Below are 72,089 nucleotides of genomic sequence, written 5' to 3'. Positions count from 1 at the left end.
AGGAAATATTGAGAGAGTCCTTGGCAATTATGGATTCTGCCTGTAGGGATCTCAGTTCAGATAAATGTATTAAATCTTGAAAATCAAAATGGACGCTAGGTACATCATTTGTATGTTGGAGCATGTCCATCTGCTCAGAAGAGGAAACACATTTCTTAAAATGACATTTCAAGGTAAAATTTCTGGCTAGCTTATTGATATCAAGGAGCTTGAAAAATGTTGAATTTATATGTAGAGGAAAAACTTAACATTTTAAAAAGGAGTGACACCTGGGAATCAGATCAGATGTAACTGGATAGGTTCCATACAGGGCAGGTCAATATCTATTTCTCAGGTGGGGTGAATATCTCTTCCCTTTATGTTTGCTCATTGGTCTCCTGTTCCAATGTTTTGTGCTTGGATGTATAAAACGATCTCGGGCCAGTTCTCTGTGAGTCATCTGACTCTTCACTGGAGATTTTTTTTGGTTTGCTGCTAACTGCATCAGGTCCTAGGCGGAAACTTGCGAAGACTTACACACAGATTCATTACAATGTGAATCTGGTGAGTGGTCTGTACTATTTCCCCTTTTCCCTTACATTTATATTAGTGGGTTAGTGACCTTTTCTTTGTAAAACTAACAAACTGGTGAACATTTAACTCAGTGAAAAATTGATCTGTAAGTAATATAAAAAGCTATTTAACCTTGCCTTACTTAGTGAGCCAACTTATCTTGTAGTTAGGTAATTGAAACATATGTCACATATTTTCTTCTGTTCACAACTGGGAGGTTTTTGGCACCACATAAAGCAGATAATTAAAGAAAGATGCTAAATTAATATCCAATTCTGTTTTAGAGTTAGGTTTACTCTGGTGACCAACAAACAACTTTGTACCAGATATATATAACTTGCAAAGTTGGATGTTTACAGCGGCCAATACATTGGCATTTCAGACACTGCCTCAACACTTAACAGTGGTTTGAAAAAATAGATGAAATATAAAAATATAAAGAACTGCTGGTTTGAGAAATAATCCAAGTCATTGCCACCTTTGATAAAGTTCTACTTACAATAAGACCCATCAATTGAATATTAAATCTGTGGATGCATTCAAATTTTGAATACTTTTTTTCTTATCTTGTGACTCAGACATTTGTTACCCAAATTCTAGAGTTGTCTAGTTCTACAATTCTAATTACACCAAAATTTCTCAATCCACTCACGGTAAAGCTTCATCCATTTCATTGTGAAATGTGCGTTGGGTGTGGTGGGTCCCTGATTTCATACACTGCAGGTAACAATACCTTTAGTATTAGTCCTATATGTGTGGTCTATATGCTGTTAGATTTGTGCTATGCAGGATTGTCATTGTGACTTATTTACATTTCAGCACTTTTTTTTTACTTTCCATACGGACATTATGTGTTTTCTGATATAATAATTTTTGGTTTTTTACTGATTTCCTATGGACTATACAGTGTATTACATGCTATACTACCTAGATGTACCCACTTCTTTGTTTCCTGTGTTTGTTTCTCCCATTCATGTTTATGTATTGTGATACTTATTTTATATTTGTCTTTTTAATAATTTACAATAAAGATGGTTTTTAGCTCTCTATAAAGACGCTTAATTTCTTTAAGTAGTTCTACAATTCTGTGTAATGTGTTTGGACATGCTATTCCTTACTAGAGATGAGCGGTGTTTGAGTCGAACTGTTCGCCAATTTCAAATTCGAGCTGTTTTGGGCAGTGTTCGAGTCGTTCGTCGAACCCGAACAATTTGCTTAAAATTCGGCTGTTCGAGTTTCTGTTCAATAACTGTTTGTTCACCAAAAGCCTATCTTGATTTGCACATTAAAACTGTTTATCATTGTTAATAGACTGTTTCAGTGTATAGTGGGCGGGGGATAGATCTGTGCTGAAATAATGCCAATCTCCATTTTGTTCTCTTTCCCGCATTTACAGTGGGGCGGTGCAGTCTCTCAGCCTATCAGCAGGGTGCACACACACAGCAATGTACATGTGATGCACACAAGCAAGGGCATGTGTCATTGGCTGTGTATGTCACATGTCCTCCTTGCCCAATAAGAACCAGCCATTTGCCCCGTCGCCACCATTTCCTCACTGCTGCAGCTTAGTGTTAGACGGCACCGCTGCTGCTGTGGGCGCTATACAGACTAAGATTGTTTTTTGGAGCGAATTGTCAGAGAGATAGGTTTAGGGAGTCGGGAGGAGTCGGGACTAGTTGTAATATCAGCCCTTTTCAGGGTAGGTTATAGCAGTTCATAGCACTGTTTGCCAGGCAGGTCTGTGCCAGTGCTGTGCAAGTGTTTGTCACAGCATTTGGTGTAATCTAGCTTAGCCAATCCTTTTGGGCTAGTAGCATTGTCTGATAGACATCTGAGTAGCCCGCCTGTGAAGCTAGCTACACCGACTGTGTATCTCAATTTTTACTGCATCTAACTCAGTTAATAGTTTTGAGCCTAGGAGCAGTGTCTGCACGTCAGCAGAGTAGTCTGCCTGTAAAACTAACTACAGCGCCTGTGTATCTCTATTTTCACTGCACCTAATCCAGTTAATAGTTTAGGGCCTAGGAGCAGTGTCTGCACATCAGCAGAGTAGCCCGCCTGTGAAACAAACTATACCGCCTGTGTATCTCAATTTTCACTGCATCTATTCCAGTTAATAGTTTAGGGCCCAGGAGCAGTGTCTGCACGTCAGCAGAGTAGCCTGCCTGTGAAACTAACTACACCGCCTGTGTATCTCTATTTTCACTGCATCTAATCCAGTTATTAGTTTTGGGCCTAGGAGCAGTGTCTGCATGTCAGCAGAGTAGCCCGCCTGTGAAACTAACTACACCGCCTGTGTATCTCTATTTTCACTGCATCTAATCCAGTTAATAGTTTAGGGCCTAGGAGCAGTGTCTGCACGTCAGCAGAGTAGCCCGCCTGTGAAACTAACTACACCGCCTGTGTATCTCTATTTTTGCTGCATCTAATCCAGTTAATAGTTTTGGGCTTAGATGCAGTGTCTTTACATCAGCAGAGTAGCCTGCCTGTGAAACTAACTACACCGCCTGTGTATCTCTATTTTCACTGCATCTAATCCAGTTATTACTTTTGGGCCTAGAAGCAGTGTCTGCACCTCAGCAGAGTAGCCCGCCTGTGAAACTAACTACACCGCCTGTGTAACTCTATTTTTGCTGCATCTAATCCAGTTAATAGTTTTGGGCTTAGATGCAGTGTCTTTACATCAGCAGAGTAGCCTGCCTGTGAAACTAACTACACCGCCTGTGTATCTCTATTTTCACTGCATCTAATCCAGTTATTACTTTTGGGCCTAGAAGCAGTGTCTTTACATCAGCAGAGTAGCTTGCCTGTGAAACTAATTACACCGCTGTTATGCTGTGCTATCAGGCAACACAGTGTGCAGTAAGCAGCGCACATACAGTGATATGGCAATAACCCAAAAACAATAGAACAAGCTCTGAGACGTGGAATCTCTGCAGACTGCAATACCTGAACCTATCCTCACACAACTAAAAGCAGCAGTGGATTGCGCCTAACACTACCTATGCAACTCGGCACTGCCTGAGGAGCTGACTAGCCTGAAGATAGAAATACAAGCCTGACTTGCCTCAGAGAAATACCCCAAAGGAATAGGCAGCCCCCCACATATAATGACTGTTAGCAAGATGAAAAGACAAAACGTAGGAATGAAATAGATTCAGCAAAGTGAGGCCCGATATTCTAGACAGAGCGAGGATAGCAAAGAGAACTATGCAGTCTACAAAAAACCCTAAAGCAGAACCACGCAAAGGGGGGCAAAAAGACCCACCGTGCCGAACTAACGGCACGGCGGTGCACCCTTTGCGTCTCAGAGCTTCCAGCAAAAGAGAATAGCACAGCTGGACAGAAAAAAACGGAAACAAAAACAAAGTAACACTTATCTAGCAGAGCAGCAGGCCAAAGGAAAGATGCAGTAGCTCAGATCCAACACTGGAACATTGACAAGGAGCAAGGAAGACAGACTCAGGTGGAGTTAAATAGCAAGGCAGCCAACGAGCTCACCAAAACACCTGAGGGAGGAAGCCCAGAGGCTGCAATACCACTTGTGACCACAGGAGTGAATTCAGCCACAGAATTCACAACAGTACCCCCCCCCCCTTGAGGAGGGGTCACTGAACCCTCACCAGAACCCCCAGGCCGACTAGGATGAGCCACATGAAAGGCACGAACAAGATCTGGAGCATGGACATCAGAGGCAAAAACCCAGGAATTATCCTCCTGAGCATAACCCTTCCATTTGACCAGATACTGGAGTTTCCGTCTAGAGACACGAGAATCCAAAATTTTCTCCACAATATACTCCAATTCCCCCTCCACCAAAACAGGGGCAGGAGGCTCCACAGATGGAACCATAGGTGCCACGTATCTTCTCAACAACGACCTATGGAATACATTATGTATGGAAAAGGAGTCTGGGAGGGTCAGACGAAAAGACACCGGATTGAGAATCTCAGAAATCCTATACGGACCAATAAAACGAGGTTTAAATTTAGGAGAGGAAACCTTCATAGGAATATGACGAGAAGATAACCAAACCAGATCCCCAACACGAAGTCGGGGACCCACACGGCGTCTACGATTAGCGAAAAGCTGAGCCTTCTCCTGGGACAAGGTCAAATTGTCCACTACCTGAGTCCAGATCTGCTGCAACCTGTCCACCACAGAATCCACACCAGGACAGTCCGAAGACTCAACCTGTCCTGAAGAGAAACGAGGATGGAACCCAGAATTGCAGAAAAATGGAGAGACCAAGGTAGCCGAGCTGGCCCGATTATTAAGGGCGAACTCAGCCAACGGCAAAAATGACACCCAATCATCCTGGTCAGCAGAAACAAAACATCTCAGATATGTTTCCAAGGTCTGATTGGTTCGTTCGGTCTGGCCATTAGTCTGAGGATGGAAGGTCGAGGAAAAAGATAGGTCAATGCCCATCCTACCACAAAAGGCTCGCCAGAACCTCGAGACAAACTGGGAACCTCTGTCAGAAACAATATTCTCAGGAATGCCATGCAAACGAACCACATGCTGGAAGAACAAAGGCACCAAATCAGAGGAGGAAGGCAATTTAACCAAGGGCACCAGATGGACCATTTTAGAAAAGCGATCACAGACCACCCAAATGACCGACATCTTTTGAGAAACGGGAAGGTCAGAAATGAAATCCATCGAAATATGTGTCCAAGGCCTCTTCGGGACCGGCAAGGGCAAAAGCAACCCACTGGCACGTAAACAGCAGGGCTTAGCCCTAGCACAAATCCCACAGGACTGCACAAAAGCACGCACATCCCGTGACAGAGATGGCCACCAGAAGGATCTAGCCACTAACTCTCTGGTACCAAAGATTCCTGGATGACCAGCCAGCACCGAACAATGAAGTTCAGAGATAACTTTACTAGTCCACCTATCAGGGACGAACAGTTTCTCGGCCGGACAACGATCAGGTTTATTAGCCTGAAATTTCTGCAACACTCTCCGCAAATCAGGAGAGATGGCAGACACAATGACTCCTTCCTTGAGGATACCCGCTGGCTCAGATAAACCCGGAGAGTCGGGCACAAAACTCCTAGACAGAGCATCCGCCTTCACATTTTTAGAGCCCGGAAGGTACGAAATCACAAAATCAAAACGAGCAAAAAATAACGACCAACGGGCCTGTCTAGGATTCAAGCGCTTGGCAGACTCGAGATAAGTAAGATTCTTATGATCAGTCAATACCACCACGCGATGCTTAGCTCCCTCAAGCCAATGACGCCACTCCTCGAATGCCCACTTCATGGCCAGCAACTCTCGGTTGCCCACATCATAATTACGCTCAGCAGCAGAAAATTTCCTGGAAAAGAAAGCACATGGTTTCAACACTGAGCAACCAGAACCTCTCTGTGACAAAACCGCCCCTGCTCCAATCTCAGAAGCATCAACCTTGACCTGGAACGGAAGAGAAACATCTGGTTGACACAACACAGGGGCACAGCAAAAACGACACTTCAACTCCTGAAAAGCTTCCACGGCAGCAGAAGACCAATTAACCAAATCAGCACCCTTCTTGGTCAAATCGGTCAATGGTCTGGCAATGCTAGAAAAATTACAGATGAAGCGACGATAAAAATTAGCAAAGCCCAGGAATTTCTGCAGACTTTTCAGAGATGTCGGCTGAGTCCAATCCTGGATGGCCTGGACCTTAACCGGATCCATCTCGATAGTAGAAGGGGAAAAGATGAACCCCAAAAATGAAACTTTCTGCACACCGAAGAGACACTTTGATCCCTTCACGAACAAGGAATTAGCACGCAGTACCTGGAAAACCATTCTGACTTGCTTCACATGAGACTCCCAATCATCAGAGAAGATCAAAATGTCATCCAAGTAAACAATCAGGAATTTATCCAGATACTCACGGAAAATGTCATGCATAAAAGACTGAAAAACAGATGGAGCATTGGCAAGTCCGAACGGCATCACCAGATACTCAAAATGACCCTCGGGCGTATTAAATGCCGTTTTCCATTCATCTCCCTGCCTGATTCTCACCAGATTATACGCACCACGAAGATCAATCTTAGTAAACCAACTAGCCCCCTTAATCCGAGCAAACAAGTCAGATATCAATGGCAAAGGATACTGAAACTTAACAGTGATCTTATTAAGAAGGCGGTAATCAATACACGGTCTTAGCGAACCATCCTTTTTGGCTACAAAAAAGAACCCTGCTCCCAATGGTGATGACGATGGGCGAATATGTCCCTTCTCCAGGGATTCTTTCACATAACTGCGCATAGCGGTGTGTTCAGGCACGGACAAATTAAATAAACGACCCTTAGGGAATTTACTACCAGGAATCAAATTGATAGCACAATCACAATTCCTATGCGGAGGTAGGGCATCAGACTTGGGCTCCTCAAATACATCCTGAAAGTCAGACAAGAACTCTGGGATGTCAGAAGGAATGGATGACGAAATAGACAAAAATGGAACATCACCATGTACTCCCTGACAACCCCAGCTGGTTACCGACATAGAGTTCCAATCTAATACTGGATTATGGGTTTGTAGCCATGGCAACCCCAACACGACCACATCATGCAGATTATGCAGTACCAGAAAGCGAATAACTTCCTGATGTGCAGGAGCCATGCACATGGTCAGCTGGGCCCAGTACTGAGGCTTATTCTTGGCCAAAGGTGTAGCATCAATTCCTCTCAACGGAATAGGACACCGCAAAGGCTCCAAGAAAAATCCACAACGTTTAGCATAATCCAAATCCATCAGATTCAGGGCAGCGCCTGAATCCACAAACGCCATGACAGAATACGATGACAAAGAGCATATCAAGGTAATGGACAGAAGGAATTTGGACTGTACAGTACCAATGACGGCAGAGCTATTGAACCGCCTAGTGCGCTTAGGACAATTAGAAATAGCATGAGTGGAATCACCACAGTAGAAACACAGCCTGTTCAGACGTCTGTGTTCTTGCCGTTCAACTTTAGTCATCGTCCTGTCGCACTGCATAGGCTCAGGTTTACTCTCAGACAATACCGCCAGATGGTGCACAGATTTACGCTCGCGCAAGCGACGACCGATCTGAATGGCCAAGGACATAGACTCATTCAAACCAGCAGGCATAGGAAATCCCACCATGACATCCTTAAGAGCTTCAGAGAGACCCTTTCTGAACCAAGCCGCCAGTGCAGATTCATTCCACAGAGTGAGTACTGACCACTTCCTAAATTTCTGACAATATACTTCTACATCATCCTGACCCTGGCATAAAGCCAGCAAATTTTTCTCAGCCTGATCCACTGAATTAGGCTCATCGTAAAGCAATCCAAGCGCCTGGAAAAACGCATCAACATTACTCAATGCAGGGTCTCCTGGCGCAAGAGAAAACGCCCAGTCCTGTGGGTCGCCGCGCAAAAAAGAAATAATAATCAAAACCTGTTGAATAGGATTACCAGAAGAATGAGGTTTCAAGGCCAGAAATAGCTTACAATTATTTTTGAAGCTCAGGAACTTAGTTCTGTCACCAAAAAACAAATCAGGAATAGGAATTCTTGGTTCTAGCATAGATTTCTGATCAATTGTATCTTGAATCTTTTGTACATTTATAACGAGATTATCCATTGAGGAGCACAGAGCCTGAATATCCATGTCCACAGCTGTGTCCTGAAGCACTCTAATGTCTAGGGGAAAAAAAAAAAAAAAAAAAAACACTGAAGACAGAGCTGAGGAAAAAAAAATGATGTCAGGACTTCTTTTTTCCCTCTATTGAGAATCATTGGTTTGGGCTCCTTGTACTGTTATGCTGTGCTATCAGGCAACACAGTGTGCAGTAATCAGCGCACATACAGTGATATGGCAATAACCCAAAAACAATAGAACAAGCTCTGAGACGTGGAATCTCTGCAGACTGCAATACCTGAACCTATCCTCACACAACTAAAAGCAGCAGTGGATTGCGCCTAACACTACCTATGCAACTCGGCACTGCCTGAGGAGCTGACTAGCCTGAAGATAGAAATACAAGCCTGACTTGCCTCAGAGAAATACCCCAAAGGAATAGGCAGCCCCCCACATATAATGACTGTTAGCAAGATGAAAAGACAAAACGTAGGAATGAAATAGATTCAGCAAAGTGAGGCCCGATATTCTAGACAGAGCGAGGATAGCAAAGAGAACTATGCAGTCTACAAAAAACCCTAAAGCAGAACCACGCAAAGGGGGGCAAAAAGACCCACCGTGCCGAACTAACGGCACGGCGGTGCACCCTTTGCGTCTCAGAGCTTCCAGCAAAAGAGAATAGCACAGCTGGACAGAAAAAACGGAAACAAAAACAAAGTAACACTTATCTAGCAGAGCAGCAGGCCAAAGGAAAGATGCAGTAGCTCAGATCCAACACTGGAACATTGACAAGGAGCAAGGAAGACAGACTCAGGTGGAGTTAAATAGCAAGGCAGCCAACGAGCTCACCAAAACACCTGAGGGAGGAAGCCCAGAGGCTGCAATACCACTTGTGACCACAGGAGTGAATTCAGCCACAGAATTCACAACACACCGCCTGTGTATCTCAATTTTCACTGCATCTAATCCAGTTAATAGTTTTGGGCCTAGGAGCAGTGTCTGCACGTCAGAGTAGCCCGCCTGTGAAACAAACTATACCGCCTGTGTATCTCAATTTACACTGCATCTAATCCTGTTATTAGTTTTGGGCCTAGTACCACAGTTTGTCCACTCAGTTCTGTTCAGTTTTCATCCATCGGTTGTTGTGCCAAGAACTACAGATACAGAGTTGCCAATTAGTTAAGCATTAAAATGAGTGGCAAAAGGCCTGCTGCTGGTGGAAAGGGGAATAGGCATGTTGGAAAGCGAAAAAAAGGTTGTGTCCGTGGGGTAGGTCGTAAAGCAACAGTAACATCTGCAGAAGAAAGACCATCTTCCAGCCAAAGTAAGATGCCTACTTCTTTTCATGGACAATCTGATATGATCCCTTTCTTACGACAATCGCTACAAGCATCGCCAAAAATTCCAGATGAGGTACAAAAACAGTAGGTGCTTGAACGGATATCAAGTGCTCGTTCAAGTAGGCTCTCCTCCTTGTCAACTTCAACATCACAACTACTCCAGTCCTCAGAGTTGTCAGCCCAATCACACTTGCTTCCTCACAGCTCCCAAGTCTCCAGCTGCCCGTCTGAGCATGGGGTAACAGACATGGTTGAGTCTGTAGAGTTGTTTACACATACTATAGCCTGGGTATCAAGGGTCTGCTCCAGAGCTTCTGTGATTCCAGACGAGGAAATGATCTGCACTGATGCCCAGAATCTTTGTGAGTTGGATCCAGGCCCAGATTAAGAATGTTCTGAGCATAATGTAGACCCTCCTTCCCAAACTGTAACTCCTGTTGGTGGAGACAATGAGGAAGATGATGATGAGACTGAGATACCTGATTGGAACGAAAACTTGACTTTTTGGTCGAGGCAGGAAGAGGTTGGCTCTGAGGACGACGGGTGTGAGAACACACAGGATGATGATGACGAGGTTGTAGACCCCACTTACTGTCAACTGCCAGTCCGCCAGTCGATGAGGTCAGCAGAGGAGGTGGAGGAGGATGCTAATGACGAGTCTTACGATGAGGTAACGGTGCGCCTTCCTGGACAGAGACAGAGTACTGGAAGCACATCATCAACTGCATTCTCAACCCCAGCTGTGCCTCAGACCAGAAGTTGTGGTGGCTCTTCAGGTCGCACGGGCTCTAAGCCTTGCATAGCCTGGGCATTTTTTGACATTGCAAAGGATGACCCAACTCATGTTGTCTGTAAGTTTTGTCAACAAAATCTCAGTAGAGGCCAAAAAATCACTAGCTTGAGTACTTCATGCATGAACCGTCACATGGATATGAGGCATAAGTTGCAGTGGGAAGCCCACTGTGCTACAATGTGGCCTAGTGGGCCGGGTCAACCACTGTCTGCCCCATAAAGTGCATCCGCGTCCTCTTCATCCTCTGTGACTGTGGGGACAGCAGTCGCACATGGTTTTCGATGCAGACCTTCCACCTCTTTACCCGCAACAGCCAGTGTGATTGGCAGGTCGTCAGGACATTTGCAAGTGGAAACACCTGCTGGTGTTGAGCGCTCTCTGACATCGACACCACATTTTGATCAAGGCAACATAACATCTCCGCCTGCACCTTCCTCACAGACCAGCAGTTTGCCGGAATCACCCTACTCAACTCCATCTAAGCACGGCAGCCAGTCTTCCGTTTCTCAGATGTGGACAAGTAAAAGACCATTTCCTCCTAGCTATGACAAAGCTAAGAGGTTGAATTTCTCCATCTGCAAGCTGTTGGCTACAGAAATGCTGCCTTTCCTCCTGGTGGACACAGAGGGTTTTCGAGACCTTATGTCCATCGCAGTGCCCCAGTACCAGATGCCCAGCCGCTACTAATTCTCAAAGAAAGCCGTGCCTGCACTACACCAGCATGTCACACACAACACCACCGCTTCTTTGAGAAACTCTGTGTGTGACAGGGTGCATTTCACCACAGACCCTTGAACGAGTAGACATGGACATGGGCGTTACATGTCAGTGACTGGGCACTGGGTAACTACGACGACATCAGGAGAAGGGGCTGCTGTCCAATTCTTGCTGTTGCCATGAGTTGCTCGTCAATCCTCTGTATCAAGAAGTGCCTCCACTGCTTCTGCCTCCTCAACCTCCTCTCGGTCCTCCACATGCACCCAAAGCCTGTCTGGTAATGCCACCCGCGTTGTAACTGCGCAGAAGGAATCCTACACACCTCCTCAGTATGCTGTCACCAGGGCTCAATGGCATCAGGCAGTGTTTACATTGAAATGTCTGGGAAATGTGAGTCACACAGCTGAGGAGTTGTGGTCTGCTTTGGATCAATGGTTGTCTCCACTCAACCTGCAGCCAGGGAAGGCTGTGTGCGACAATGCTGCAAACTTGAGTGCGGCCCTTCGCCAAGGCAATGTCACACACGTGCCTTGTATGGCTCACATTTTGAACCTGGTTGTTCAGCAATTTTTATCCCACTATCCCGGACTAGATGGGCTTCTGCAGAGGGCACGGTCGCTGTGTGCTCACTCCGCCATTCGCATCCCGCGCAGTTTGACGACTTGCATCTCTACAGAAGTTGTTGGGCCTGGCAGTTCACCGGCTGAAATGCGATGTGCCCACACGGTGGAATTCAACTCTGCACATGTTACAGCGACTGTGGCAGCACCAACGAGCCCTGGTGCAATACATTATGATGTATAGCCTGGGCCAACAAGATCAATAGGTGGGGCAAATCACGCTGCAGGAGTGGTCTCAGATCAGGGACCTATGCACCCTTTTGCACAGTTTTGAAATAGCGACGAAGATGTTTAGTGCTGACGATGCCATTATCAGCATGACGATTCCGGTGATTTACATGCTGGAGCACACGTAACACAGTGTTCGGAGTCAGGTGGTGGAACAAGTGGAGGAGGAGGAGGAGGAACAGGAGGAGTCGTATGCAGAAGGGATCATATCTCCAAGGTCAAGAAGGTTGGCAGCATCAACGCAGCTGGCATTGGAGGCTGGGGGAGAGGGATTACCGAGGGCGCATCGTAGAAGCCAAACTGTTGAGGAAGGAGCAGGAGGTAAGGAAGAAGTGGAGGACGAACTGTGTTCCAGCAAAACAAATAGACAAGCTGGACAGAAAAAATAGCAACAAATAGCAAAGAAGCACTTAGCTATGCAGAGCAGCAGGCCACAGGAATGATCCAGAGAAACACAATTCCAACACTGGAACATTGACAGGAAGCATGACTAAAAGCATTAGGTGGGGTTAAGTAGAGAAGCACCTAACGACCTCACCAGATCACCTGAGGAAGGAAACTCAGAAGCAGCAGTACCAGTTTCCTCCACAAACGGAAGCTCCCAGAGAGAATCAGCCGAAGTACCACTTGTGACCACAGGAGGGAGCTCTGCCACAGAATTCACAACAGAACTGGTGCTGGGCATGGAAGACTCATCAGATGAGGGAGACCTTGATCAAATTTCTGTTGTGCGAGGTTGGGGGGAGAGGGCTTATGAAGGAAGCATGATTCTCGCCTCACCACCACCAAGACAACAAGGACTTGGTCCTCCTGGATGTGCAAGACACATGAGTGCCTTCTTGCTGCACTACCTGCAACATGACCCTCGGATTGTCAGAAACCAAAGTAATGCTGACTACTGGGTTGCCAAACTCTTAGATGCCCGGTACAAAAGCAAATTTGGCAAAATAATTCCTGCCATAGAAAGGGATTCACGCATGCAGGAGTATCAGCAGAGACTGTTACAGAATCTAACATCTGCTTTTCCACAAAACACCAGTGGTGTACATAGTGAATCTCTGAGTTCTAACTTGCCAACCGTGGGACTATCGAGTCATCACTCAAACCGTAACAGTAACATTGTATCTGGTGGTAAAAGCAATTTTTTTTAATCATTTCAAGATTTTTTTAGACCATCCTTTGCAAGGCCACGGGAGACAAGAAGTCTGATGCACAGCCAACGCCTAGACAGGATGGTACAAGAGTATCTCCAAGTTAACATCGATGCCATGACTGTGGAACTGGACCCTTGCTCATTTTGGGCTCCCAATCTTGAAAAATGTCCTGAGCTCGCCACTCACGCCTTGGAGATCTTGTCATTCCCCGCAGCCAGCGTTCTCTCTGAATGTGTGTTCAGTGCTGCTGGTGGTGTGCTGACAGATAAGCGCACACTGTTGTCCAGTGACAATGTAGACAGACTAACAGTCATCAAGATGAACAAATCCTGGATCCGCAAGGACTTTTCTACCCCTGTGTTATCTTGGGGAGACTAAAAGCTTGATGATTTTTGAAAATCACCTCACCAACCGTTTAAAAAAACTCTGGTGAAATTGATGCCACTTAAGTGGTGTCTGTGGCCGAATTTTTGGAAAAAATGGAGACTTTTATTTAGTCCCCTTGCTGAGTTTTACATGACGTTGCCATCATCAATTCCAGGTGGGTGGGGTCATCTGCAGAGTTGTTTCCTCATACTATAACCAGGGAATCAAAGCTTCAGTGTCTGCTAGTCAGCAGAGTAGCCCAGCCACCCACTGCCTGTTTACCTAAGTACTATTTTTAACGGCATCTGGCCCAGGAAATCCTTTTGGGCCTAGTAGAATTTGGTGCTACTCAGCAGCGTACTTCACCCATGAAGCAAGCTACACCACCTGTTTACCTAAGTACTATATTTTAATGGCATCTAGCCCAGGAAATCCTTTTTGGGCCTAGTAGAATTTGGTGCTATTCAGCAGCGTACCCCAACCTTGAAGCAAGCTACATCGCCTGTTTACCTAACTACTATTTTTTAACGGCTTCTAGCCCAGGAAATCCTTTTGGGCCTAATAGAATTTGGTGCTACTCAGCAACGTACTTCCCCCATGAAGCAAGCTACACCGCCTGTTTACCTAACTACTATTTTGTAATGGCATCTAGCCCAGGAAATCCTTTTGGGCCTAGTAGAATTTGGTGCAATGCAGTAGCGTACCCCACCCATGAAGCAAGCTACACCGCCTGTTTACCTAAGTACTATTATTTAACGGCATCTAGCCCAGGAAATCCTTTTGGGCCTAGTAGAATTTGGTGCTACTCAGCAGCATACCCCACCCTTCAAGCAAGCTACACTGCCTGTTTACCTAACTACTATTTTGTAACGCCATCTAGCCCAAGAAATCCTTTTGGGCCTAATAGAATTTGGTGCTACTCAGCAGCGTACTTCACCCATGAAGCAAGCTACACCGCCTGTTTACCTAAGTACTATTTTTTAACGGTATTTGGCCCAGGAAATCCTTTTGGGCCTACTAGCAATTTCTGCTACTCAGCAGAGTACCCCACCCATGAAGCAAGCTACACCGCCTTCTTTCTTTCTCAATCTAACCCCTCTGCTCCGGGGTGTCCACTCTCCCTCCTGCTCTCTCCTTCTCACAGGTGGACTACCGCGTGTTTTCACACTGTGGCGAATCTTTTGGGCCCAAGCATAAGAAGTCTTTGAGGTAATGGATAATATGTGCCACCTTACAAACGTCCATGATGACACATTCGAGGAAGCAACTAAACACCTCAAATAGTGAGCAGGATATGGAGCACCCCATGGGCAAACAGCGATCTATGTAGTATGCTCATTCACAGAAGCAGCCCAATGTGAGTACACTATTCAGAGGCACAGGTAGTAACCGGAACGCCCCCTCAATGTCTGTTTTGGCCATTAGGGTGCCCCTTACCAACTTCTTGACCTGTCTAATTGCCTCATCAAAAGAGGTACAGTATATAGTACTGTACTTGGTTCGGCGTCGATGTTGTTGTTTACTGACCTGCCCCTTGGATATGATAAATGGTGGATTAGTCTGAATGTATTGGGTTCATTTTTTAGCACAACTCCCAATGGGGGTACCACTACGTCTTCTAAGGAAAGTGTTCTGAATGGACCCGCCACCATTCTACCTAAAGATATTTCATTTTTTTATTTTTTTTCAAGACTTCTGGGTGTTGGTAGAGTGAGTTTACATTTTTACTCCAGCCTTTCTTGATTTTAGAAGCGCATGACATGCCTATATCTGTGTCTCCGCCTCCTTTTACTCCTCCACCTCATTTTTTCGCATGACTTCATGTAGTTGTGACTTTTCCATGTGTTTGTTGTGTCTTCTGAGCAGTTTGTAAGCTTTTGGATACTTTTTAAGGTGTTTTCTATGTGTTTTACATGTGTTTGTATGTATTTGCCTGCCATTGGTTTCAATGGGGTTCGAAGGGGTTCATCGAACGTTCGACGAACATTTCGTCGAACACGTCCCTGTTCGACGAACCGAACCGAACCCGAACACTAGGGAGGTGGCTCAACACTGTTCCTTACATACAGCTTACATACAGGTTACTTACAAATAGGTTACAATATACAGTATAGTATTCTTATGATTCACTGAAAATATTAAACCTAGTTAAAAAGATTAAAGCTAACTTGCTCTGACATACTGAAAAGAGAGCTGATTTACTAATCGCCTTGGTGACGAAGCAATATTCAAAGAGTATGAGGTGGAATGACACACAGATATTCCACAATAAACTAATTTCCTTTATTAAGATCTGATCCACTTTACATAGTTTGTACCGTGATTAAGAATGGTTTGTACATTTTAAACATATAGGTGCTAGGTGTCAAATTTCTGCCACTGCACAGGGGGAATCTCAAACCATGTCTACTGAGGTCTCCCATTCTTCTCCAGCTGCAGTGGAGCCTGCTCAGTGGAGAGATTGGTCCCAGCGTCTGGCTCAGGCTGATACTGTGCAACTGGTTACTGCTGACTTTCCAGGCTCTGCCTTTGTAGCCAGTACTGATCAGCAGCGAGCAGGTCTTTCTGGGACTAAGTGCTGCTTTTCTCATACTGAGCATGCCCACGGGACCACCTCCCATTGGAGGTCGGGGGCTCACATGTTCAGGTCCTGTTATGGCTTCTATTTTACCATCTGGAAGGTCCCCATGTCCTACTACTATAAAAGCTTTGCATGGCCGCCCGGCCATACGCTAGTATAAACTTGTTAACATGTGTGTAGATGAATGTTTGTCGATGGATGAAAGCTCCTTAATCATTCCCATTCTTTGCATTGATGACTGCTCGCGAATGGTGGAAGCTACCTAGCACCTGACAGTGCTACCTGCACACTCAGCACTCGTTACTGTGTCTCTTTGCAATGCCTGCCAGTGCGGCGCCGTGTGCAATTAGTACGCTTTCCTGACAACTGTTCAGTGTATGGTGGGAATTCCTGCTAGGACTCAGCATCTGACTCAGGGCGTACTCAGGCACGGGCTCAAAAGCCACCGAGGGTCAGAGCGAGTCCAATCACCAGTTTAGTATGGGTGATTCATAGGGATCCCACTAGTGTCCCTCAACTGCACCCTGTGACTGCTAATAGGGTGCAGCATACTGTCTATTGGGTGACTCTGTGAAGCATCAGAGTTCACTTCCACTCACACTGGGTGAGGTTTAAACCCACGTGTGAACAAGTGTCCATCCGCCATTACTCAGCGGCAGGTGTCATCTCTGCACGTTGTACCCCGGACAGCGAACGCACCTCATATTCTCTATTATTATTATTTGGTGCGTTCCACCAGTCCAAACAATAGGTTGCTGTGCCCTTAGTCTGGGGTATGTACCTTATGGTTTTAAAGGTATTTCAAACACAAGAATTTAACTTTTATTCCACTTTGGCTGAAGCATTACATGACATGTAAAATACCTGGGATAGTTCAGCTACAGATGTGATAATAGCAGCAGCAGCAAAGCTGAGTTTAGCTGTGTCACATTACAAATGCTTCTTTGAGTTCTCCTCTCATAGCACTGGCAGCTCTGTTTTACTTCCCCTCCCTCACACTGCCACTTTTTAGATGACTTCTCATGGCTTCATTAATCACACTTATGTTTGTTGTGCTCATTGCTCTGCAGTGAGAACACAGCAAACTGCCATTACATCTCATTCATAAGTATCCTATTCTGAGCTATTATTGGGACATGTTATTTTTCTTCTGTATATTGCTGCCTGTTTTTGATTGGTCAACATCATTCAGTATATAAGCAACCCAAGAAGAAATACACATGCAATTTGACATGTTAACAATTAGGTTATTAGACCCTTTACCCCAAAGCTGGCTTTCACCTTTCTGAATAGGCACATTTTTTTCAATTCTGACCAGTGTCACTTTATGCTTTAATTACTCTGGAACGCTTCAATGGATCCTAGGGATTCTGATGCTCTTTTCTAGAGACATATTGTACTTAAAAATAGTGTAACATGTGTTCAATGCAACTTTTGTTTATTTATGAAAATAACTGAAATTTGGCAAAAAGTTCACAATTTCCAAAATTTTCATTTTTATGCCTTGAGCTCAGAGAGTTTTGTCACACAAAATAGTTAATAAATAACATTTCCGACATGTCTATTTTACATGAGCATAATTTTTTTAACTTAATTTTTTTGTTAGAAAGTTAAAGAGTTTAAAAATTGATCACCAATTTCTCTTTTGCCAACAAAATTTACAAAACCATTTTTTTTAGTGACCGCATCATATTTAAAGTGACTTCGAGGGGCATATATGACAGAAAATACCCAAAATAGACACTATTTTAAAAACTGTGACCCTCAATGTCCTTAAATACACATTCAAGAATTGTATTAACCCTTCAGCTGCTTCAAAGGAATTAATGCAATGTAGAAGAAAAAAGTAACATTTTTATTTTTTTTAGATTTTTTTGTTGAGCTCCACTTTGTTTAACCCTAGAACGCATATTGGGGGCCTTCTAGGTCCCCATGCTTACATTTTTGCTATTATCTGCAAAATTACTTTAGTTATAATTTTGAAACTCCAGGTATTCCTCAAGTATGTCATTGTTGATAATATCCAGTTGTTCATATAATTTTTTTCATAGGCATTATGGTGTAACAATGCTTGTTTGGTGAAAACTACATCTGTACGAATTGGGGGCCTTTTAGGCCCCCGCTATTTTTATCATGTTCTCAGTAGTGTTTGTGTCTCAAGTTACTTTATTTGTACTCAGTAATGCTGGTGGAGGGGTCAGGGTGTGGATAATAACGTGTGAGGATGTCATGTGATTTTTGGAGGGAGTTATAAGGCCATGACATCACCTCAGGTCCTTCGGAACACAGTAATGAGCTGTGTATAGAGTACTGAGGACAGTATACACTGTGAGCAATTGCTGAAGGACCTGTGATAAGATAAACTGTTGAGAGGAAATCTGATTCATTTTCAGTTTCTGTTTCTAAGAAGCTTGCAAAGGCTAGAGCTTGTGAGCCACAAAAATCCAGAGAATTGTACACCACCTAAAAGTATGAAAGGTAAAAGCTGCTGAGGATGAGAGGAAGAAGGGGGGACATTACACTTACTGTGTGTCACACACAAGCAAAGAGTGGACAACTCTTCTTTTAGTTTGCTAACATCTAGTCAGCAATGGCACACACCAAGTGTCTGACTGACCAAGAGATTGAAGCGATTATGTTTCAAAGCGATCATGAAAGTGAACTATCTTTGTCTGATGAAAAATATCTGCCACCAGCTAATCAAACATCCTTATCCAGTGATTCTTCTCATGATGAAGAAGTGAATCTAGTGGATCCTCAAGAAGTGATAAGCAGAACATCAAAAACGAATGTTTTTTGGGACAGTAATCCTACATTAGTCGGACGTACTCCAACACGCAATATTGTGAGACAGGCTAAAGGAACTGTGGGAAGTCTGTTGTGAATTCTGTGGCAGAGCTCCCTCCTGTGGTCACAAGTGGTACTTCGGCTGATTCTCTCTGTGAGCTTCCGTTGGTGGAGGAAAGTGGTACTGCGGCTTCTGAGTTTCCTTCCTCAGGTGATGTGGTGAAGTCGTTAGCTGCTGCTCTATTTAACTCCACCTAGTGCTTTGATCCTGGCCTCCAGTCAATGTTCTAGTATTGGACCTGTTTCCTCCTGGATCGTTCCTGTGGCCTGCTGCTCTGCATAGCTAAGTTCCTCTTTGCTATTTGTTTGCTGTTTTTTTCTGTCCAGCTTGTCAATTTGTTTTTTTCTGCTTGCTGGAAGCTCTGGGATGCAGAGGGTGTACCTCCGTGCCATTAGTTCGGTACGGAGGGTCTTTTTGCCCCCTTTGCGTGGTTTTTGTAGGGTTTTGTGTTGACCGCAAAGTTACCTTTCCTATCCTCGCTCTGTTCAGAAAGTTGGGCCTCACTTTGCTAAATCTATTTCATCTCTACGTTTGTCTTTTCATCTTAACTCACAGTCATTATATGTGGGGGCTGCCTTTTCCTTTGGGGTATTTCTCTGAGGCAAGGTAGGCTTATTTTCTATCTTCAGGCTAGCTAGTTTCTCAGGCCGTGCCGAGTTGCATAGGGAGCGTTAGGCGCAATCCACGGCTGCCTTTAGTGTGGTTTGAGAGGATTAGGGATTGCGGTCAAAAGAGTTCCCACGTCTCAGAGCTCGTTCTTGTTTTTTGGGTTATTGCCAGGTCACTGTATGTGCGCTGACCTCTATGTCCATTGTGGTACTGAATTACCTTTCACAACAGTACTGGAGGCCCTAAGTACTAATGATTCTCAATAGAGGGAAAAAAGAAGTTCTGAGACCATTTTTTTTTCTTTGCACTGTGTTTTGCCTTTTTTTTCCCCTAGACATTTGGGTGGTTCAGGACACTGGTGTAGCGATGGACATTAAAGGTCTGTCTTCATGTGTGGATCAGCTCACAGCAAGAGTACAAAGTATTCAAGACTTTGTGGTTCAGAATTCTATGTTAGAACCGAGAATTCCTATTCCTGATTTGTTTTTTGGAGATAGAACTAAATTTCTGAGTTTCAAAAATAATTGTAAACTATTTCTGGCTTTGAAACCTCGCTCCTCTGGTGACCCAGTTCAACAAGTTAGGATCGTTATTTCTTTTTTGCGTGGCGACCCTCAGGACTGGGCATTTTCTCTTGCGTCAGGAGATCCTGCATTAAGTAATATTGATGCGTTTTTCCTGGCGCTCGGATTGCTGTACGATGAGCCTAATTCTGTGGATCAGGCAGAGAAGAATTTGCTGGCCCTGTGTCAGGGTCAGGATGAAATAGAGGTATATTGTCAGAAATTTAGAAAGTGGTCCGTACTCACTCAGTGGAATGAAGGTGCGCTCGCAGCTATTTTCAGAAAAGGTCTCTCTGAAGCTCTTAAGGATGTCATGGTGGGATTTCCTATGCCTGCTGGTCTGAATGAGTCTATGTCTTTGGCCATTCAGATCGGTCGACGCTTGCGCGAGCGTAAATCTGTGCACAATTTGGCGGTATTACCTGAGCTTAACCTGAGCCTATGCAGTGCGATAGGACTTTGACCAGAGTTGAACGGCAAGAACACAGACGTCTGAATGGGCTGTGTTTCTACTGTGGTGATTCCACTCATGCTATCTCTGATTGTCCTTAGCGCACTAAGCGGTTCGCTAGGTCTGCCACCATTGGTACGGTACAGTCAAAATTTCTTCTGTCCGTTACCTTGATCTGCTCTTTGTCATCGTATTCTGTCATGGCATTTGTGGACTCAGGCGCTGCTCTGAATTTGATGGACTTGGAGTATGCTAGGCGTTGTGGGTTTTTCTTGGAGCCCTTGCAGTGTCCTATTCCATTGAGAGGAATTGATGCTACGCCTTTGGCCAAGAATAAGCCTCAGTACTGGACCCAGCTGACCATGTGCATGGCTCCTGCACATCAGGAGGTTATTCACTTTCTGGTGTTGCATAATCTGCATGATGTGGTCGTGTTGGGGTTGCCATGGCTACAAGTCCATAATCCAGTATTAGATTGGAAATCCATGTCTGTATCCAGCTGGTGTTGTCAGGGGGTACATGGTGATGTCCCATTTCTGACTATTTCATCATCCACCCCTTCTGAAGTTCCTGAGTTCTTGTCTGATTACCGGGATGTATTTGATGAGCCCAAGTCCGATACCCTACCTCAGCATAGGGATTGTGATTGTGCTATCGATTTGATTCCTGGTGGTAAATTCCCAAAAGGTCGACTGTTTAATTTGTCTGTGCCTGAGCACGCCGCTATGCGGAGTTATGTGAAGGAGTCTTTGGAGAAGGGGCATATTCGCCCGTCATCGTCGCCATTAGGAGCAGGGTTCTTTTTTGTAGCCAAGAAGGATGGTTCACTGAGACCTTGTATAGATTACCGCCTTCTAAATAAGATCACGGTTAAATTTCAGTACCCCTTGCCATTGTTATCTGATTTGTTTGCTCGGATTAAGGGGGCTAGTTGGTTCACCAAGATAGATCTTCGTGGTGCGTATAATCTTGTGCGTATTAAGCGAGGCGATGAGTGGAAAACTGCATTTAATACGCCCGAGGGCCATTTTGAGTATCTAGAAATGCCATTCGGACTTGCCAATGCTCCATCAGTGTTTCAGTCCTTTATGCATGACATCTTCCGAGAGTACCTGGATAAATTCCTGATTGTGTACTTAGATGAAATTTTGATCTTCTCGGATGATTGGGAGTCTCATGTGAAGCAGGTCAGAACGGTGTTTCAGGTCCTGCGTGCTAATTCTTTGTTTGTGAAGGGATCAAACTGTCTCTTTGGTGTTCAGAAGGTTTCATTTTTGGGGTTCATCTTTTCCTCTTCTACTATCGAGATGGACCCTGTTAAGGTCCAAGCCATCCATAATTGGACTCAGCCGACATCTCTGAAAAGTCTGCAAAAGTTCCTGGGCTTTGCTAATTTTTATCGTCGCTTCATCTGCAATTTTTCTAGTATTGCTAATTCATTGACCGATTTGACCAAGAAAGGTGCTTATGTGGTCAATTGGTCTTCTGCTGCTGTGGAAGCTTGTCAAGAGTTGAAGCGTCGTTTTTCTTCTGCCCCTGTGTTGTGTCAACCAGATGTTTCGCTTCCGTTCCAGGTCGAGGTTGATGCTTCTGAGATTGGAGCAGGGGCTGTTTTGTCGCAGAGAAGTTCTGATTGCTCGGTGATGAAACCATGCGCCTTCTTTTCCAGGAAGTTTTCGCCTGCTGAGCGAAATTATGATGTGGGCAATCGAGAGTTGCTGGCCATGAAGTGGGCATTCGAGGAGTGGCGTCATTGGCTTGAAGGAGCTAAGCATCGCTTGGTGGTCTTGACTGATCATAAGAACTTGACTTATCTCGAGTCCGCCAAGCGGTTGAATCCTAGACAAGCTCGTTGGTCGTTGTTTTTTGCCCGTTTTGACTTTGTGATTTCATACCTTCCGGGCTCTAAAAATGTGAAGGCGGATGCTCTGTCTAGGAGTTTTGTGCCCGACTCTCCAGGTGTATCTGAGCCGGCGGGTATCCTCAAAGAGGGAGTAATTGTGTCTGCCAACCTCCCTGATTTGCAGCGGGTGCTGCAAAAAATTTCAGGCTAATAAACCTGATCGTTGCCCAGCGGAGAAACTGTTTGTCCCTGATAGGTGGACGAATAAAGTTATCTCTGAGGTTCATTGTTCGGTGTTGGCTGGTCATCCTGGAATCTTTGGTACCAGAGATTTGGTGGCTAGATCCTTTTGGTGGCCGTCTCTGTCGCGGGATGTGCGTACTTTTGTGCAGTCCTGTGGGATTTGTGCTCGGGCTAAGCCCTGCTGTTCTCGTGCCAGTGGGTTGCTTTTGCCCTTGCCGATCCCGAAGAGGCCTTGGACACATATCTCTATGGATTTTATTTCAGATCTTCCCGTCTCTCAAAAGATGTCAGTCATTTGGGTGGTCTGTGATCGCTTCTCTAAGATGGTCCATTTGGTACCCTTGTCTAAATTGCCTTCCTCCTCTGATTTGGTGCCATTGTTTTTCCAGCATGTGGTTCGTTTACATGGCATTCCAGAGAATATCGTTTCTGACAGAGGTTCCCAGTTTGTTTCGAGGTTTTGGCGAGCCTTTTGTGGTAGGATGGGCATTGACTTGTCTTTCTCCTCGGCTTTCCATCCTCAGACTAATGGCCAGACCGAACGAACCAATCAGACCTTGGAAACATATCTGAGATGCTTTGTTTCTGCTGATCAGGATGACTGGGTGTCCTTTTTGCCTTTGGCTGAGTTCGCCCTTAATAATCGGGCCAGCTCGGCTACCTTGGTTTTACCGTTTTTCTGCAACTCTGGGTTCCATCCTCGTTTCTCTTCAGGGCAGGTTGAGTCTTCGGACTGTCCTGGTGTGGATACTGTGGTGGACAGGTTGCAGCAGATTTGGACTCATGTAGTGGACAATTTGACTTTTGTCCCAGGAGAAGGCTCAACGTTTCGCTAATCGCAGACGCTGTGTGGGTCCCCGACTTCGGGTTGGGGACTTGGTTTGTTTATCTTCTCGTCATATTCCTATGAAGGTTTCCTCTCCTAAGTTTAAACCTCGTTTTATTGGTCCGTATAGGATTTCTGAGGTTCTTAATCCTGTGTCTTTTCATCTGACCCTTCCAGATTCTTTTTCCATACATAACGTATTCCATAGGTCATTGTTGCGGAGATACGTGGCACCTATGGTTCCATCTGTTGATCCTCCTGCCCCGGTTTTGGTGGAGGGGGAGTTGGAGTATATTGTGGAGAAGATTTTGGATTCTCGTGTTTCAAGGCGGAAACTCCAGTATCTGGTTAAGTGGAAGGGTTATGCTCAGGTCTTTGCCTCTGATGTCCATGCTCCCGATCTTGTTCGTGCCTTTCATATGGCTCATCCTGGTCAACCTGGGAGCTCTGGTGAGGGTTCGGTGACCCCTCCTCAAGGGGGGGTACTATTGTGAATTCTGTGGCAGAGCTCCCTCCTGTGGTCACAAGTGGTACTTCAGCTGATTCTCTCTGTGAGCTTCCGTTGGTGGAGGAAAGTGGTAATGCGGCTTCTGAGTTTCCTTCCTCAGGTGATGTGGTGAAGTCGTTAGCTGCTGCTCTATTTAACTCCACCTAGTGCTTTGATCCTGGCCTCCAGTCAATGTTCTAGTATTGGACCCGTTTCCTCCTGGATCGTTCCTGTGGCCTGCTGCTCTACATTGCTAAGTTCCTCTTTGCTATTTGTTTGCTGTTTTTTTCTGTCCAGCTTGTCAATTTGTTTTTTTCTGCTTGCTGGAAGCTCTGGGACGCAGAGGGTGTACCTCCGTGCCGTTAGTTTGGTACGGAAAGTCTTTTTGCCCCCTATGCGTGGTTTTTGTAGGGTTTTGTGTTGACCGCAAAGTTACCTTTCCTATCCTCGCTCTGTTCAGAAAGTTGGGCCTCACTTTGCTAAATCTATTTCATCTCTACATTTGTCTTTTCATCTTAACTCACAGTCATTATATGTGGGGGCTGCCTTTTTCCTTTGGGGTATTTCTCTGAGGCAAGGTAGGCTTATTTTCTATCTTCAGGCTAGCTAGTTTCTCAGGCCGTGCCGAGATGCATAGGGAGCGTTAGGCGCAATCCACGGCTGCCTTTAGTGTGGTTTGAGAGGATTAGGGATTGCGGTCAACAGAGTTCCCACGTCTCAGAGCTCGTTCTTGTTTTTTGGGTTATTGCCAGGTCACTGTATGTGCGCTGACCTCTATGTCCATTGTGGTACTGAATTACCTTTCATAACAGAAGTCCCAGTTACTTTACCCCTAAAGATGTATTCTGTACTTATTTTTCTGACAATATTGCAGAAGAGGTCCTATTACGTTCAAACCTAGAATGAAGACGTATCGCTTCTGCAAAAAATATGTCCTGGAAAAATATCTCAAAAGAGGAACTTTATGCATATATTGGACTTTTACTGCTGGCAGAGAGTCAAAAATCGTATGATGTCCCAATACGAGAATTATTTCTGGACCCACTTTCTGATCCACACTATAAGGCGACAATGTCAGTGGGCAGATATGAGGAAATTAGAAGAATAATTCGCTTTGATGATAAGCGAACTCGTGCAGCGAGGTTTGAAACAGACAAATTAGCCCCTATCAGTTATATCTGGAACATATTTATCAAAAATTGCACAAAACTTCTGAAAAAATAACATGTCAGAATTGTTTGGAAGACTAATATAATAGAAAAGAAAGTTAGAATAAAAATGTAGCTGCAGCTAGTTTGCTATAGATTTCTATGCGTTTTTGTGTGCTTTCATGTCTTTGTGTGAAATTTGGGAAAAAAAAAGATTTTGTGGTGTTTTCTGTGAAAAATTCTAATAAAAATTTTGTCCACTATTCATATTTTATTGAGCAATTTTGAAATAAACATGTGAAAGTTATTTAAGTGTGTTTTTCTACATTATGTGCATGGGGCCTAAAAAGCCCCCAATACGTTAATATGTATATTTTTAACGTCATGTGTTCTAGGGTTTATTTTCACAATGGTACCAAAGAAAATGGACCCTAAAATTTTTTGTACCATTTATCCTGGGTAAGCCAATACCTCATATGTGGGGTAAAACTACTGTTTGGGCACACGGCATAACTTGAAAGTGAAGGAGTTCCAATTGACTTTGAGATGTCAGTGTCCGTGTGTGTAATACTTGCGGCACACATGTGGCATGCACATGCTGCATCAGTAACACAAGAAGTAGTGTTACAGTACAGTAAGCGCTGTCCGTGTGTGTAATACTTGCGGCACACATGTGGCATGCACATGCTGCATCAGTAGCACAAGAAGTAGTGTTACAGTACAGTAAGCGCTGTTCCCCGGCGACGGGTGCTGAAGACGGCTCTCATCATTCTCCCCGGCTCTTCTGATGATCGGCACGAGCAGGGGAGAATGATGAGAGTTACATTTAAGTAATAAAAGAGACAGCAGGTGGCGGCTGATGGGACTATTACTCCCATCAGCCTACCCATGCTGTTGCTAATAACAGTGACAGTAGGAGCAGCGGATGGGAGTATTCATCTGCTGCTCCTGCGCTGTAAATAAATTCAGTAAATCAATATTAAGTCCCCACTAACAGTGAGCGCTCATGGCTCTCGGTGCTAGCGGGGATCTCACAAAAGTGACCGAAGCTCAGCCCGGCTGGAAATAGAGCTCAGTGACCAGAGGTTACCTCTATGATGTCACCCCTGGACACTGAAGCTCTGCTCCTACACCAGGCTCATTCACCAGTGGTTTTCAACCTGGATGGTAGCATCTTAGCACCTTCCAGGCTAAAAACTGTATATCCCCCAGATATGCATTACAGCGTGGGACAGAATGACGGACAAGTATGGTATATTGTTGTTTTTTTGTTTTACTTTTATTACAGTAGATAGAGGGCTTCGCTTGGATTAGGCGTTGCAGCAAGTATGGTTTAATTAAGAATAGTAAAAGGTGGCTGTGTAATTTCTTTCAAATAAAAGACTATTCTGACTGAGTCTTTATTTAACATTACAACTAAAGGATTGGTAATGGATAGGTGTTTCACAGATGCTTCTCCATTACTAAGCCGTGGGCTTGATGTCACCGGTGACATCAACCCCACAACTATTACCCCACTTGCCACCGTAACAGAGCAAGCGGGAAGAGACGGGCAAAGTGCCAGAATTGGCGCATCTAATAGATGTAGCTTTTCTGGGCATCTGCGGGCTGCTATTTTTAAGCTGGGGGTCAATATCCTTGGCACTTTACCAGCCTGAGAATACCAGCTCTTCAGCAAGGCTGGTTGTCAAAAATCGTGAGGACCCCATGCCATTTTTTTAAATTATTTATTTAAATAATTAAAATATATGACATGGGGATCCCTCTTATCTTGATAGCTAATCTTGCCGAAGCTGACAGCTGAGAGTTGCAGCCCCCAGCTGTGAGTTTTGCCGACTGGTTATCAAAAATAGGATGGAACCCATGCCATTTTTTTTAATTACCGTATTATCCATCCCCTGCAGACTGTGAGCCCTTGCGGGCAGGGTCTTCCCTCCTTCTGTACAGGTTAGTGCCTTGTTTTTTGCTCATGTTTATTGTATTTGTCTATATTTGCCCCCTTTTCACATGTAAAGCGCCATGGAATAAATGCCGCTATAAAAAGAATAATAATAATAATATACAGCACAGGAGCGGCAGAAGAATACTCCCATCTGCCGCTCCTGTTGTCGCTGTTCTTAGGAGCAGCAGGGGTAAGCTGATGGGAGTAACAGTCCCATCAGCCTCCGCCTGCTGTCTCTTATTACTTAAATGTAACTCTCATCATTCTCCCCTGCTCGCGCTGATTGCAGGCAGAGCAGGGAAGAATGAGGTAAGCCATGTTCAGCACCCAGCGCCAGGGAACAGCACTTACCGTAATGCTTCTTCCCCGACGCTGATGTGTGTCACATGGATGACATCCATGTGTGTTATGTGTATGCACATGTGCAGGCCGCTTTATGGTCCGTGCTGGCATTAAAAAATGAACATGTCAGCGTGTTTTGCCCACGGACACACAGTCCGTGGAAACACACTGACATGTGCACAGACCCATTCACTGGAATAGGCAAATAGCACTTTGTTCCTCCCGAGTCTCTCTCCGCATGGCTGAGCAGCACTGTACAGCCATATAAGGGGTATTGCCACGTTCAGTAGAAATTGTGAAACAAATTTTGTTGCCATTTTTACCCATTTCTTGTGTGAAAATGTAAAATATTTGTCCTCACTGCCCAATGGCTTAAAATTTTGTGACACACCCATGGTGTCAATATGATCATGGCACCCCTAGATGAATTGATTGAGAGGCATAGTTTATAAAATGGGGTCACTTATGGGAGGTTCTGTTGTTTTGGCACCTTATGGGCTCTCCCAGTGGGTCATGGCACCTGCAAACCATAACAGTAAAATCTGGCGCTCCTTCCCTTCTTAGCTCTGCCATGCGCCCAAACAGTGGCTTATCCCCACATATGAGGTATCAGCATACTCAAGACTAGAGTTGAGCAACTTTTACTTTTTTCGGATTGAGTCGGGTGAAATCGGCCGATTATTGCGAAAAGTCGGGGGCCGACTGAAACACAAAACCCAGTGCAAGTCAATGGGGAATCAAAGTCGGCAGTGAGTGGAGGACAGGAAAACATCTACAGTGCCCATTTTAATGCCAAAAACATTCTTCAATTCTTATTACTTAAGCTTGTCAATCTTAATTTACTTTATAATAATAGTTAGACATTGAAAACAGGGGGTCATTTGGCTAAAGTTGTGGGAGGGTAGGGCTGGCTCAAGATTTTCGTGGGCCCAGGAAGCGCGAAATACGTCACAGCGGTGGAGTAGGGAGAGGTAAGTATTTCAACTTTGCAAGTGCTGTGATCCTGAGCAAGCAGGGGGGCCCACTCGTTGGCACTGGCACAGGGCCCCTCATAGTACGGCAGTGTCTTTGACGGTGGGTGGCGCCTCCCACTGGCAGAGACACTTTTGCATACTATGAGGGGCCGTGTGCCAGTGACATCGCCAAAGAGTATGCCCCCCTCCTGATGAAGGAACCTGCACTTTCATCTGCACCTTCCTCTTTGTCCCCGTGTAAGGTGGTATAGTATGCGGGAAGGGGAACCTGACTTTTAGCAGGGTCAGATTCAGGCTGTGCAGTGTGCAAGGGGAACGTAGTGGTCTGGGTCAATGTACCAGCAGATTCATTTAGCAGTGGCTGTCAATGGGCAGGATGAGGAGGAAAAACAGATTTAGGCCCAAATAATAAAGTAGGCTAAATGCAGTTCAAAATTGGTAACAGGACTAAACAGGCAGCATTGCTTTGTTCAGTGGAGGAAAACTGTAATGAGTGGCAGACACAGTTAGTAGGCCCAAATAATAAAGTAGGCTAAATGCAGTTCAAAATTGGTAACAGGACTAAACAGGCGGCATTGCTTTGGTCAGTGGAGGAAAACTGTAATGAGTGGCAGACTAAGTTAGTAGGCCCAAATAATAAAGTGGGCTAAATGTCTGCCAAAAAATTGTTCATAAATAAACAGGTGGCATAGCTAGGTACAGGGGTGGGCTCCTCTGCTGAGTAGCAGACAGTGGTAGTAGGCGCAAAGTATTAACTGGTCTAAATGGAGGTCAGGGCCCCTGTATATTTTAACTATCATCTATCATTTTAACAAATTTGTATTGGAAGTGCCATTGAAGGATTTAACAGCACAAACTACACAGTGGTGGAGCAGGGAGAGGTAAGTATTGCAAGTGGTAGAGCACTGTTTGAGCTGGGGGGGAACACTCTCTCGTGAGCGGCGGTACTGGCACAGGGCCCCTCATATTACGACGGTGTGTCTGACGTTGGTTGTGCACCACCACCATCAGAGACACTACATTTTACTATGAGGGACCATGTGCCAGTGCCGTCGCCCAAGAGTGGGCCCACCCACATGTCCAGGCAAACGGCACTCGCGCGGTGCTTGCGCCAGGTGATGCTCCCCCCTACTGGGGGGGTAGTCAGCCCATTTAGGGAGGTATAAAAATGGAACTTTCTGAAGAGGAGGCGAAAGAGCTAGAGGCTGAGTCAGCAAGGAAAGCCAAAACTTTTTCCTGCTGCTCCGGATTTAAAAGCTGTTTTCCTACTCCCAGATAAGGGAGCCTTCGAGGCCTTGTGTAGCCAGACGATGACGCTGGCTCAACACCTCCAGCCTTAGGTGCTATTGTGCTTTTGCCACTACCACCAGATGCACCACCACCACCATCAGTACCAGCTGGCAACCACCGCCCACGGGCTCTTCCACCAGACTTCCTCATTTTTTGTAAAATCTAACCAAAATATCAACTGTTATATGGCACTGTAAAACAAGGTAGAAGGTGTATATAAACTTGTTGAGAATTTAAATCTCCCTTTTTTTTGGGAGACTGAACCAAAACTCAGGCCCTGTGCGTAAAACAACACAATGTAAGTGGCAGAAAGTGGCTGGCTGATATACGACAAATTAACAGGACTGAAGTATATCCACTTTGTGAGAATTTGAATCTCCCTTTTTTTGGGAGACTGAACCAAAACTCAGGCCCAGTGTATATAACAACGCAATCTAAGTGGCAGAAAGTGGCTGGCTGACATACGAGAAACTGACAGGACTGCAGTATATCCACTTTGTGAGAATTTGAATCTCACTTTCTTTTGGGGTGACTGAATCAAAACTCAGGCCCAGTGTATAAAACAACACAATGTAAGTGGCAGAAAGTGGCTGGAAGATATATGAAAAAATATAAGGACTGTAGTACAATTTCAATCTCCCTACAATGATCTCAGGACAAGTATGGCAGCAATAAAGAGGACTGCTGCACACAAAAGTGTGGACAAATAAACAAGATAACTGTGCAGAAAGGAGCAACAGGATTTTTGCTTTTAAAAAAAGCAGTTGGTTTGGACAGCAGCATGCAAACAGCAATACAGCTATCAGGGAACCTTATAAAGCAGCCTAATAAGCTACAGAGCTGATGCACAAAAATATAGCCTCCACTGTCCCTGCAAAAAAATGGTGGTGTTGGACAGCGGAAATCGCTGCAGCACAAGCAGTTTGGGGGTTAATCTTGGGGGTTCATCTTCCCTCCCTAACTATATTCCTTCTTCTGATGAAGCTGCAGCAACCTCTCCCTATGCTATGATCGGCAGAAGTAAGATGGCGGCCGGCATGCACGCCCCTTTATAGCCTGTTGTGAACTGGTGATTCAGAACCACAATGGACCTGGTGGTTAAGAGCACACAAAGTGACCTGATAGTTACTAATAACATAGGACGAGCTCTGAGACGTGGGAACTCTGCTGACCGCAATCCCTAATCCTATCACACCACACTAGAGGTAGCCGTGGAGCGCTCCTGACCAGACCTAGGCGCCTCGGGCACAGCCTGAGAAACTAGCTAGCCCTGAAGATAGAAAAATAAGCCTACCTTGCCTCAGAGAAATTCCCCAATGGAAAAGGCAGCCCCCCCACATATAATGACTGTGAGTAAAGATGAAAATACAAACACAGAGATGAAATAGATTTAGCAAAGTGAGGCCCGACTTACTAAATAGACCGAGGATAGGAAAGATAGCTTTGCAGTCAGCACAAAAACCTACAAACAACCACGCAGAGGGCGCAAAAAGACCCTCCGCACCGACTAACGGCACGGAGGTGCTCCCTCTGCGTCCCAGAGCTTCCAGCAAGCAAGACAAACCAAAATAGCAAGCTGGACAGAAAAAATAGCAAACCAAGAAACACAAGCAGAACTTAGCTTATGCAGGCCACAAGGACGATCCAGGAGAGAGCAAGACCAATACTGGAACATTGACTGGAGGCCAGGAACAAAGAACTAGGTGGAGTTAAATAGAGCAGCACCTAACGACTTAACCTCATCACCTGAGGAAGGAAACTCAGAAGCCGCAGCCCCACTCACATCCACCAGAAGAAGCTTATGGACAGAACCAGCCGAAGTACCACTCATGACCACAGGAGGGAGCTTGACCACAGAATTCACAATAGTACCCCCCCCTTGAGGAGGGGTCACCGAACCCTCACCAGAGCCCCCAGGCCGACCAGGATGAGCCAAATGAAAGGCACGAACCAGATCGGCAGCATGAACATCAGAGGCAAAGATCCAGGAATTATCTTCCTGACCATAACCCTTCCACTTAACCAGGTACTGGAGTTTCCGTCTCGAAATACGAGAATCCAAAATCTTCTCCACTATATACTCCAACTCCCCCTCAACCAAAACCGGGGCAGGAGGATCAACGGATAGAACCACAGGTGACACGTATCTACGCAACAATGACCTATGGAATATATTATGGATGGAAAAAGAAGCTGGAAGGGTCAAACGAAAAGACACAGGATTAAGAACCTCAGAAATCCTATACGGACCAATGAAACGAGGCTTAAACTTAGGAGAGGAAACTTTCATAGGAATATAACGAGACAACAACCAAACCAAATCCCCAACACGAAGTCGGGGACCCACACAGCGCCTGCGGTTAGCGAAACGTTGAGCCTTCTCCTGGGACAATGTCAAATTGTCCACTACATGAGTCCAAATCTGCTGCAACCTATCCACCACAGTATCCACACCAGGACAGTCCGAAGACTCAACCTGCCCTGAAGAGAAACGAGGATGGAACCCAGAATTGCAGAAAAACGGCGAAACCAAAGTAGCCGAGCTGGCCCGATTATTAAGGGCGAACTCAGCCAAAGGCAAAAAGGACACCCAATCATCCTGACCAGCAGAAACAAAACATCTCAGATATGTTTCCAAGGTCTGATTGGTTCGTTCAGTTTGGCCATTTGTCTGAGGATGGAAAGCCGAGGAAAAAGACAAATCAATGCCCACCTAGCACAAAAGGCTCGCCAAAACCTCGAAACAAACTGGGAACCTCTGTCAGAAATGATGTTCTCTGGAATGCCATGTAAACGAACCACATGCTGGAAAAACAATAGCACCAAATCAGAGGAGGAAGGCAATTTAGACAAGGGTACCAAATGGACCATCTTAGAGAAGCAATCACAAACCACCCAAATGACCGACATCTTTTGAGAGACGGGGAGATCCGAAATAAAATCCATAGAGATATGTGTCCAGGGCCTCTTCGGGACCGGCAAGGGCAAAAGCAACCCACTGGCACGAGAACAGCAGGGCTTAGCCCGAGCACAAATCCCACAGGACTGCACAAACGAACGCACATCCCGCGACAGAGACGGCCACCAAAAGGATCTAGCCACCAAATCTCTGGTACCAAAGATTCCAGGATGACCAGCCAACACCGAACAATGAACCTCAGAGATAACTCTACTCGTCCATTTATCAGGGACAAACAGTTTCTCCGCTGGGCAACGGTCAGGTCTATTAGCCTGAAATTTTTGCAGCACCCGCCGCAAATCAGGGGAGATGGCAGACAAAATTACCCCCTCTTTGAGAATACCCGCCGGCTCAGGCAAACCTGGAGAGTCGGGCACAAAACTCCTAGAAAGGGCATCCGCCTTCACATTCTTAGAGCTCGGAAGGTACGAAACCACAAAGTCAAAACGGGAGAAAAACAGCGACCAACGAGCCTGTCTAGGATTCAACCGTTTGGCAGACTCGAGATAAGTCAAGTTCTTGTGATCAGTCAAGACCACCACGCGATGCTTAGCTCCTTCAAGCCAATGACGCCACTCCTCGAATGCCCACTTCATGGCCAGCAACTCTCGATTGCCAACATCATAATTACGCTCAGCAGGCAAAAACTTCCTGGAAAAGAAGGCACATGGTTTCATCACCGAGCCATCAGAACATCTTTGTGACAAAACAGCCCCTGCTCCAATCTCAGAAGCATCAACCTCGACCTGGAACGGGAGCGAAACATCTGGCTGGCACAACACAGGGGCAGAAGAAAAACGACGTTTCAACTCCTGAAAAGCTTCCACAGCAGCAGAAGACCAATTGACCACATCAGCACCCTTCTTGGTTAAATCAGTCAATGGTTTAGCAATACTAGAAAAATTATTGATGAAGCAACTATAAAAATTAGCAAAGCCCAGGAACTTTTGCAGACTCTTCAGAGATGTCGGCTGAGTCCAATCATAAATGTCCTGAACTTTAACAGGGTCCATCTCGATAGTAGAAGGGGAAAAAATGAACCCCAAAAATGAAACCTTCTGAACACCAAAGAGACACTTTGACCCCTTCACAAACAAAGAATTAGCACGCAGGACCTGGAACACCATTCTAACCTGCTTCACGTGAGACTCCCAATCATCCGAGAAGACCAAAATATCATCCAAGTATACAATCAGGAATTTATCCAGGTACTCTCGGATGATGTCATGCATAAAGGACTGAAATACTGATGGAGCATTGGAAAGCCCGAATGGCATAACCAGGTACTCCAAATGGCCCTCGGGCGTATTAAATGTTGTTTTCCATTCATCGCCCTGTTTAATACGCACAAGATTATACGCACCACGAAGATCTATCTTGGTGAACCAACTAGCCCCCTTAATCCGAGCAAACAAATCAGACAGCAGCGGCAAGGGGTACTGAAATTTGACTGTGATTTTATTTAGAAGGTGGTAATCAATACAAGGTCTCAACGAACCATCCTTCTTGGCCACAAAAAAGAACCCTGCTCCCAATGGCGACGACGACAGGCGAATATGACCCTTCTCCAAGGATTCCTTTACGTAACTCCGAATAGCGGCGTGCTCAGGCACAGACAAATTAAACAGTCGACCTTTAGGAAACTTACTACCAGGAATCAAATCGATAGCACAATCGCAATCCCTATGCGGAGGTAGGGCATTGGACTTGGGCTCATCAAATACATCCCAGTAATCCGACAAGAACTCTGGGACCTCAGAAGGGGTGGATGATGAAATAGACAGAAATGGAACATCACCATCTACCCCCTGACAACCGCAGCTGGACACAGACATAGATTTCCAATCCAATACTGGGTTATGGACTTGTAGCCATGGCAACCCCAACACGACCACATCATGCAGATTATGCAACACCAAAAAGCGAATATCCTCCTGATGTGAAGGAGCCATGCACATGGTCAGTTGGGTCCAGTACTGAGGCTTATTCTTGGCCAAAGGCGTAGCATCAATTCCTCTCAGTGGAATAGGATACTGCAAGGGCTCCAAGAAAAACCCACAGCGCCTAGCATACTCCAAGTCCATCAAATTCAGGGCAGAGCCTGAATCCACAAATGCCATGACAGAATAGGATGATAAAGAGCAGATCAAAGTAACGGACGAAAGAAATTTCGACTGTACCGTACCAATGGTGGTAGACCTAGCTAAATGCCTGGTGTGATTAGGACAATCGGAGATAGCATGAGTGGAATCACCACAGTAAAAACACAGCCCATTCCGACGTCTGTGTTCTTGCAGTTCAGCTCTTGTCAAAGTCCTATCACATTGCATAGGCTCAGGTTTATGCTCAGATAATACCGCCAAATGGTGCACAGTTTTACGCTCACGTAAGCGTCGATCGATCTGAATGGCCAAAGACATAGACTCATTCAGACCAGCAGGCATAGGAAATCCCACCATGACATCCTTAAGGGCTTCAGAGAGACCCTTTCTGAAAATTGCTGCCAGCGCACATTCATTCCATTGAGTGAGCACATACCACTTCCTAAACTTCTGACAATATATCTCTACCTCATCCTGACCCTGACACAGAGCCAGCAAATTTTTCTCTGCCTGATCCACTGAATTAGGTTCATCATAAAGCTATCCGAGCGCCAGAAAAAACGCATCAATATCACATAATGCAGGATCTCCTGGCGCAAGGGAAAATGCCCAGTCTTGAGGGTCGCCACATAATAAAGAAATAATGATCTTAACTTGTTGAATTGGGTCACCAGAGGAGCGGGGTTTCAAAGCCAGAAATAGTTTACAATTATTTTTAAAATTCAGAAACTTAGCTCTATCTCCAGAATATAACTCAGGAATAGGAATTTTAGGTTCTAACATATGATTCTGAACCACTAAATCTTGAATGTTCTGTACACTTATAGTGAGATTATCCATCAAAGAGGACAGACCTTGAATGTCCATGTCCACACCCGTGTTCTGAACCACCCAGATGTAAAGGGGAAAAGAAAGACAAAACACAGTGCAAAGAAAAAAAAATGGTCTCTGAACTTCTCTTTTCCCTCTATTGAGAAGCATTAGTACTTTGGGCCTCCAATACTGTTGTGAACTGGTGATTCAGAACCACAATGGACCTCGTGGTTAAGAGCACACAAAGTGACCTGATAGTTACTAATAACATAGGACGAGCTCTGAGACGTGGGAACTCTGCTGACCGCAATCTGTTGTGAATTCTGTGGCAGAGCTCCCTCCTGTGGTCACAAGTGGTACTTCGGCTGATTCTCTCTGGGAGCTTCCGTTTGTGGAGGAAAGTGGTACTGCGGCTTCTGAGTTTCCTCCCTCAGGTGATCTGGTGAGGTCGTTAGGTGCTTCTCTACTTAACTCCACCTAATGCTTTGATCCATGCTTCCTGTCAATGTTCCAGTGATGGACTTGTTTTTCCCTGGATCATTCCTGTGGCCTGCTGCTCTGCATAGCTAAGTTCTTCTTTGCTATTTGTTTGCTATTTTTTCTGTCCAGCTTGTCTAATTGTTTTGCTGGAAGCTCTGGGACGCAAAGGGTGTACCTCCGTGCCGTTAGTTCGGTACGGAGGGTCTTTTTGCCCCCTTTGCATGGTTTTCTTTAGGGTTTTGTGTAGACCGCAAAGTTATCTTTCCTATCCTCGCTCTGTTAAGAAAGTCGGGCCTCACTTTGCTGAATCTGTTTCATCCCTACGTTTGTCTTTTCATCTTAACTCACAGTCATTATATGTGGGGGGCTGCCTTTTCCTTTGGGGTATTTCTCTGAGGCAAGGTAGGCTTATTTTCTATCTTCAGGCTAGTTAGTTTCTCAGGCTGTGCCGAGTTGCATAGGCAGAGTTAGGCGCAATCCACGGCTGCCTCTAGTGTTGTTTGGAGAGGATTAGGGATTGCGGTCTGCAGAGTTCCCACGTCTCAGAGCTCATTCTATTATTTTGGGTTATTGTCAGATCACTGTATGTGCTCTGACCGCTATGTCCATTGTGATACTGAATTGCCTATCACAACAGCAATCCCTAATCCTATCACACCACACTAGAGTTAGCCGTGGAGCGCTCCTGACCAGACCTAGGCGCCTCTGGCACAGCCTAGGAAACTAGCTAGCCCTGAAGATAGAAAAATAAGCCTACCTTGCCTCAGAGAAATTCCCCAAAGGAAAAGGCAGCCCCCCCACATATAATGACTGTGAGTAAAGATGAAAATACAAACACAGAGATGAAATAGATTTAGCAAAGTGAGGCCCGACTTACTAAATAGACCAAGGATAGGAAAGATAGCTTTGCAGTCAGCACAAAAACCTACAAACAACCACGCAGAGGGCGCAAAAAGACCCTCCGCACTGACTAACGGCACGGAGGTGCTCCCTCTGCGTCCCAGAGCTTCCAGCAAGCAAGACAAACCAAAATAGCAAGCTGGACAGAAAAAATAGCAAACCAAGAAACACAAGCAGAACTTAGCTTATGCAGGCCACAAGGACGATCCAGGAGAGAGCAAGACCAATACTGGAACATTGACTGGAGGCCAGGAACAAAGAACTAGGTGAAGTTAAATAGAGCAGCACCTAACAACTTAACCTCGACACCTGAGGAAGGAAACTCAGAAGCCGCAGCCCCACTCACATCCACCAGAAAAAGCTTATGGACAGAACCAGCCGAAGTACCACTCATGACCACAGGAGGGAGCTTGACCACAGAATTCACAACAATAGCCCATGTGACGCAGCAGAAAACAAGCCAATCACTGCCATGCCCTTCTCAAGATGGTGGGGACCGAGACCTACGTCATTACTCTGCCCACACTCTGCGTCCTCCTTCATTGGCTGAAAAAAGGCACTGAAAAAAGCGTCATATGAAACGCGACTTTTGCGCGCAGATCGGCGACCTCATGGCCGATCCCACACTAGGATCGGGTCGGGTTTCATGAAAAGTCGGCGATTTTTTTAATTTGTCCGATCTGTTTTGCTCAACCCTACTCAAGACAAATCGCACAATAACATTTGGGGTCCAATTTCTTCTGTTACCCTTGGGAAAATAAAAAATTGGGACGAAAAGATCATTTTTGTAAAAAAAATATTTTTTATTTTTACGGCTCTACGTTATAAACTTCTGTGAAGCACTTTTGGGTTCAAAGTGCTCACCATACATCTAGATAAGTTCCTTAGGGGGTTTAGGTTTCAAAATGGTGTCAATTGTGGGGGGATTTCCACTGTTTAGGCACATTAGGGGCTCTCCAAATGTAACATGGCGTCCGATCTTTATTCCATCCAATTTTGCGTTGAAAAAGTTAAACGCCACTCCTTTCCTTCTGAGCTCTGCCATGCGCCAAAACAGTGGTTTACCCGCACATATGGGGTATCAGAATATTCAAGACAAATTGCACAACAACTTTTGGGGTCCAATTTCTTCTATTACCCTAGGTAAAATAAAAAATAGGGGGCAAAAAGATCATTTTTGTGAAAAAAATATAATTTATTATTTTTACAATTCTACGTTATAAACTTCTGTGACACACTTTAGGGTTCAAAGTGCTCACCACACATCTAGAAAAGTTAATTGGGGGTCTAGTTTTCAAAATGGTGTCAATTGCGGGGGGTTTCCACTGTTGTGTCCGATCTCAATTTCAGCAAATTTTGCATTGAAAAGTGAAATGGCGCTCCTTCCCTTCCGAGCTCTGCCATGCACCCCAACAGTAGTTTACCTGCACATATTGGGTATCAGCATACTCAGGAAAAATTTCACAACTTTTGGGGTTCAATTTCTCCTGTTACTCTTGGTAAAATAAAAAAATGTTGTTCTGAATTAATTTTTTTTTTGTGAAAAAAAGTTAAATGTTCATTTTTTAAAAACATTCCAAAAATTCCTGTGAAGCACCTGAAGGGTTAATAAACATCTTGAATGTGGTTTTGAGCACCTTGAGGAGTGCAGTTTTTAGAATGGTGTCACTTTTGTGGTATTTTCTATCATATAGACTCCTCAAAGTGACTTCAATTGTGAGGTAGTCTCTAAAAAAAAATTGTGTTGCAAAAATGAGAAATCACTGTTTTTAACCCTTATAACTTCCTTGCAAAAAAAACCAATTTGGTTCCAAACTTGTGCTGATGTAAAGTAGACATGTGGGAAATGTTGCTTATTAAGTATTTTGTTTGACATCTCTGTTGATTTAAAGGCATGAAAATTCAAAGTCGGAAATTTGCAACATTTTCAAAATTTTTGCCAAATTTCCATTTTTTTTTTTACAAATAATCGCAAGCCATATTAAACAAATTTTACCAATAACATGAAGTACAATTTGTCCCGAAAAATAATGTAAGAATCACCAAGATCCATGGAAGCATTCCAGAGTTATTACCTCATAAAGGGACAGTGGTCATAATTGTAAAAATTGGCTTGGTCATTAACATTCAACCAACCCTCGGAGGTAAAAGGGCTAATTTTCACCAGGGTAACAGGAAAAATGGAAAATACAATTTGTTGTGCAATTTCTCCTGAGTGTACCAATGCTACATATTTGGGGAAACTCTACTGTTTGGGAACACGGCAGGGTCCTAAAAGGGAAGGAGAGCCAATTGACTTTTGGAATGCAAAATTGGCTAGAAGAGACAGTGGACTCCATGTCATGTTTACAGAGCCCCTGATGTGCCTAACCAGTGGAAACTGACCACAAGTGACCCCATTTTGGAAACTAAACTCCTCAAATAACTTCACTAGAGGTGTGATTAACATCTTGTACCCACAGGTGCTTCACAGAATTTTATATCGTTGAGCCATGAAAATGAAAAAATATATTTTTCCCACAAAAAAATTGCTTTAGCTCCAAATTTTCATTTCACAAGGTTCACAGGACAAAATGGACTATACAATTTATTCTGCAATTTGTCCAGAGTACTCAGATACCCCATTTGTGGTAGAAAACTACTGTTTTGGCACACATGAATTAGAACCACTGAAGCACTGTAAATTACCCAAATAAAATATATAAAACACTGATAAAAAGTGAATATAAGAAAAAATATCTACATATATAATTAAAATCTAGTAATCAGTGCTCTGTGAGGAAATGGGTGAGTACTACCCAAACAAGGAAAACAGCCCAACCAACCAGACAATGGATCCCCAGAGAAACACCATACAGGGAATAGATTAAAAAATGCCTTCATTAAATATATATGGCAAAATTAAAAAAAATATATATAAAACAAGCATTAGTGCGCATAATAGGACTCAGAGACAACACGTATAATTGCTCAAATGTAAGTAGTAATGGATGACCCTTCTTTACAGATAAGTCATTCACTCAGAAGTAGAGTTGAGCGACCTTGACCTTTTTAGAGTCGAGCCGGGTTTCGCGAAACCCGACTATCTCAAAAGTCGAGTTGAGTGGAATCGGCCGATTATCGCAAAAAGTCGGGGATCGACCGAAACACGAAACCCAATGCAAGTCAATGGGGGAGCATAGTCGGCAGTGAGTAGAGGCCAGGAAAATATGTACAGAGCCCATTGTATTGGCAAAAACATCCATTCTTGCTACTGAAGCTTGTCAATCGTAATTTAGCTTATAATAATTGTAAGGCATTTGAAATTGGGGGTCATTTGGCTAAAGTTGTGGGGGGTAGGGCTGGTTCAAGCAATTAGTGGGCCAAGGACATCTGGACCACGTCACGGCAGTGGAGCAGGGAGAGGTAAGTATTTCAACTTTACAAGTGCTGTGATCCTGAGCAAGCAGGGGGGGCCCACTCATTGGCATTGGCACTGGCACAGGGCCCCTCAAAGTACAGCGGTGTGTTTGCACGGCGGGGGCGCCTCCCACCGGCAGCAACACTTATGCGTACTATGAGAGGCCCTGTGCCAGTGACGTCGCCAACGAGTATTCCTCCCCCCACCTGATGAAGGAACCTGCACCTTCATCTGCACCTTCCTCTTTGGCCCCGTGTAATGTGGTATGGTATGCGGGAAGGGGGACCTGACTTTCAGCAGGGTCACAATCTTGCAGTGTAGCGTGCACGGGGAATGTTGCATTATGGGTCAATGTACCAGCAGACTCATCTATCACTGGCTGGGCAATGGGCAGGATGAGGGGGAAACAGATATGGGCCGAAAGAATAAAGTGGGCTAAATGCAGTTCAAAATAAATTGGTAACAGGACTAACCAGGGGGAATTGTTTTGTTTAGTGGAGGACAACTGGAATGAGAGGCTGACACAGAGAGTAGGCCCAAATCAGTAAGTATTCTAAATGCAGTTCAAAATTGGCAACAGTAGTAAACCGGCGGCACAGCTTTGTTCACTGTAGGAGAACAGCAAGGAGCGGCAGACACAGATAGAAGGCCCCAACCCAACTAGTAGGCCTAATGCAGTGTTGTTTTCAACAACTACTTAAGAAGAGCCAGAAGATCGAAGCAATGGAGACGAAACCTGGGGAACACCTTGGAGTGGAACACACCGTCTCTACACCCCATACCCAATTAGTAGGCCTAATGCAGTGTTGTTTTCAACAACTACTAAAGTAGAGCCAGAAGATCGAAGAAATGGAGACTGGAGAGGAAACCTGGGGAACACCTTGGAGTGGAACACACCGTCTCTACACCCCATACCCAATTTGTAGGCCTAATGCAGTGTAGTTTTCAACAACTACTAAACGAGAGTCAGAAGATCGAAGCAATTGAGAGGAAACCTGGGGAACACCTTGGAGTGGAACACACCGTCTCTACACCCCATACCCAATTTGTAGGCCTAATGCATTGTAGTTTTCAACAACTACTAAACGAGAGTCAGAAGATCGAAGCAATGGAGAGGAAACCTGGGGAACACCTTGGAGTGGAACACACCGTCCCTACACCCCATACCCAATTTGTAGGCCTAATGCAGTGTAGTTTTCAACAACTACTAAACGAGAGTCAGAAGATTGAAGCAATGGAGAGGAAACCTGGGGAACACCTTGGAGTGGAACACACCGTCTCTACACCCCATACCCAATTTGTAGGCCTAATGCAGTGTAGTTTTCAACAACTACTAAACGAGAGTCAGAAGATTGAAGCAATGGCGAGGAAACCTGGGGAACACCTTGGAGCGGCACCTTGTCGACTAGGTAGCTTGAACCGTGGTACAGCGTAGTTCATCTGGGCTTTATAAATATAAAACAAAGAAAAAAGTAGGCTCCATGCACTTTCAGCTGGGTTCCAGGGGTACACGGCCAGCATTGGTCTGGTCAGTGGAGAACTATTGGAAGGAGGGACCGCAGACAGGCTTAGAAGGCCTAACATAATAAAATTGGGCTGTAGGCACATTATAATTGGTTCCAGGGGTACACGGGCAGCAGTGGTCTGGTCAGTGGAGGCCTAGTGGAAGGAGGGACCGCAGACAGGCATAGTAGGCCTAACATAATAAAATTTGGCTGTAGACACTTGGAATTCTCTTGCAGGGGTACACAGGCAGCATTGGTGTTGTCAGCAGAGGCCGATTGTAATGAGTGTCTGCCAGTTAGTAGTCCCAAACAATAAATACATGTTAATGTCTCGCATTACAACAAAATGAAAACACAAAAGGGTGCAATCATTAGGTACAGGTGTGGGCTCCTCTGCGTAGTTTCAGACCTAGTAATTTGGCGCAAAGTATTTACTTGGGTAAAAATAGGACACTGCCCCTGACTATGTTAAGTACCATCATACATGTCAACACAATGGTATTGTCAGTGGCAGGAATTTAAGGATGTCAGCGCATAGACTAAACATTGGTGGAACTGTGAGAGATAATTGTGCAAGTGGTAGAGCAATGTTTGAGCTGGGGGTGGGGGAACTCTCTTGTGGCTGGCGGTACAGGCCCAGGGCCCCTCATGTTACAACAGTGTGTCTGACATTGGGTGCGCACCACCACTGCCAGAGACACTTTATTGTACTATGAGGGACCCAGTGGCAGTGCCGTCGACCAAAAGCGGGCACACCCACCTCTTCAGACAAACAGCACTCTCACGGGTGCTTGCGCCAAGTGGCGATACCACGGCCCCGTGTGGGGAGTTTGGCCATTTAGGGAGGTGTAAACATGTCGTATGCTGGACAATCAGCTGCTGCAAATTATGAGATTGGTAAAGTCACTCAGAGTAGTCCACAGGCAAGACCTTTTCATAGGAAAGCTAGGTGTCGGCCGGGCAAGGTGGGGCAAAAGAATTCGAAATCCAGTTGTGGTTCATTTTAATGAAGTTTAGATCATCAACATTTTGGGTAGCCAGACGAGTCCTTTTTTCGGTTAATATTGAACCTGCAGCACTGAATACTCTTTCTGATAGGACACTAGCTGCCGGGCAAGCAAGCTCCTGCAATGCATATTCTGCCAATTCTGGCCAGGTGTCTAATTTGGATGCCTGGTAATCAAATGGGAATGACGGTTGAGGGAGAACATCGATAAGGGATGAAAAATAGTTAGTAACCATACTGGACAAATGTTGTCTCCTGTCACTTTGAATTGATGCAGCAATACCTGTCCTGTCTGCGGTCATAGCAAAATCACTCCACAACCTGGTCAGAAAACCCCTCTGTCCAATGGCACTTCTGATTTCTGCACCTCTAACACTTCTGGTCTGCTGCCCCCTGCAGCTCGTGTGAGAACGATCACGGGCGCTGTGTGCTGGAATGCCTGAAGCAAACGGTCAACAAGAGTTGATTGTTTGGTTGCTAATATTAGTTCCAAGTTCTCATGTGGCATAATATTTTGCAATTTGCCTTTATAGCGAGGATCAAGGAGGCAGGCCAACCAGTAATCGTCATCGTTCATCATTTTAGTGATGCGTGTGTCTCTTTTGAGGATACGTAAGGCATAATCCGCCATGTGGGCCAAAGTTCCAGTTGTCAAATCTGCGGTTGTGCTTGGTTGAGGGGCAGTTTCAGGCAAATCTACGTCACTTGTGTCCCTCAAAAAACCAGAACCCGGCCTTGCCACGCCACCAATTTCCAGTGGCCCCGGGAAAGCTTCCTCATTAAAAATATACTCATCCCCATCATCCTCCTCGTCCTCCACCTCCGCTTCGCCCTCTACCTCGTCCTGTACACTGCCCTGACCAGACAATGGCTGACTGTCATCAAGGCTTTCCTCTTCCTCTGCTGCAGATGCCTGATCCTTTATGTGCGTCAAACTTTGCATCAGCAGACGCATTAGGGGGATGCTCATGCTTATTATGGTGTTGTCTGCACTAACCAGCCGTGTGCATTCCTCAAAACACTGAAGGACTTGACACATGTATTGTATCTTCGACCACTGCACACCTGACAACTCCATGTCTGCCATCCTACTGCCTGCCCGTGTATGTGTATCTTCCCACAAAAACATAACAGCCCGCCTCTGTTCGCAGTCTCTGAAGCATGTGCAGTGTTGAGTTCCACCTTGTTGCAACGTCTATGATTAGGCGATGCTGGGGAAGGTTCAAAGACCACTGATAGGTCTGCATACGGCTGGAATGTACGGGCGAACGGCGGATATGTGAGCAAAGTCCGCGCACTTTGAGGAGCAGGTCGGATAACCCCGGATAACTTTTCAGGAAGCACTGCACCACCAGGTTTAAGGTGTGAGCCAGGCAAGGAATGTGTTTCAGTTGGGAAAGGGAGATGGCAGCCATGAAATTCCTTCCTTTATCACTCACTACCTTGCCTGCCTCAAGATCTACTGTGCCCAGCCACGACTGAGTTTCTTTCTGCAAGAACTCGGACAGAACTTCCGCGGTGTGTCTGTTGTCGCCCAAACACTTCATAGCCAATACAGCCTGCTGACGCTTGCCAGTAGCTGCCCCATAATGGGACAACTGGTGTGCAACAGTGGCAGCTGCGGATGGAGTGGTTGGGCGACTGCGGTCTGTGGACGAGCTTTCGCTTCTGCAGGAGGACGAGGAGGAGGAGGAGGAGGGGGTGCGAACGCCTACAGCCAACTATTTCCTAGACCGTGGGCTAGGCAGAACTGTCCCGAAATTGATGTCCCCTGTGGACCCTGCATCCACCACATTCACCCAGTGTGCCGTGATGGACACGTAACGTCCCTGGCCATGCCTACTAGTCCATGCATCTGTTGTCAGGTGCACCTTTGTACTCACAGATTGCCTGAGTGCATGGACGATGCGCTCTTTAACATGCTGGTGGAGGGCTGGGATGGCTTTTCTCGAAAAGAAGTGTCGACTGGGTAGCTCGTAGCGTGGTTCAGCGTAGTTCATCAGGGCTTTGAAAGCTTCGCTTTCAACTAACCGGTAGGGCATCATCTCTAACGAGATTAGTCTAGCTATGTGGGCGTTCAAACCCTGTGTACGCGGATGCGAGGATAAGTACTTCCTTTTTCTAACCAGAGTCTCATGTAGGGTGAGCTGGACTGGAGAGCTGGAGATCGTGGAACTAGCGAGTGTACCGGTGGACATGGCAGACTGAGAGACGGTTGGAGACGGTACAGTTTCCGCCGGTGCCCTAGATGCAGTGTTTCCTACTATGAAACTGGTGATTCCCTGACCCTGACTGCTTTGGCCTGGCAAAGAAACCTGCACAGATACTGCAGGTGGTGCGGAAAATGGTGGCCTTACAGTGACGGAAGGGATGTAGCGTTGCTGACTAGCTTCATTGGCTGAGGGTGCTACAACCTTAAGGGACGTTTGGTAGTTAGTCCAGGCTTGCAAATGCATGGTGGTTAAATGTCTATGCATGCAACTTGTATTGAGACTTTTCAGATTCTGACCTCTGCTTAAGGTAGTTGAACATTTTTGGCAGATGACTTTGCGCTGATCAATTGGATGTTGTTTAAAAAAATGCCAGACTGCACTCTTTCGAGCATCGGATCCCATTTCAGGGATTGCAGACTGAGCTTTAACCGGATGGCCACGCTGTCCTCCAACAGGTTTTGGCTTTGACACGCGTTTTGGGCCAGATACGGGCCCGGCAGATGGAACCTGTTGCTATGTTGATGCCTGCTGCGGCCCCTCCTCCTCCGCTTCTGAACTACTGCCGCCTGCACCCTGTTCCCCCAATGGCTGCCAATCGGGGTCAACAACTGGGTCATCTATAACCTCCTCTTCTAGCTCGTGTGCAACTTCGTCTGTGTCACCGTGTAAGTCGGTGGTATCGCGTTTGTGACGGGGCAACATAGTCTCATCAGGGTCTGATTCTGGATCAGTACCCTGCGAGGGCAATGTTGTGGTCTGAGTCAAAGTACCAGCATAGTAGTCTGGCTGTGGCTGTGCATCAGTGCACTCCATGTCAGATTCAACTTGTAATGGGCATGGCCTGTTAACTGTTTCACTTTCTAAGCCAGGGACGGTATGTGTAAAGAGCTCCATGGAGTAACCCGTTGTGTCGCCTGCTGCATCCTTCTCTGCTGTTGTTTTTGCTGAAGAGGACAAGGAAGCGACTTGTCCCTGACCGTGAACATCCACTAACGACGCGCTGCTTTTACATTTACCAGTTTCAAAAGAGGAGGCAAAAGAGCTAGAGGCTGAGTCAGCAAGTTAAGCCAAAACTTGCTCTTGCTGCTCCGGCTTTAAAAGCGGTTTTCCTACTCCCAGAAAAGGGAGCGTTCGAGGCCTTGTGTAGCCAGACGACGAACCTGGCTCCACAGCTCCAGACTTAGGTGCTATATTTTTTTTCCCACGACCACCTGATGCTCCACTACCACTACCATCATTACCAGCTGACAATGAACGCCCACGGCCACGACCTCTTCCACCAGACTTCCTCATTGTTTTAAAAACATAACCAAAGTAACGGTATTTGTTGCTGTCAAACAACTTACACTGTGAGCTATAACTTCAGTATGATTTAGATATCCCTTTACAGATGGGTGAGACCGCAAGGAAAATCAGGCACAATGTTAGACACTCTGTTTTCTGTGGCACCAAATGAGAGAGATGCCACACACGCAGGACTGTCACTCAAGCACAAATGTCAATATTAATCTCCCAATGTTTTTTTTTTATTTTTTCAGGGAGAATTTAGAAACCAAATTAAAAAAAAAATAAAGAGGCTTTATATGGCCCACTATTTGGGAGAGAGAGATGGCACACTCAGGAGTCAGGACTGGCACACAAGCAGAAAGGCCAATGTTAATCTCCCACTGTTTTTTTTTTATTTTTTCAGAGAGAATTTAGAAACCAAATAAAAAAAAATAGGCTTTCTATGGCCCACTATTTGAGAGAGAGAGATGGCACACTCAGGAGTCAGGACTGGCACACAAGCAGAAAGGCCAATATTAATCTCCCACTGTTTTTTTAAATTTTTTCAGGGAGAATTTAGAAACCCCCCAAAATAAATGCTTTCTATGGCCCACTATTTGAAAGAGAGATGGCACACTCAGGAGTCAGGACTGGCACACAAGCAGAAAGGCCAATATTAATCTCCCACTGTTTTTTTTTTATTTTTTCAGGGAGAATTTAGAAACCAAATATAGAAAAAATAGGCTTTCTATGGCCCACTATTTGAGAGAGAGAGATGGCACACTCAGGAGTCAGGACTGGCACACAAGCAGAAAGACCAATATTAATCTCCCACTGTTTTTTTTTATTTTTTCAGTGAGAATTTAGAAACCAAATAAAAAAATAAATAAATAGGCTTTCTATGGCCCACTATTTGAGAGAGAGATGGCACACTCAGGAGTCAGGACTGGCACACAAGCAGAAAGGCCAATATTAATCTCCCACTGTTTTTTTTTTATTTTTTCAGGGAGAATTTAGAAACCAAATATATAAAAAAAATAGGCTTTCTATGGCCCACTATTTGAGAGAGAGACATGGCACACCCAGGACTCAGTACTGGCACACAAGCAGAAAGGCCAATATTAACCCCTTTCTGACATCGGACGTACTATCCCGTCCATGTGGGGTGGGCCCCTATGACCATGGACGGGATAGTACGTCCAGCGCGATCGGCGGCGCTCACGGGGGGAGCGCCGCCGATCGCGGCCGGGTGTCAGCTGCCTATCGCAGCTGACATCCGGCACTATGTGCCAGGAGCGGTCACGGACCGCCCCCGGCACATTAACCCCTGGCACACCGCGATCAAAGATGATCGCGATGTGCCGGTGGTGCAGGGAAGCACCGCGCAGGGAGGGGGCTCCCTGCGGGCTTCCCTGAGCCCCCCGCAGCAACGCGATGTGATCGCGTTGCTGCGAGGGTCTTACCTCCCTCCCTCCCTGCTCGAGCCCCGGATCCAAGATGGCCGCAGATCCGGGTCCTGCAGGGAGGGAGGTGGCTTCACAGAGCCTGCTCAGAGCAGGCACTGTGAAGGCTGCAGCACTGCATGTCAGATCAGTGATCTGACAGAGTGCTGTGCAAACTGTCAGATCACTGATCTGTGATGTCCCACCCTGGGACAAAGTAAAAAAGTAAAAAAAAAAATTTTCAAATGTGTAAAAAAAAAAAAAAAAAAAAATATTCCAAAATAATGAAAAAAAAAAAAAATTATTCCCATAAATACATTTCTTTATCTAAATAAAAAAAAACAAAACAATAAAAGTACACATATTTAGTATCGCCGCGTCCGTAACGGCCCGACCTATAAAACTGGCCCACTAGTTAACCCCTTCAGTAAACACCGTAAGAAAAAAAAAAACGAGGCAAAAAACAACGCTTTATTATCATACCGTCGAACAAAAAGTGGAATAACACGCGATCAAAAAGATAGATATAAATAACCATGGTACCGCTGAAAACGTCATCTTGTCCTGCAAAAAACGAGCCGCCATACAGCATCATCAGCAAAAAAATAAAAAAAATATAGTCCTGAGAATAAAGCGATGCCAAAATAATTATTTTTTCTATAAAATAGTTTTTATTGTATAAAAGCGCCAAAACATAAAAAAATGATATAAATGAGGTGTCGCTGTAATCGTACTGACCCGAAGAATAAAACTGCCTTATCAATTTTACCAAACGCGGAACGGTATTAACGCCTCCCCCAAAAGAATTTCATGAATAGCTGGTTTTTGGTCATTCTGCCTCACAAAAATCAAAATAAAAAGCGATCAAAAAATGTCACGTGCCCGAAAATGTTACCAATAAAAATGTCAACTTGTCCCGCAAAAAACAAGACCTCACATGACTCTGTGGACCAAAATATAGAAAAATTATAGCTCTCAAAATGTGGTAACGCAAAAAATATTTTTTGCAATAAAAAGCGTCTTTCAGTGTGTGACGGCTGCCAATCATAAAAATCCGCTAAAAAACCCGCTATAAAAGTAAATCAAACCCCCCTTCATCACCCCCTTAGTTAGGGAAAAATTAAAAAAATGTATTTATTTCCATTTTCCCATTAGGGCTAGGGTTAGAGTTAGGGCTAAGGTTAGGGCTAGGGTTAGGGCTAGGGCTAGGGCTAGGGTTAGGGTTAGGGTTAGGGTTAGGGCTAGGGTTAGGGTTAGGGTTAGGGCTAGGGCTAGGGTTAGGGCTAGGGTTAGGGTTAGGGCTAGGGTTAGGGCTAGGGTTAGGGCTAGGGTTAGGGCTATGGCTAGGGTTAGGGCTAGGGTTAGGGTTAGGGTTAGGGCTAGGGTTAGGGCTAGGGCCAGGGTTAGGGCTAGGGTTAGGGCTAGGGTTAGGGCTAGGGTTAGGATTAGGGTTAGGGCTAGGGTTAGGGCTAGGGCTACAGTTTGGGTTGGGGCTAAAGTTACAGTTAGGGTTTAGATTACATTTACGGTTGGGAATAGGGTTGGGATTAGGGTTAGGGGTGTGTCTGGGTTAGAGGTGTGGTTAGGGTTACTGTTGGGATTAGGGTTAGGGATGTGTTTGGATTAGGGTTTCAGTTATAATTGGGGGGTTTCCACTGTTTAGGCACATCAGGGGCTCTCCAAACGCGACATGGCGTCCGATCTCAATTCCAGCCAATTCTGCGTTGAAAAAGTAAAACAGTGCTTCTTCCCTTCCGAGCTCTCCCGCGTGCCCAAACAGGGGTTTACCCCAACATATGGGGTATCAGCGTACTCAGGACAAATAGGACAACAACTTTTGGGGTCCAATTTCTCCTGTTACCCTTGGGAAAATACAAAACTCGGGGCTAAAACATATTTTTTGTGGGAAAAAAAAGGATTTTTTATTTTCACGGCTCTGCGTTATAAACTGTAGTGAAACACTTTGGGGTTCAAAGTTCTCACAACACATCTAGATTAGTTCCCTGGGGGGTCTAGTTTCCAATATGGGGTCACTTGTGGGGGGTTTCTACTGTTTAGGTACATTAGGGGTTCTGCAAACGCAATGTGACGTCTGCAGACCATTCCATCTAAGTCTGCATTCCAAATGGCGCTCCTTCCCTTCCGAGCTCTGCCATGCGCTCAAACGGTGGTTTCCCCCAACATACGGGCTATAAGCGTACTCAGGACAAATTGGGCAACAAATTTTGGGGTCCAATTTCTCCTGTTACCCTCAGGAAAATACAAAACTGGGGGCTAAAAAAATAATTTTTGTGGGAAAAACATTTTGATTTATTTTTACGGCTCTGCATTATAAACTTCTGTGAAGCACTTGGTGGGTCAAAGTGCTCACCACACATCTAGATAAGTTCCTAAGGGGGTCTACTTTCCAAAATGGTGTCACTTGTGGGGGGTTTCTACTGTTTAGGTACATTAGGGGCTCTGCAAACGCAATGTGACACCTGCAGACCATTCCATCTAAGTCTGCATTCAAATGGCACTCCTTCCCTTCTGAGCCCTCCCATGTGCCCAAACAGTGGTTCCCCCCACATATGGTGTATCATCGCACTCAGGACAAATTGGGCAACAAATTTTGGGGTCCAATTTCTCCTGTTACCCTCAGGAAAATACAAAACTGGGGGCTAAAAAAATTTTGATTTATTTTTACGGCTCTGCATTATAAACTTCTGTGAAGCACTTGGTGGGTCAAAGTGCTCACCACACCTCTAGATAAGTTCCTTAGGGGGTCTACTTTCCAAAATTGTGTCATTTGTGGGGGTTTCAATGTTTAGGCACATCAGTGGCTCTTCAAACGCAACATGGCGTTCTATCTCAATTCCTGTCAATTTTGCTTTGAAAAGTCAAACGGCGCTCCTTCCCTTCCGAGCTCTCCCATCCGCCCAAACAGTGGTTTACCCCCACATATGGGGTATCAGCGTACTCAGGACAAATTTTACAACAACTTTTGGGGTCCAATTTCTTCTCTTACCCTTGGGAAAATAAAAAATTGGGGGTGAAAAGATAATTTTTGTGAAAAAATATGATTTTTTATTTTTACGGATCTACATTATAAACTTCTGTGAAGCACTTGGTAGGTCAAAGTGCTCACCACACCTCTAGATAAGTTCCTTAGGGGGTCTACTTTCCAAAATGGTGTCACTTGTGGGGGGTTTCAATGTTTAGCCACATCAGGGGCTCTCCAAACGAAACATGGCGTCCCATCTCAATTCCAGTCAATTTTGCATTGAAAAGTCAAATGGCACTCCTTCGCTTCCGAGCTCTGCCATGCGCCCAAACAGTGGTTTACCCCCACATGTGGGGTATTGGCATACTCAGGACAAATTGTACAACAATGTTTGGGGTCCATTTTCTCCTGTTACCCTTAGTAAAATAAAACAAATTGGAGCTGAATTAAATTTTTTGTGAAAAAAAGTTAAATGTTCATTTTTATTTAAACGTTCAAAAAATTCCTGTGAAACACCAGAAGGGTTAATAAACTTCTTGAATATGGTTTTGAGCACCTTGAGGGGTGTAGTTTTTAGAATGGTGTCACACTTGGGTATTTTCTATCATATAGACCCCTCAAAATGACTTCAAATGAGATGTGGTCCCTAAAATAAAATGGTGTTGTAGAAATGAGAAATTGCTGGTCAACTTATAACTCCCTAACAAAAAAAAATTTTGGTTCCAAAATTGTGCTGATGTAAAGTAGACATGTGGGAAATGTTACTTATTAAGTATTTTGTGTGACATATCTCTGTGATTTAATTGCATAAAAATTCAAAGTTGGAAAATTGCGAAATTTTCATAATTTTCGCCAAATTTCCGTTTTTTTCACAAATAAACGCAGGTACTATCAAATAATTTTTACGATTCTCTTGAAGTACAATATGTCACGAGAAAACAATGTCAGAATCACCAGGATCCATTGAAGCGTTCCAGAGTTATAACCTCATAAAGGGACAGTGGTCAGAATTGTAAAAATTGGCCCGGTCATTAACGTGCAAACCACCCTTGGGGGTAAAGGGGTTAATCTCCCACTGTTTTTTTTTATTTTTTCAGGGAGAATTTAGAAACCAAATAAAAAAAATAAATAGGCTTTCTATGGCCCACTATTTGAGAGAGAGATGGCACACTCAGGAGTCAGGACTGGCACACAAGCAGAAAGGCCAATATTAATCTCCCACGGTTTTTTGTTATTTTTTCAGGGAGAATTTAGAAACCAAATTTAAAAAAAAATAAATAAATAGGCTTTCTATGGCCCACTATTTGAGAGAGAGATGGCACACTCAGGACTGGCACACAAGCCCAAAGGCCAATATTAATCTCCCACTGGTTTTTTTTTCAGGGAGAATTTATAAACCCCCCCAAAAAAAAACAGAAAAATAAAAAGGCTTTCTATGGCCCACTATGTGAGAGAGATGGCACACACAGGCATGGCACTCTAGCAGAAATGCCAATCTTAATCTCCCACAACTTATTTTTTTAGGGAGAATTAAAAAAAAAAAAGAGACTGTCCTACAATTACTATCTCCCTGCATTAATCTCAGCCAGGTATGGCAGGCAGCAATAAGGAGTGGACTGATGCACAAATTAAATAAAAAGTGTGGACAAACAAAAAAGATAGCTGTGCAGAAAGGAAGGAACAAGAGGATTTGTGCTTTGAAAAAAGCAGTTGGTTTGCACAGCGGCATACACACAGCAATGCAGCTATCATGGAGCCTTCTAGGGCAGCCCAATGAGCTACAGCGCTGAGGAAAAAAAAATGTAGATTCCACTGTCCCTGCAAACAAAAGGTGGTGTTGGACAGTGGAAATCGCTACAGCACAAGCGGTTTGGTGGTTAATGGACCCTGCCTAACGCTATCCCTGCTTCTGACGAAGCGGCAGCAACCTCTCCCTAGGCTCAGATCAGCAGCAGTAAGATGGCGGTCGGCGGGAACGCCTCTTTATAGCCTTTGTGACGCCGCAGACAGCAAGCCAATCACTGCAATGCCCTTCTCTAAGATGGTGGGGACCAGGACCTATGTTATCACGCTGCCCACACTCTGCGTCCACCTTCATTGGCTGAGAAATGGCGCTTTTCGCGTCATTGAAATGCGACTTTGGCGCGAAAGTCGCGTACCGCATGGCCGACCCCACACAGGGGTCGGGTCGGGTTTCATGAAACCCGACTTTGCCAAAAGTCGGCGACTTTTGAAAATGAACGATCCGTTTCGCTCAACCCTGCTCAGAAGTACTAAAAAGTGGAAATGGAGAAAGTGCAACAGTGCAAAAATTCAAACCCTAAATGCACGGGATATGTGATATATATATATATATATATAAAAGGACTAAAGTTGCATGTGTCACATCATTATCAATATACAGAAGAACATCACATACCAAAAATGTTTAAAATTAAAACAAAGTGCACAGTGCAAAAAGGAGAAGGAATGCTGAGAGTGTACTGATTATTACCTTAAGGGGTCACCACATCCTGTACTATTCACCCCTATGCACGTTTCGGACTTTTGTCCTTCATCATTTTGACCCCTGATGAAGGACAAAAGTCCAAAATGAGCATAGGGGTGCATAATACAGGACGTGGTGACCCCTTAAGTAATAATAGGGGGTTCTTCTCCCAAGATTGCTCAGTTTGGCTAGACAGCCAGATCTAGGAAGACTTCTGGTGGTCCCAAACTTCTTCCATTTAAGGATTATGGAGGCCACTGTGCTCTTAGGATCCTTAAATACTGCAGAAATTCTTTTGTTACCTTGGCCAGATCTGTGCCTTGCCAAAATACTGTCTCTGAGCTCCTTGGCCAGTTCCTTTGACCTCATGATTCTCATTTGGTCTGACATGCACTGTGAACTGTGAGGTCTTATCTAGACAGTTGTGTGCCTTTCCAAATCAAGTCCTATCAGTTTATTTAAACACAGCTGGACTCCAATGAAGGAGTAGAACATCTCAAGGAGGATCACAAGGAACTGGACAGCATGTGACTAAGGGTACCGTTACACTATACGATTTACCAACGATCACGACCAGCGATACGACCTGGCCGTGATCGTTGGTAAGTCGTTGTGTGGTCGCTGGAGAGCTGTCACACATGCAGCTCTCCAGCGACCAACGATGCCGAGGTCCCCGGGTAACCAGGGTAAACATCGGGTTACTAAGCGCAGGGCCACGCTTAGTAACCCGATGTTTACCCTGGTTACCAGCATAAAAAAAAACAAACAGTACATACTTACATTCCGGTGTCTGTCCCTTGCCGTCTGCTTCCCGCACTGACTGACTGCCGGCCGTAAAGTGAAAGCACAGCACAGCGCTGACGGACACTGGAATGTGAGTATGTACTGTTTTTTTTTTTTTACATTTACGATGGTAACCAGGATAAACATCGGGTTACTAAGCACGTCCCTGCGCTTAGTAACCCGATGTTTACCCTGGTTACAAGCGAACGCATTGCTGGATCGGTGTCACACACACCAATCCAGCGATGACAGCGGGAGATCCAGTGACGAAAGAAAGTTCCAAACGATCTGCTACGACGTATGATTCTCAGCAGGGTCCCTGATCGCTGCTGCGTGTCAGACACAGCGATATCGTATGGAAATCGCTGGAACGTCACGGATCGTACCGTCGTAGCGACAAAAGTGCCACTGTGAGACGGTACACTTAAATATGAGTGTCTGAGCAAAGGGTCTGAATACTTATGACCATGTGATATTTCAGATTTCTTTTTAGTACATTTACAAAAAATTTACATTTCTGTTTTTTTCAGTCAAGATGGGGTGCAGAGTGTACATTAATGAAAAAAATGAACTTTTGAAGTGAAAAAATTTAAAGGGGTCTGAATACTTTCTGTACCCACTGTAAGTTACCAAATTTCGACCTCATGGTCGAAAACTACTTTAGAGACATGGTGCAAAGGGAGAGACTGGCATATTGTTGTGCACATTTTTCCGAAATAATTTGAGGGTGTCATGTCACATGGGAACAATTTCCCATACATGACCTAATTTTACAAACTACATACCTCAATGAATTCATTTAGGGATGAAGTGATCACATTGAGATAACGGGTGTGTCACAGAATCTTACATCATTGGGCGGTGATGAAAAAAAAAATTTTTGCCAGGAAAATGTTGTTAGAGCCCCAGATTTTACAATGTCACAGAGTGAAATGGGTAAAAATTTGTCACACAATTTCTGTTGAACGTGGCAATACCCATATGTGGCTGTACAGTACTGCATAGCCGCACGGCGAGACTCAGGAGGGACAGGGAGCTTTTTGACTGGAGAGAAAATTATCATAAACTTTTTTCCGGGATCTATATACAGAGCCTGTAAGTTCCATAAAAGCAGAATTCCCCCTCAAATGACCTTATTTTGGAAATTGCACCGCTCTGGGAATTTATCTACAGGTGTAGTGACGATCTTGACTCCATGGGTGTTTGTCAGAAGTAAGCAGCAGTGAATGTTGCTGAGTGAAAATTGCAAATCTGCCAGTGTAGTGCCCAGCACATTGTAGTGCCCATATATTGTGGATAGGCTCATGCTTCTGGAGACATGCATGCATAAATTAGGTAGGCTCTCATCACTACAGAAATGCCAAACAAATGGACACTAAATGTGGTTTAGACACTCTATGGGGTTCAGAAGGGTTGCTAGATTTACTTTGGGAGCCATGGAGCCATAGCACTTTTCCAGAGCCTTTGTACTACCAGTAGGGTGGTTTGAGTTGACACTTTTTTTTAGAAAACTTTACATAATATTTGGGATCACATTTATCCTGTGCTCTACGCTGAGCATTTACATTGGGGTTTCCAGCTACATCTCCAAATAATGTGATTCAGACACAAAACCTCCAAGGGACCCATTCACTATAATGAGCCAGCAGAGTTTCTTTGGATTCCATCTGGTCTTTTCTCAGTGGTGTCCATCTTTTCAGAGGTGCACAAAACTGTGATGAACTGTGCATTTATGCACGCTTAAAAAGGCGGACACCATATTATCATAGGCCAGACAGCATCTACAGTATCCCTATATGCCTTATTATAGGGAATCTTCCACTGGGGGATTCACCTGAATCACCTATTTCAGAGATTTACATGGAAACCCAGGTGTAAGCATTCATTGTAGAGCGCAGGATAAATGTCAGCCGAGCGATACTGCAGTCTTTGGTAAACAGAATGAGCAAATTAACAGAAGATGAAGAGTTGGCTTTATTTACTTTTTACACCATTCTTTGTGCGGCTCTTAAACAGGCAGACACAGCAAGTGCAGACAGGCATGGCAGACGCAGCTGACATACAGACTGGCACAGCTGATATACATGCGGGCAGGTGCTAGTGGGCATGGCTGGAATACAGGAGCCCAGATCAAGCACAAGCAGACAGGTACAGACAGGTATTGGCAGGTACAGGGTACCTAAGAACTAGCAAACGTGCAGATTACTGACGTAACACTTTGCTCAGGTACCTCCCAACAGGTGGAGGTGCCATGAATAATAAGTGTCTCCCAGCCATTGGCCAGGGACACTTTTAAAAATGGTGCACAATGTCTCTTTAAAAAATTGGGAGCTTGCTCATACCCTATGAACAGAGGATGGTGATCTGCCAGGTGTGATGCAGACTCTGAGAAGCAGAAGCAGCAGGAGGAGGACACGTAGAATGAGGGCCAGGATGGTGAATGAGCAAGCGTCCCTGTCAAGGGAGGGAAGGATGGGAAGCGTGAAGGTAAGCCAATGCTACATACCATTGTATGAACAGTTACAATACAGTTTTTTATTTGGCCTGAATGGCCGAGAAAAGTAAGCCAATCTAGCTTTAGACTACATACTCATGACGAGTATTTGGTGAGTTTTTTAGGTAGATTTTCGCTATCATTTCTGCACCTTTGAATAGAGATAAGCAAACTTGTTCATAAAAGGATCGCCAATCTCAAATTCAGAACGAACTTTGCACATTCGGATTTGTGTTCGGACTGCTGGGCATTTTTCTCAAAATAGCCAAAATTCAGCCAAAGTTCAGTAAATGATTGATTTTCCACTAATGCTTTTATTTGGACATTGGCTAGGATAGTGGTGCTGTATGATGAGAAAGGGGGACATGTTTGATGAGGGCAGAGGGTGCGAAGAGGTCAGAGTAGAGGCGGGCTGTATATTTTTTTTAATTAACCTAATGTGTGGATTTCCCGGCAGCCAATCAGGGCACAGAAACCATCCACAACATCCAGACACAAGGGCTTCTATCATTGGCTGCTAAAGTCACAAGTCCCTGTCCATAAAAAAGCAGACATGTTTTTTGTGCCATTTTGTCAGTGTAACAGCGGAGAGAGGCTTCTCCAGCTGCTGCAAGTAGTCAGATAGTTCAGATAGATAGTATCGTTTGTGAATTTGTCCTTCCAGAATCTAAATTATTTGTGCTAATGGAGTGGGCCATACACCAGGCCACATTTCAGAATCTAAATCGTTTGTGCTAATTATGTGGTCCAGCCTGGAGTTCACATTTCTGAATCTAAATTCTTTCTGCTAATAGCATGGGCCATACATCAGGCCACATTTCAGAATCTAAATCATTTGTGGTGATAGTGCGACCTGGAGACCAAACCATATTTCAGAATCCAAATTGTTTGTGCTTATTGTGTGTGCCAGACACGAGGACACATTTTCAAATCTAAACTCTTTCTCCTAATAGTGTTGTCAAGAGACACCAGGCCATATTTCTGAACCTAAATCCTTTCTGATAATAGCGTGGTCCAGACATCAACGCACATTTCTGAATCTGAATCCTTTCTGCTAATGGTGTGATTCAGGCAAATGAACACTGATTATTAATTTAGTGACAGGTGACTGACAGGTCTGGTCCTAGGATTGTGAAACAGCTGGATAAAAGAGGGGACGGGAACATCCAATATGAGTTGTAGCGAGATCATGATTGAAAGGGGAATAGACTTGGTGTTCGAGGTGTATGTGGGTTAGGTGGTAATGTTACTGAAAGCTCTACTGAACAAACACCGTCTCGTCCTATCCAAAGACAACTGACAACATCTTTTACTGGATACGCTACTCGACTATGGATGGCAAGCACTATATGTGAAATATAACATGACAGTACCTTGTCACTTAACAGTAACCTATTTCATATAAATATCATAGCTAACATTTACAATGTTGAAACATACTATTAAGAAGGGTTCAATGGTTTATAGATTTATAATCAGCACCAAATGACAATATTTGCTATCATTCTGAAACATCTATTAGAATTTAGCTTATGGGCCATGCGCCTCAATGAAGCCGCGGTAACATGTCCCCTATTCATCATTTGCTATTTAAAATACTGGTATTATACTTTTATCTTAGCAGAGATCTTCATTGTGGCAAAAGAACTTTGGGTCACCTCAGGCACCTGTGTACTTTCTATTGCTGCTGTATGCACCTGAACTTGACACAATGATATATCTTTATTCTATTTAGTTAAACATTTTATTTGTAGAGTCACTAAAATAACAATTCTGGAGCAATTTTTCTCAAAATGTATTTGTTGTTATGTTATTCCTCTGTTATAGATTAAAAATTGGGTATTGCCAGGTGTGGGTGTTTTACTACACTGTCCAATAACTGCTTACTGTGTGGACATGCATCTCTTATACAAGGTTGATGGTATCACCATTTATTAATTTTTTTAGATGAAATAACAAAAGAGTAAAATTATCCAAATTTTTAACAATAGATTTTTGGGAATAATTATTTTTTTGTAATGCAATAATTTACTAAAATAGACATGTCAGAAGAGTTGACAAGTCATCTTTGTAAATTAACTTTGTATATTTAAGCTGAACTCTTTTCTTGCAGATAATGATGCTTAAGCCATAAATTAGCAGCTTTAATATATCAGTCTTTGTAAATTGGAAGACACTAGAATTAAACTCCCAGCGATTGATGTATAGGGCAAACTCATTAAAACAATTTATCATTTTCTGTTTAGTATTCTGTCTTGAATTACTAACATAAAAAGTAACATAGCAACATAGTTAAGAAGGATGAAAACAGACGATCAAGTTCAAGCTTTTTACCTTTAAAGGTTAATCCAGCATTTCTAATTGTCACATCCAATTGTGTTAGGTAAAAAATTGTTGGACAAATTTGATGATCAGAATAAATCCCTAGATCGATGATCTATCTCAAGCGATTAACTACAGATTCTATATAAAAACCCTTTCAAGAAATCAACTATGAAAACTTAATGAAGCAAAGATTCATTTTAGGCTATGTGCACATGTATTCTGGTCTACTGCGGATTATTCCGCAGCAGATTTCAGCAGATTTGATAAATCCGCAGTGGAAAACCACTGCGGATTTATCTCGTTTTTTCGGCGGTTTTCACTGCGGTTTAACAACTGCGGATTTAATAATAATAATAATAATCTTTATTTTTATATAGCGCTAACATATTCCGCAGCGCTTTACAGTTTGCACACATTATCATCACTGTCCCCGATTGGGCTCACAATCTAGAATTCCTATCAGTATGTCTTTGGAATTTTCTATTGGAGCAGGTGTAAAACCGCTGCGGAATCCGCAGAAAGAAGTGACATGCTGCGGAATGTAAACCGCTGTGTTTCCGTGCTTTTTTTTTCCACAGCATGTACACAGCGTTTTTTGATTCCCATAGGTTTACATTGTACTGTAAATTCATGGGAAATTGCTGCGGATCCGCAGCTGCCGAAACGCTGCGGATCCGCAGCAAAATCCGCATCGTGTGCACATACCCTTATACTTTGCCGTAACAGCAAAATAATCGTCTTGGTCATAAGTGTTTAGTTCATAATATTTAACTAAGGATGTAATCCATAGAAAAACAATTCTCGCTTTTTATTTTCTGCAAATAACCAATATTATTCTGACTTTAGAAACTCCTACAATTACAAGGATGAAAAATAAGTTTTTTTTGCACTCTGAATCAGACTGGAGTACAAGGGTCCATCAGTGGAAATCATTTTGAAGGCCCACCTTTTATCTACAGAATAGCAATACATACAATAACATACAGAGATTGACAGAGGAATTTAAAGAAAACCTGTCATGTCAAAAACAATTTAACCCATTATCTACCAATGTCCTTTTTTGGGACGCCTAATCTTTAGCTTCTAGCAACTAAGATTTTATAATTTTTATAATTAGGTCCAATTTTTTGTGTTGTGTTTGTAAAATGAATATTTTCAAAATAGAAAATCATGTCATTGTCATTTTTAATTGAATATTGGGATGCCCTTTTCTGAAAAATCCGTACTTGTAAGAATTTTAATTTGGCAAGTAATGGGTTAAAAGTGCAGATATATTAATCTGCAGGTTAATAGCGTCCTAAAGTTATGCACCCGCCGCACTAAAAGACCGGCTACAGTGAGGAAAATTAACTTTATACCTTTTAGCAGCCTCTGGCTTTTAGTCATCGGGGTGCAGCTGGTGTGGCTTTAGTCACCGCCCAAAACATGGGCAGGGGTTGAACCAGACTGCCAGCTGGCATTGTATTGATGATGCATTGCTGATCCAGCTGTCAGCCAGTCCTGAGGCTCGGTTGCACTTCATTTCCTCCTGATAGCGGGGCTTTCAGTGCAGCAGTCACAGAACTTTAGAACACTACTAATCTGTAGATTAACCCTGCATTTTCCCTTTGACCCCTTCACACCTTGATCAATTTCTATTTTTTAATCTTCATTTTTGCTTCAGCTTCTTCCAAGAGCCAAAACCTTTTTTTCATAGCCGTGTGAGTGCTATTTTTTGAGGCGTTAATTCAAATTTGATCATGTGATGTACTGGAAAGCAGGTAAAAAATTTGAAGTGTGTTAAAAATGCGAAAAAAAAGTGAAATTCCACAATTGTTTTTTGCTTACGACTCTCCAGGTCAGTACCATTATGCAGATTCCAGACATGCATAGCTTTTTCATTTTTTTTAAGGGGTGAAAAGAAATTCAGAAATTTGTAAAGCAAAAAAGAATTCTCTTGTGCTGCCAATTTCCGTGACTAGTAACATTTTTACTTGTTAGGATATGGAGCAGTGCGAGGGCTTATTTTTAGTGCACTGACCTGACATTTTAATTGATACAATTTTTGAGAAGATAGAATACTTTAATAGCCCATTATTGCATTTTACTGCAGTGTTGTGGTGGCTAAAAAACAGTAATGTTTATAAGTTTTTTCTCATGAGGCCGTTTACTGATCAGAATAATTTATTTTAGATTTTGATAGATTATGGACCAATTTTTTAAATTTATTTGTTTGTAAAGGGGGGTGATTTTACGTTTTATTCTTTCTTTTTTAACTTTTACTTTACTTTTTAGTCCCCTAAGGGAAATTGAACCTGTCATTGTCTGATCACTTCTGATATACACAGCACTGCTATGTATAGGGAAAATCATGGTATCCGATGAATGCCAGCTACAAGCTGGCTTAAACAGGAGAACCATCATGACAAGAATAGAGGTCTTCAGCAGACCCCCCCCCTGTTATTATGACAACTCATCTGCACCCCTAGTTCACGTGATAGGCTCACCAATGGGAGAACTGAATGATACACCCGCCTGCCAAAGTGCATTAAATGTCACGACTGTTGGAGGCGTATGATGGATGAATAACACAGCCATCATCTGTTGGGAATGTTGCGACCTCATCAGGGACACAGCATATGACCTATCTGCATGTCATACAGTATGTCGGGAAGAGGGTTAATAATTTATCAGCAGCAGGCGATGATCAGCTCCACCTGCTGCTGTTAGAGGCAGATGTTGGCGAAAATAACATAAAGTATTTTCTGGCGTATAAGACGACTGGGCGTATAAGACGACCCCCAACTTTTCCATATAAAATATGGAATTTGGGATATGCCCGCCGTATAAGACGGGGGTCATCTTATACACCCAGTCATCTTATACGGCGTGTGGTTCCCAGGGTCTGGCAGAGAGGAGACTCTCCTTCAGGCCCTGGGATCCATATTCATGTAAAAAATAAAGAATAAAAATAAAAAACATGGATATACTCACCCTCGGACGGGCCCTGGCTGTCACCGCTGCTAGCGTCTCCCTCTGTTCCTTAGAATGCGGTGAGTGAAGGACCTTCAGTGACGTCGCAGTCACATGAGCGTTCAGGTGACCGGTCTGTTGTGAATTCTGTTGTCGAACTCCCTCCTGTTGTCGTGAATGATACTTCGGCGAGTTCTGTCTATAGGCTCCCTCTGGTGGCTGTGAGTGAAGCTGCTGCTTCTGAGGTTCCTTACACAGGTGATGTGGTTTATCCTTTGGTTGACTGCTCTATTTAACTCCCCTCAGATCGTTACTCCATGCCAGCTGTCAATGTTTTTGCATTGGTTCAGTTCGCTCCTGGATCTCTCTGGTGATCTGCCTTCTCCTGCAGAAGCTAAGTTCCTGATAGTCATTATTTGTTCATTGTTTTCTTGTCCAGCTGGTTTTCATGATTTTGTCTTGCTAGCTGGAAGCTCTGGAATGCAGAGTGGCCCCTCCGCACCGTGAGTCGGTGTGGAGGTCTTTTTTGCACACTCTGCGTGGTCTTTTGTAGGTTTTTGTGCTGATCGCAAAGTTACCTTTCCTATCCTCTGTCTATTTAGTAAGTCTGGCCTCCCTTTGCTGAAACCTGTTTCATTTCTGCATTTGTTACTTTCATCTTTACTCACAGTCAATATATGTGGGGGGCTTCCTTTACCTTTGGGGAATTTCTCTGAGGCAAGGTAGGCTTTATTTTCTATCTCTAGGGCTAGATAGTTCTTAGGCTGTGATGAGGCGCCTAGGTCTGGTCAGGAGCGCTCCACGGCTATTTTTAGTGTGTGTGATAGGATTAGGGCTTGCGGTCAGCAGAGCTCCCACATCCTAGAGCTCGTCCTGTATTAGGTTTAACTATCAGGTCATTCCGGGTGCTCCTAACCACCAGGTCATAACACCGGTCACCTGACCGCTCATGTGACCGCGACGTCACTGAAGGTCCTTCACTCACCGCATTCTAAGGAACAGAGGGAGACGCTAGCAGCGCTGTGATCAAGGGCCCGTCCGAGGGTGAGTATATCCATGTTTTTTATTTTTATTTTTTATTTTTAACATGAATATGGATCCCAGGGCCTGAAGGAGAGTCCCCTCTCCTCCAGACCCTGGGAACCACACGCTGAAATGCAGGATTGCTCCCTGCACACGCCGTACCCGGCGTATAAGACGACCCCCGACTTTTGGGACAATTTTTAGGGGTCAAAAAGTCATCTTATACGCCGGTAAATACTGTAGTTAGTGTCTACTAGCAGCAATGCAAGTTTAGCTCCTGAGCCTGAGTCACAGATTTGGACCCAACATATTATGTAATAGTATGTCAAATCATGGAAAGAGGCTAAAGAGAAGCTTCACCTGCTGCTTTCACAGGAAGATGCTGACTATGTATTACAGCTGACATTTCCCAGCTATAGTTTTATCTAAGTTCCTGAACCAGCTGCATACAAGGGCACCACACATCTTATATAATATTATATCAGATGTTGCAATGGAGTTAATCATCTTGGACACCGTCGTTAAGAAAGTAGGTAGAAACCTATAGGACACACAGGAGATACAGTGCATTGCGAAAGTATTCGGCCTCCTGGAACTTTTCAACCTTTTCCCACATATCATGCTTCAAACATGTGAAATCTTAGTTATGAGAATGTGGAGCCTAGAAAACACCTGCACGTGGGTGGTGTGTGTGCAAGGAGGCACAACACTGGAAAACGGTTGCAAGCAAGAGTGATCCTTCCAAATAGTATGCTGCCCGTCTGTAATAAAATGGAGGCGATTTTCCTCCATCTGGTGTATAATAAAATGATTTTGATATAAGCTATTTATACCCCATTTTCATTACTAATGAATGTGGTTGTACTAGCTGAGGAACCATTCACTATCTATCAAACTGTTTAGCAGTTTGAATGCGTATATTATACCTTCATCCCCATGAAAAGAATATTGTACACACATATTATATAACATCACCCCTCCTTCACCTATCCCAGTGTTAGAATCCTCATTTTTTGGACATATGGAACATTTATTAGTGTTGTTTTTTTGGGGGGTGTAAATAACTACTTGCTATATAATTTTTAATTGCTCTACTTCTTCTGAACACAATATTAGGTCTTTTTGCCATCAGATCTTTGCATATTGGGTCTTTTCTCAGTAAGTACCAATATTTTTCAAGAATACAGTGGATGGATTGGTGGCCTCTATTGTAGGTGGTAATGAAGATATATTTCCACTTCGCTGTGCTATCAATAACACCATGTTTAGAACATTGTTTTTTCAGGCAATCATCCTGTGTGAGAGTGAGATTGCGTTGATATGCTGCATGTTCTAATGATTTTGGTTACCTTTTTTCTTTACCCTGGAAAGTAAAACCTGTCATTGTTGTACACAGTCTGTATTGGAAATAAAGTTATGTCTAATGACAGAATTGACTAGTTGGAATATTTGTCTACCATTTGGAGTAGTGTGAACTAAAAAAAATCCAAATAGCCATTGGTATCGACTGGTTTTAAAATGAGTTTGGCTTTTGATGTTAATATACTCATGATTAGAGATTATTAGGGATGAGCAAGTATATTCACAAGTATTCGGTACTTGATGAGTAATGCGGTACTCACGGTACTCGTAACATAGCGAGTATTTCACTACTTGCCTCGCAATATTCGGATCTTCCGCCCAGCATGTTAGCCAATCACAGTAATGCCGCAGCCATCTTGGTTGTGGCATTACTATGATTGGCTGGCCGCACAGCATCATAGATCAGTCATAGCTTATGTCTCATAGGCTCTATATAAGCTCTGCTACTGCCATTCTCTGCACATTGCATCCAGAACACAGCTAGTGCCAGCATAGGGAGAGTGTGAGCAATATCAGGTATCGGCCGATATTCGCTGTATCGGAGTTCCGATACTGAGTTCCGATACTTTTACAATATCGAATACCGAAATCGGAAGTTCTCATAATGCAATGAGCCAGTTTGATTCTATGCAGCCAATGAGGATCCTAAGAAGTGTGGGCACATCCTGTTAGGCATGTTAGGCATGTTAACTAATGGCAAGGCTGTGATAGACTGCTGAAATGATGTCATCAATGATGCACTATAATGGAGTGTAGGTGGTGCGTGTGCGGAGACTGCATGTCTGTGTGTGCGGGCGGGGTCTGTGTGGGACCATGGGGAGTCTGTGCGGGCCTCTCAGGGGTCTGTGCGAGCCTGCCGGGGTCTGTACGGGCCTCTCGGGGATCTGTGCAGGCCTGCGGGGGGTCTGTACGGGCCTCTCGGGGGTCTTTGTGTCTGTGTGCAGGCATCGGGCTATGCCTGCTACAATGACAGTGATTGACACATTAGCCAATGATGGGACAGTAGTAGTCCCATCATCCGGCTAATGTGTTGAATGTAAAAAAACCCCACAAACATACATACTACATACAACATACTACATACATACAACATACATAAATACATACAACATACTATATACTACATACATACTGCATACATACTACATACTACATACATACTATATACATACATACAACATACTATATACATACTACATACTAACATACATACAACAAACTACATACATACATACAACATACTACATACATACTACATGCATACATACTACATGCATGCATACTACATACAACATACTACATACATACTACATACAACATACTACATACATACTACATACATACATACAAAATACTATATACTACATACAGTACATACAACATACATACTACATACATACAACATACATACTACATACATACTACATACATACATACAACATACATACTACACACATGCATACATACTACATACATACATACAACATACATACATACTACATACATACAACATACATACTACATACATACTACATGCAACATACATACAACATACATACATACTACATACATACCACATACATTCTACATACATACTACATACAACATCCATACAACATACATACATACTACATACATATAATACATTCATACATTACATACAATACATACATATAGACATACAGTACATATAACATAGATTACATACTCACAATCACTTGTCACTTTGTTCCCCGAAGCCAGTGTCATCTGTAAAAAATATTAAAATAACAAACAAACAATATACTCCCTGATCTGCAGAAATCCACGAGTGTCCCATGACGATCTCCCATGGAAAGCAGCAGCATCAGCTTTTGCGACCGCTCTCTAGAGGCTCCAGAAATACAATGATGGGAGGAAGGTATCCTTCTGCACTGTATTCCTCCGCGACTGTAAAAAGTCCCTAGTCTCAATTTTGGCACTGCTGTGTGAGAAAGTTCCCACGCAGCAATTGCCATAAAGTGAGACCAGTGAACTACAGTAACCTCTCAGTGATGCACTGCAGGAGCCATTGTCTCCTGTCAGTGTGTCACTGGAGGTCCTCTATAGAGCAGTGAGATCACTCGATGTCACTGTTCTATAGGGGAGATCGTTGTGGGACTCTCGTTATTACTGCGTTGGACAGGGAGTATACAGTTTATTATTTTACACTTTTTGCAGGCGCTGAAGTATGGTAAGTATGGTGAAATTAAGAATAATAAAATACTTTTTTCTGGCTGTGTCTTTATTTTGTTGTTAACTCTTTCACTACTCTATTATTACTAATGTATAGGCATCATATTGATGCCTCTCCATTATTAACCCAGCTTAATGTCACCTTACAATAGCAAGGTGACATTAACCCCTTATTACCCCATATCCTACCACTACTCAGGAGTGGGAAGAGAGGGGCTAAGTGCCAGAATTGGTGCATCTTACAGATGTGACATTTCTGGGGCGGCGGCAGGCTGGTATTTGTAGCCGGGGGGGGCAATATCCATGGCCCTTCTCTAGGCTATGAATATCAGCCTGCAGCTGCCTGCGTAGCCAATCTGGCTATAAAATATAGGGGGACCCCACACCAATTTTTGGGGGGTCCCCCTATTTTAATAGGCAGTAAAGGCTATGCAGACAGCTGTGGGCTGATATTCATAGCCTGGGAGGGGCTATGGGTATTAACCCCTTCCTAGGCTACAAATATTAGCCCCCGGCCTTCGGCTTTCCCCCTCTGGCACAGAAAATTGCGCGGGAGCCCAAGCCATTTTTTTCCCGTTTTTTTCTTTATGTTCATTAATCAACATCATGGTCAAATGAAAGTGAGATTTAATTGAAAGAGAGTACCTACAATATTGACGTTTCGGTCTCAGGTTAGACCTTCATCTATGTACCTCTCTTAGAGTATTTCATAGATTGACGTTCTAATAGGAGATTAATCCCTCTGCTTGTGGCTGGTACAGCTATAAATAGCAGGCTACACTTGGCACCGGTGCTGTGCTGTGCGAACGCGGCATCCACCACTCGTCCTGAGTGTCTGAGTGGTCCGAATAACTATAGCAATTGTTACCATCCACCTCTCGCGTCTCCCCTTTTCCTAATAGTTTGTAAGCTTGCGAGCAGGGCCCTCATTCCTCTTGGTATCTGTTTTGAACTGTATTTCTGTTATGCTGTAATGTCTATTGTCTGTGCAAGTCCCCTCTATAATTTGTAAAGCGCTGCGGAATATGTTGGCGCTATATAAATAAAAATTATTATTATTATTATTATTATGTTGTATGTATGTTGTATGTATGTTGTATGTATGTAGTATGTATGTAGTATGTTGTATGTATGTATTGTGGTGCAGTGATCAATCTTACAGCCAGGGGCGCTGTGTGTGTGCTGCAGGATGCACTTGGATGTATAACTGTGGAGGTGAGAGAAAGTGCAGCAGGATTATAAATGGCCGGTATGTGTGTCACAGAGGAGGACACTCTCCGCTGTTAGTCTGAAGTTATGTTGTATTCTGGGACCTGTAGTTCCACAAGTAATTGTGTAGTTCAAATGGGAGATTGGCAGGGCTAGTTATGAGAGATGGGAGGGTCAAACTAGCCACACACAGCCACACTCCCACCCAGGGGAGTGGTTACAGGTATGTAATGTGACCAGGGTGTGGGTCACAAGGTTCCTGTGTTTAGATCTGAATAGTCCAATTGCAAGGCCCTGGAAGCCTGTGTTGGAATCCTGGGAATTCCTGAATAGCAAATGGTTTGGTTTTGGCACTGAGTGGCCTGTGTGCTGTAGGTCCTGGACGGTAAATGTTGGAGTCTCCTGGGAGTGGAGACGTCCTGGAAGCACCTAGAGACCGTGGACATGGACGGTCTGTGTTGAGGACCTGGGACTGACGTGAAGTCAGTGTGAGGAGTGAAACTCCTGAAAGGTAACCCCGGACAAGGGGATTATAATATATGGCAGAGAAGCCTATCTGCTATATGAACTGTCTGATGTTCTATAATGTTTCATGGATGTAATGAAGCGGACTGTACTCTATTTGGTTTATGCAGAGTTTAAATAAACCGGATTGCCTGCTTATGTGAAGTAACCGTGCCTTTATGCGTTATTCCCGTGCCAAGCGAGTGTCCCCCAAGACACAAAGTTGGGGAAACGCTATAATTGGTGCTCGAATGCGGGCAAACGGTCCAAGAAGCACATGTACAGTGCTGGCTGAGCCAGAGGAGTCGACGGTCTGACAACCGTGTGTTATGCTGATCGGGATCAGTGAGAAATTGTGTTTGTGCGGTAATGCCTGTAACTCAGCGGGATTACGAAGGTGACAAGCTTCTTGCTGTGGAGCGGCGGGTTCACAAAGGTGACAAGCGTCTTGCTGTGGATCGGCGGGTTCACGAAGGTGACAAGCGTCTTGCTGTGGATCAGTGGGTCCACGAAGTCTGCGGTGGAGCCGTACAGTGCATTGTGGAATGTAGCTGCAGTTGCAGCAAGAGGTTCAGCAGCAGCAGCTTGTGATTGGCAGCCAGTGGTGCCGGTGGTTCGTGACTACAGCAGAAGCTGTGGCAGTGCCAGTAGGAGCTGGTGAGGTGTTGAAAAAAAAAACATTTTGTTCAGACTCTTAAAGGGTCAGTGTGACCCAAAGAGACGTGTTTTTTCCCTGTACTGTGTGAACTGGTGCCTGAGAGTACCGTTGGGTGTACCCCAGAGAAGGGATGGTTGCCAAAAAAGGGGCGGAGTCACAAAATGGGGCGGTAACCCAAAAGGTAGTAGTTGCCCAAAAGGGGGTGGAGTCCTGCAGAATTGTGGTTTTCCAAAAGGGGGCAGAACATCTCAAAAGGGTGACGCAGTCGAACTGTTGTCCAGGGCAAATGAATTATGTGTGTCCAGTCTGCTATGTGAGCTACCCACCCGGCGAGAATTTATGGGTGTGTGCCCTTCTGATAAACATTGAAGAGGTATTTGGGATGGTCGATTCTGGGAGCTCGGTGACTTTGGTGAGGGTTGCGCCCAGCAGTTGGGTAGTGCCAAATAGGAAGATTGGGGTTATCTGCATCCACGGGGTAACTGAGGACTATCCAGTGGCCAGGGTGACCCTCAAGACAAACAGGGACATTGCATTACATGATGTTGCCATAGTCTCAAATTTACCCTGTCCGGTGGTAATTGGCCGGGACTCGGGGCTGTTCATGGACATGTGGGAGAGAGTAGTTTCTCTACAGTAGGAGAATGGAGGGTTCTCGGCTTGTGAGGTTGCGTACCTTAAAGCATTTATTCCTCCCAAAGTTGAAGGGTCAAATGTCAGGTTGACCAGTGGGGAGGGAGCGTCTGCCCAACTTACAGACATTTCACCTGATGTGTACCCCAAGAAGACTGTATGTGACTTGGTTAATAAAGCCTCTGAAGCTGACACCCGGTTAAAGAGCAACTGGAAGGTTCACCATGTTGTATTGTGTGAGACTGACTCTGGGGGTGACTGTGACATGTCATTGCCAGTAACAAGCGCTAGAGCAGAGTATGATGCTTTGCTATCAGAGGGACTGACACAAAGAAATGACAGGGCTCCACAGGCTGAAGTCATGAAAGCGGTGGCAGCCATGCCAGAAAATGTGACCTGTTTGGGTGGGGACTGCTGGTTCCCGGATGCCCGATTGGGTGGTGGTGACTCCCATTCAGATGGTGACGAAAGCGGAAAAGAGGGCAGTAAAACTGACTCTCGTATAAATAGCAGAACTTCCTCCGGTTGCCAGAGACGTAAAAGAGGAAAAGGGGCTGAACAAATTGCACCCTCGGAGAAGCTGTCTAATTTGACCGCTATCACCCGACAACTAGAGGATAAAGTTGACAAGCTGACCAAGGAAATGTGCACTTAAAAAGAGCAAACCGACAGCTTTCGCCAGGCAGAAGCTTGGAAAAAGAGCGTGAAAAGGTCTGTCAACAGCTGGCAAAGGAAAGTTTGAAGTTGGCGAGTATGGAAGTCGCCAACTCCGCACAGCTGGATCAGGTGCATCATGTGGAGTCCGAGCTCTCAGCAGTCAAGGCCCGGCTTGTAGCGAAGGAAGCACAGGGGTTCCAGGAACTCACTAAAGGGTTATCTCATGAGAAGCAAATGGTGGCAAATTTACAGGCCAAATTAAAAACACTAAAAGGGCATGTTGAACAAGAAAAGGCCCTGATACAAATGGCGGAGCACAGGTTGGATGAGCTGGAGAAGGACGTCTCTGAGCTGAGAGGTCACCTGACAGTATGACACAGTGTGAATAAGGCCTTAGGCAAAAATGTGGTAGTGCTCCGAGAAGCAGTAAGAGGTCTTCTGCCAGAGGAGAAGTTACAGGTCAGAGACATACAGCAGCCATGCCCGAGTTATAACAAGGCGGAGCTGCAGATGCCCATCTTGGCAAGGGATGTTGGCAAAGTCCAGGTAGCTGGTGAAGATGGGATGGTTCCATTTGTTGTAATTGGCTCAGTAGATAGCCTCAGGATCATTTGAATGCTTCTTGAATACCGGGTGACGTATCTGAAGGAGTTAGAGCAGCTAAAGGCCCCATCACATTAAGCGACGCTGCAGCAATACCAACAACGATGTTCATCGCTGTAGCGTCGCTGTTTGGTCGCTGGAGAGCTGTCACACAGACAGCTCTCCAGCGACCAACGATCCCGAAGTCCCCGGGTAACCAGGGTAAACATCGGGTAACTAAGCGCAGGGCCGCGCTTAGTAACCCGATGTTTACCCTGGTTACCAGCGTAAAAGTAAAGAAAAACAAACAGTACATACTTACCTACCGCTGTCTGTCCTCGGCGCTCTGCTTCTCTGGTCTGGCTGTGAGCACAGCGGCCGGAAAGCAGAGCGGTGACGTCACCGCTCTGCTTTCCGGCTGACCGACGCTCACAGCCAGACCAGAGAAGCAGAGCGCCGAGGACAGACAGCGGTAGGTAAGTATGTACTGTTTTTTTTTTTTTACTTTTACGCTGGTAACCGGGGTAAACATCGGGTTACTAAGCGCGGCCCTGCGCTTAGTTACCCGATGTTTACCCTGGTTACCAGTGAAGACATCGCTGGATCGGTGTCACACACGCCGATCCAGCGATGTCCACGGGAGATCCAGCGACGAAATAAAGTTCTGGACTTTGTTCAGCGACCAACGATCTCCCAGCAGGGGCCTGATCGTTGGTCGCTGTCACACATAACGATTTCCTCAACGATATCGTTGCTACGTCACAAAAAGCAACAATATCGTTAACGATATCGTTATGTGTGAAGGTACCTTTAGACTGGAACGGCTGCAGATTAATAAACACCTGCAGAATATAAGATGGCGACCCAGGGTATGGAGATACGAAAAGGTACCCTAAAGAATAGAAGAGTTCAAAGTAGTGACTCCTATGTTAGCTCATGGCTGAGTGACCCAGGTGGGAGACCCGGTAGTAGAAAAGGGTCAGACTCAGACCAGACAGTCGGCTCAATTGTAAGTGGGACTTATGACCGTGTCAATCGGGGAAGCCAGCTATGGAAAGAAAGGTCACGTGAAGGGGTACACGTGAAAAGTGGGTTGACCAAAAAGGGTCTGGTGACACAGACAGATGGTGACACAAGAGTTGAAGCCCAAGGCCGTCAAACTGACCGCTGGGAGAGGCCTATCAAAGGTGACGTGGGTACCCGGTATCGGAACCCCGGGTTTATGTCATGTGTCCACCCCAATAGGGTTGAACACAGGGGGAGGTATGTGGTGCAGTGACCAATCTTTCAGTTAAGGGGCGCTGTGTGTGCACTGCAGGATGCGCTTGGATGTATAACTGTGGTGGTGAGAGAAAGTGCAGAAGGATTATAAATGGTCGGTATGTGTGTCGCAGAGGAGGACACTCTGCGCTGTTAGTCTGAAGTTATGTTGTATTCTGGGACCTGTAGTTCCACAAGTAATTGTGCAATTCTAATGGGAGATTGGCAGGGCTAGTTATGAGAGATGGGAGGGTCAAACTAGCTACACACACCCACACTATCACCCAGGGGAGTGGTTACAGGTATGTAATGTGACCAGGGTGTGGGGCACAAGGTTCCTGT

The sequence above is a fragment of the Ranitomeya imitator genome, chromosome 1, assembly GCF_032444005.1.
Source record: "Ranitomeya imitator isolate aRanImi1 chromosome 1, aRanImi1.pri, whole genome shotgun sequence".
NCBI lineage: Eukaryota > Metazoa > Chordata > Amphibia > Anura > Dendrobatidae > Ranitomeya > Ranitomeya imitator.
Note: the sequence above shows the minus strand (reverse complement) of the source record.